General features: G+C 37.3%; 2 protein-coding genes across 4 annotated transcripts in view; one reads left to right on the forward strand and one right to left on the reverse strand.

The window, feature by feature from the left end:
- Nucleotides 1-455: 455 nt before the first annotated feature.
- On the reverse strand, nucleotides 456-34,059 carry wdr1.S (WD repeat domain 1 S homeolog). The gene is given in 15 exon segments (NM_001089729.1): nucleotides 456-643; nucleotides 2,834-2,978; nucleotides 3,435-3,608; nucleotides 5,843-5,953; nucleotides 7,594-7,681; nucleotides 8,451-8,607; nucleotides 11,052-11,139; nucleotides 12,652-12,885; nucleotides 15,297-15,377; nucleotides 17,264-17,341; nucleotides 23,691-23,871; nucleotides 25,528-25,675; nucleotides 26,142-26,232; nucleotides 33,035-33,156; nucleotides 33,902-34,059. Coding segments are annotated over 15 exon segments (1,824 nt in total). The 5' UTR covers nucleotides 33,918-34,059; the 3' UTR covers nucleotides 456-533.
- A 33,367-nt stretch (nucleotides 34,060-67,426) lies between these two features.
- znf518b.S (zinc finger protein 518B S homeolog) overlaps nucleotides 67,427-72,089 on the forward strand; it is a 10,800-nt gene continuing 6,137 nt past the window's right edge. Inside the window, exon 1 of one of the 3 annotated variants that reach the window (XM_018243049.2) lies at nucleotides 67,427-67,517. The gene's annotated coding sequence lies outside the window, so the exon portion shown is untranslated. The other 2 variants (XM_018243047.2, XM_018243048.2) reach the window with 2 other exon arrangements.

The raw sequence follows: 72,089 nt of genomic DNA on the forward strand, positions 1-72,089 counted from the left end.
CTTCCAAATATCAGCGCCAGGATTGAAAGGCAAAACTTGACTTGTAAATACATAAAAATGTTTATTGGTTACCCTCACTCTGAGCAACAATTTATGATGTACGGTCAAGAGCAACAATACACTGTAGCTGCACACGACAGGATTCTTAACTTTGTTCACAAAAGAGTTAAGCCACTATGACTGCGGATACAGAAATGTCCTGTAATACAAAAAATGAGAAGTTGGGATCTCATGCCGTCACGTAAGCACAATGAATTTTCGATATTAAACTTTGCACGTCTGACACCTTCCTGTGGACGCAAAAAAATCGGGGCCCCTGGAATGTTGACCAATTGCAAGTGACCATTCGCTAAAGCTTTTCGAAGTACAGTACATTGGTTATAGAGGAGAGACACCACCTTTGAGAGAATGAGAAAAGTGGAACAACATCCAAAGAGATATAAAACAGATAGAGATTTTTTTTTTTTAATTATTATTCCCAATGCAGTAGTTTTAGTCCCTGAACAGCTCTACTCTAATTGAATGGCGCGTGCTCATTTGAAGGTGACTGTCCACTGTTTGACACATGCATCATGGGATACTGTAGCCAACGTGTTTTCATCCAACCAGGCCAAACTGCTCACATGGTGTAGCCTATGGGCATCTAGAAAAACGAACATTGAAATCAATAGATTGATATTTCTAAGAGAAAAACAATAGAACATCGACACTGCAATAATAGCACCCCTAAAAAACACTAATTTCTATTCTCAAGGAACGACCACATCCTTAGTGAGTGCCCATAACTGTAGCCAAATGACTACTACTCACTCATAACAGCTCATTATTCTTATAACCAGAGCTGTGGAGTCAGTCAGCAGCAATTTTGGATATCTGGAGTCGGAAAAAATGTACAGACACCGGGGGTCATTTATCAACACTGGGCAAATTTGCCCATGGGCAGTAACCCATGGCAAACAATCAAATTGCTGCATTCATTTTTCTACTTGCAGCTGGCTTTAAAAAGCTATTCACCGATTGGTTGCTATGGGTAACTGCCCATGGGCAAATTTGCCCAGTTTTGATAAATGAGCCCCACCGACTCCTAATAACTTTGAATACAAGAACTGAAAATAATCAAAAAAAAAAAAAAAATCAGATTTAAAAGGAGAAGCAAACCCTTATTAAAAACAAAAAACAAAACCCTACCAGCCTACCCCATATAGACCCCCCTCGCAACCAGCTTAGCCACTACCCTCGGCAACTTTTTACTTACCCCTCTGTGCAGATTCAGAGATCGCAGTTCACGGCAGCCATCTTTCGGGTCTTCGATAATCTGACCATGAGACCGCCGTGGCGGCACATGCACAGTTGGAGCCATTTCCCGGTTTGCGGCAACTGCGCATGCGCCAAATTTACGGAAATTGTCATATCGCTGGAAGAAGACACGGAAGATGGCTGCCGTGAACTCTGATCCCTGCATCTGCACCGAGGGGTAAGTAAAAAGTTAAGTGCATTTGCCTGGGGTAGGGGGGGGAGCGAAACTAAATAGGGGTTAGTTTCTCCTTTAAAGAGCTTCTATGAAGGAGGATCTGGCAGAATTAATTCCATTTCTAAGAACAATACGTTAGTTAATTTTGGATTGTATTTACCAGCCACACTACAGCTGTATGCCAGGTACAGTTAATATACAAGCTGTTTTTGGTTCATGTAGTTTAACTTTGATTTTTGTTTAGAATTACCAAAGGGTGTGATTTATATTTATGAGCTCTGGCAGTGACACAATGCCTTGTATGGGGTGTACTTAACTTCTTTCAATCAACACCGAATATACATTAGTATATTAAAGTAATTGTAACACAATATACTGCATGCACTGGTAAAAGCGGTGTTTATTTTAGAAACTCTACTATAGTTTATATAAACAAGCTGTTGTGTAGCCAGGGGGGCAGCCATTCAAGCTGGAAAAAAAGGAGAGAAGGCACAAGTTACATCGCACATAACAGATAAGGCCTGTCCTATAAAATGGTTTTATATCTGTTATCTGCTGTACAACCTGTGCCTCTTCTACATTTTCAGCTTTGAATGGCTGCCCCCATGGCTAAACAGCAGCTTGTTTATATAAACTATAGTAGTACTTATCTGTTATCTATTGTGTATCCTGTGCTTGAATGGCTGTCCCCATGGCTACACAGCAGCTTGTTTATATAAACTATAGTAGTACTTATCTGTTATCTACTGTGTATCCTGTGCTTGAATGGCTGCCCCCATGGCTACACAGCAGCTTGTTTAGATAAACTATAGTAGTACTTATCTGTTATCTACTGTGTACCCTGTGCTTGAATGGCTGCCCCCATGGCTACACAACAGCTTGTTTATATAAAATATTGATACACTTTTAGTTTTTGGTGTTACTGTTCATTTAAAAACAGAGGAGTCAGCGGTACCATAAAATGAGGAGTCTGAGTTGAAATGTATGTACTGTACATGTACTAGACTCCATAGCCTTTTTTATAACAGTAACTCGCCTATAGTTATTAGTAGTGATGGGTGAATCTGAAGCTTCATTGAGAACATTCGTGAAATGCATTGAAGTCTATGGGAGACTTTTTGACACGCAAAATATTTGACACACAAACATTTTTTTGAGATATTGGAGTCTATGGGCGTAATTTTTTCAGCAAAACTTGGCCAAAGATTTCGCTCTTCACTAGTTATTAGTGGATCCAAGCAAGTAAATATTCACTAATTGGCTTTCTAGTTGGCTGCCCCTATGGTGTCCAGTCCCACAGCTTGGAAACCCTATATTAGATTACAGACCAACTTTTATAGTAAAAATAAATAAAGTACTTACCTGGCATTTTGATTCTTGTATCTGGATCACTCAAGGTCCAAACGTATACCATCATATCCATGCCGCTACTTGCAAAGTGCTCATTGTCAGGTGACCAGGCCACGGAAAGAGCTTTTGCATGGTGTCCGTAGTAACTGTTATGTTCCTAGTCCCAAAAATGTAAAGTCAGTTTTAATCTCCCAAAAAATAAAACAATCAATTTTTTTTTTTTGCACTGGTCACTGAGCACAGACCACACAGCCTCTAGAACAGTCAATGCCCACATGACAGTAAGGGGGCAGATTTATCAAGGGTCGAATTGAAAATTAGAATTTTAAAGTTTTTTTTTTTACTGTCAAAACGGTCAAATTTGATTAGGGAGTTATTCAAATTCGATTTGAGTTTTTAAAAAAAAAAAAAAAAAAAAAAAAAAATAGATTTTTGAGATTCATCATAATCTGGCCCTTAGAGTCTGTAACTCCCACCAATGGTTAATAGGAATTGCTCCTCAAGAGAGAGATCAACAGGGCAAGAGAGTGACTCTTGAATAGAGGCATCAGCCATAAGTCTATTCTGGTTGGGCTTATTAGGACTAAATATATATGGCTACAAATATTCTCACCGAATATCCGTCTGCAACACTGAAGACTGTAACAACTTTGTTAGCATCGGTAACTGCAAGGAAGGCGCCATCAGGGGAATAGGCGAGGTCAGTCACTGCACCTTTTGCTGGTAAGGTCTTGCCTTCATCCTTCAAAGAATTTCCTTGAATAGAATACAGATGAACTTTCCCATCCTATTAAGAAAATATTGGAGAAGCTACAGGTTAAACGGATTAAAAAATACAGTATATTTTGTTTTTTTTTTTAAGGTCTACTCTGGTACACACTAGAAGAAGGACCTACCAGACGGCCACCAAGGAGCTCAGCAAATTGGGACAAACTTGGGTCCGTGTTAGCAAGATATGCCCAATTTGCTGCGGAGCTGCTGCCATAAATGTTACATCTTTTATCCTGCAACAATTCCAAGCATGTGCCACTTCCCAGTGCCAGGTTGTGACAACATTATAGGACTGTCTGGAGATATACAGTTGTGTTCATAATAAAAGCAGTGTTTAAAAAAAGTTTATAAAGCTCAAAATCCTTATAATACCTTTTATTTCCATACACGTGAAAGCACTGGGAACACTGCCCAATCTATTCCAAATTATAACATGAATAAAAGTATATCAAATTTGTATTTTTCCTCTTTACAGAAAGTGAAGAAAAGGGAATATTAGGCTGTTCCAAAAAATAAAATAAAAATCGCAGTGTCTGCATTCTTCTTTACAAACTCAAACATTTACTGTATAAACTGAAACATGTTTCAAGATTTTGTTTTCCTTTGAATGACTGAACTAATATTGAGTTGTATAATCAGTGTTTGAGAAATGCTGCACATCTGTGTTACATGGAGTCCACCAACTTCTGGCACCTGTTACATTCAGAGCCGGGCAGGCGCCCTAGGCAGCCTGCCCGGCTGCTGCGCCCGCTAGTTGCGCACTTCTGCGCATGCGCGAAAAGACGCTTCAGCGCATAGACGTGTGAGCGCATAGACGCTTCTGCGCATATCGACGCATGCGTTCACGTACTTGCGGTCGGCAGTGAAGGGACCGGACTAGGGGTAGGAGTAAGTACGTGCCTGGCGCCCCTCCACCTTTGCGCCCTAGGCACGTACCTACTCTGCCTACCCCTAGTTCCGGCCCTGGTTACATTCCCCAATTCTTCTGCATTTTTTGCCTCAGAAACAGCATTTTTGATGTCACCCCACAAATTTTATATTGGTTTACGGTCAAGGGATTGGGCTGGCCCCTCCATAAGGTCAATCTTGTTGGACTGGAACCAACATCTTGCTCATTTACTGGTGTGTTTGGGTCGCTGTCTTGTTGAAACATGATCTCTTCAAGTATTTTGATTTATTGAAACGGATCCATGATCCCTGGTATGAGATAAATAGTCCCAACACCACAGTATGAGAAACATCCCCATATCATGATGCTTGTGCCACCGGCTTCACTCTGTACTGTGACTTGAATTCAGTGTTTGGGGGTCGTCTGACAAACTGTCTGTGGCCCCTGGACCAAAAAAAGAACAATCTTGTTTTCATTCCACAAAATGTTGTGTCATTTCTCTTTAGGCCAGTCAATGGGGGTCATTTATCAACACTGGGCAAATTTGCCCATGGGCAGTAATCTGTGGCAACCAATCAGATTGTTGCATTCATTGTTCTACTTGCAGCTGGCTTTAAAAAGCTAATCACTGATTGGTTGCTATAGGTAACTGCCCATGGGCAAATTTGCCCAGTGTTGATAAACGAGCCCCAATGTCTTCTTTATCAAATTGTACGTTCTTCAGCACTTTTTATTTAGTTATTTTTTTAACAATGGGACCTTGCGGGGGCTTCTTGCCGATAGCTTGGTTTTACTTAGGCGTCTTCTAATTGTAACAGTATCACAGGTAACTTTACACCTTCTTTGATCTTCCTGGAGCCGATCATTGACCAAGTCTTTGCCATTTTGGCTATTCCTCTATCCATTCGAATGGTAGTTTTCAGTTTTCTTCCGCATCTTTCAGGTTTGGTTGCCATTTTAAAGAATTTGAGATCATTTTAACTGAGCAGCCTGTCATTTTCTGCACATTTTTGCATAAAAGTTCAGCTTTCACTCTACTACATGTTTGCCTGTCTGGATCGGATATACCCCCACAGTGATTATTCTCCTCTATACAAAAATATTTGTGAGGGAGAGAAATCATTACACGCTTATTGAAAATCACAATTTTGCCCAGCTGCCTTGCAATTACTGACTGCTGGTTGCTTGTAAGGATCAAACAGTATAGGTTATTTGGCTGAAAATGACAGTTGAGGGACCTTTTGCCTTTAGGGTAGATGCCTCTGATGAAGGTATTGACACTAGTGTGAAAGCATATTTAACATAAGCATGATAAAGTCAACAAATGAACACATACATGAGAAAGAAAGATGGACACTTACCGCTCCACCAACAGAAACCGTGCCAGAACCCTTATGAATTGCTACAGCCTCTGGTTCATAGTCCAAAGAGTCAATTGCAAAAACCTTTTTCTTGTCCTTCAGAAGAACAATCTTAAAAAAAAAAATACATAAACATATAAAGGGCATGTGTTAGAATTGACATATGTTTCATGTTAAACTATCTGATTATTAGAAAGTCCGTTCTGAATTAAAGGGCAAGTCAACCCCAAAATAAAAATTTGCCTAATAAAAGAAAAACACAATTCTAAGCAACTTTCCAATATATATTGATTAACAATTTTAAGAGCTTTTAAAGTTATTTGTAATTAAACTGAATTGCTACTGAAAGCAGCTTTGGCTTAACTCCTGGTTGTTAAGTTTTAAACAAAGTTGCAAAAGTCTTGGTTCCCCAGCAAAGACAGGTCTGTTAATCAGCTGCCTTGTCTTACATTGTATCTTGGACATCAGGGCAGACAATAGATAGGGACAGACAAACACTGCTTTCAACAGCAATACATATACACAACTTAAAAACCATAGAAAATGTATAATAAATGTATATTGCAAAGTTGCTTAGAATACAGTAGAACCCCCATTTTAAGTTTTTCAGGGGACCAGAAAAAATGGTGTAAAATCTAGGAAAATGTAAAATCAGGGAAATGTATTATGATTAATATGTAGGTGGGACCACAAAACAACAATGTAAAATGAGGGAAAACTTAAAACCAGGGGATGTAAAATGGAGGTTCCACTGTAGTTTCCTTTTATTAGGCAAAGTTTTGTTTTGGTTGGTTTGTTTTTAGCCAAACCCTAGGGAGGCCCATCCAGAAAACCAACTGCAAAGACATTGGCAGTAAGTGACTATACACAGAATACATACTCTTGGAACAACAATGGATTCTGTAATGCTAATATATACCAAATGGCGGGTCTTAAACCACAATCAAAGTCAGGCTCTTGAACAGTGGCTGAAAAATCACTATTACAGAATAGTCATTCTAATGGCCATGCTATAACATAAAAGTTACCTTAAAAGGGCATGTAAAGTCTAAAATAGAATAAGGCTATAAATGCTGTATTTTGTATACTAAATATAAACATGAACTTACTGCACCACAAGCCTAATCAAACAAATAATTTATGCTTTCAAAGTTGGCTACAGGGGGTCACATCTTGTAACTTTGTTATACATCTTTGCAAGACTAAGACTGTGCACATGCTCAGTGCGGTCTGGGCTGCTTAGGGATCGTCATAAACAAAGCTGCTTGAGTTCTGCATGGCTGGGAAGTAAGGCGGGGGCTCCCCCTGCTGTTCATAAGTATGATTGTTTCCCTGCTCAGCAGTTAGGGACCATCTGACAATTCCTATCCACAGCAGTAAATGAAGGGAGAATTTCACTGCATACAGTCAAGTTTCTTATAAAAACGGTACACATTTTTTATTAAAGTATATCGGAGATGGGTTTCTTTTTCATTAAATACAGTAAAAATGAGATATTTTTTTGCCTTTACATGCCCTTTAAAAGGTGAACCACCCCTTTAATTATAAATCATCTTTTTTGAAGGCAAACCAAGCCTATTGGGCCAAGCCTATTTATTGTTTAAATGATTTTCTAGTAAGATTTAAGGTATGAAGAACCAAATTATGAAAAGATCCATCATCCTGAGAACCCGAGCATTCTGGATAACAGGTTTTATACCTGTACAAGTACTGTCCACAGAACACACACTGGAAAGTGAAAGTAAACATACCTGCCCAATGCACACAGTTACAACATATCCACCAGAGCCAACGGCAACACATTTAGGTTGAACATCCATTTTAACAGATTCCGAAGAACTAAAGAACAAAAAAAATAATTAAATTGCACTGTTTGACTTGAGGTGATTTTTTTTTTTATTTATTTATTAGTGAACAATAAATGTACACACAGAGGCACATTCATCAAGGGTCGAATTTATACAAGTTATTTTATTTATTTTAAAACTCCCATGAACTCGAAAATTCGACAATTCAATAAATTTGAATATTTAAAACTTGGATGAACAGAATCGACCTGAAAAGTCGAATTGAATTATAATCGAATTTAAAAAAACAATACAAAAAAAATAGATAAATAATTCTCTCTGAAAAAAAAAACTTGAATGTCAGGAAGGCTGAACTCAAAATTGATCCCTTTATCACTCCCATTGACTTATACAGAAAATCATCAGGTTTTAGGTGGCGAATAGTCGAATTCAAGTTCTTAAAGGACCAGAGTATGATAAATCTCGAAAATCGAAAAAAAATTTAAAAAAAAAGAAAAAACAACTCAAATCGAATTTGAATAACTCCATAGTAGAATTTGACAGTTTTGGCCATAAAAAATAAACTCAATAATTCAAATTCACATTGTATGTGTTTTCTTAACACGGACAGGTTTGTTCACAGAGGAGTAACATGCTCTTAAAAAGCACCAGGTCACATGCACCAGTGAAGACCCATGAAATCTATACAAATAGATAAGAGTTCATCAGTTATACTTGGTGATGTGTCACATGAATCAGTGAAATGTGGGAGGCATGAACTAACTATGTCCCCTTGCTTCACAGGTACATCAGAAACACACCTGTAATCTTTGCTGATCAGATTGGTATAGCGTAGAGTATCATCCATGCTGCAAGTTATTAGCTGACTGGAACCATCCAGATCCATGCTAGAAACTTGGTTGGTATGACCTTTACCAGTGAAGGTGTCGTTCTCACCTGTCTCAGCATCCCAATAATGTATATTGTACTATTAAGGAAAACATCTCATATCTTAAGCAATGCTGTCAATCTTTGTCATTTAACCCTTTCCAGCACCCATATATTATTCTACAACCCCAAAATGTAGAATCTACTGTACTGGCACGATGGTCCCTCTGTGTTCGCACAACAGAAAGCAGAGTAATGTTGAGCAAAACGGGGACATGGATTTTCATAGATTAGAATTTTCTTAAAGGAGAAGGAAAGTCTTTGTGCACTTGGGGGTGCCAAATGTTAGGCATCCTCAAGTGAATGTATTTACTTACCTGAAACCCCAGGCTGGTGCTCCTATCAGCAGAAAACTGCACCGGCCCGTGGTTATACCAGTGAGCACCACAGAGCGATCCTCTTCAGTCTTCATCTGCGCATGCACAGTAGAATGAAAAGCCAAACTTTAACTAAAAAGTCAGCTATTTCGTTCAACTGCGTATGTGTCACCCCGGGAAATTCTAAAAAAAAAAAAGAAGCTGGAAGAGGATCACTCCGTGGTGCTCACTGGCATAACCCCGGGCCAGTCAGTTGGGGCTGCCTAACATTTGGCACCCCAAGTGCACAAAGACTTTCCTTCTCCTTTAAGATTTCTTAAATGAAATATAACACAATTGACTACAGATCTATTTTGTGTTGATTCCATAACTTGAGAATCGTGCATCCTAAAGCAAAGAAAAGGAAAAACTCTATTGCATGTTGTAAGCAATTATGTGCAATTAAAGCCTTTCTCCATCAATTAATAAGAACCTTGGTAGTTGTCTCTATACCTTGGGGAAAAACCAAGTCATGTTTACACAGCAACATCAATTTTGAAATTAAGTAATGGTTGGATAATGTTTCAACGGACACTAATGTAGTAGTAATTCAGTTAAAAAAAAAAAAAAAAATCAGTGTTTCTAATTTCCCAATGTACATTTACAGTGAGCAAAATGGTTAGGATTTGGCCCTAAAAAAAAAAATTATGTCACTGTGTTCCCCTAGCATAAAAGAGTTTTTTTTTTTTAAATGTACAAACCCGATGTTTCTCGTTTCTCTCACTAACTGTGGACTATTTATATATGTTGGTGTGGACTATTTGGGATTCTGTGTATTAGTGTGTGCCCCTGAGGAAATTCAATATAGGGGGGGGGGGAGAATTAACTTTTGTTTTGTTGCCAAGATATACACGGTTATGGGATCAATTATTCAAAAACTGGTTATCCAGAAAGCTCCAAATTATAGTAAGGTCATCTCACATAGACTCCTATTTAATCAAAGGTTTCTAATTTTTAAAGATGATTTTCTGGTAATCTGTAAAACAATCCTGTTGGATTTAATTAATGTTTAAATGGATTTTTTTTAGAAGACTTAAAGGAAAACTATACCCCCCAAACAATGTAGGTCTCTATAAAAAGATATTGCATAAAACAGCTCATATGCAAAACCCTGCTTCATGTAAATAAACTATTTTCATAATAATATACTTTTCCAGCAGTATGTGCCATTGGGTAATCATAAATAGATAATTGCCATTTTAAAAAATAAGGGCCGCCCCCTGGGATCGTAGGATTCACTGTACTCACAAACAAACCAACAAACCATACATGTTAGGTCACATGAGCCAATTAACAGACAGAGTTGTGCCTTTTGCTTCCTCACTTCTTCCTGTTACAGTTAGTGTTGTAGTATTTCTGGTCAGGTGATCTCTGAGGCAGCACAGAGACCATCACGAAATGGTGGCTCAAGGCAAGAGATGTAAAAGGGCAATATTTAATTAAATATATATTCCAGTTTGGTAAGATTCTTTAATATGCCACTTAATATGATATGAACTATCTGTTGCTTAAGTGTTCATTTTGGGGGTATAGTTTTCCTTTAAGGTATGGAGACCAAAATTATGGAAAAAAAAACCCCCAGGTCCGAGCATTCTGGATAACAGATCCTATACCTTAAGTTTACAGAAATAAAGTTATTTAGTTATCGCACAAGAACCAACATTTCAGTCTGGTGCTGCTCCTCTAATTTTTTTTTAATACAAAAAAAATCAAAAGGAGGCACTTGGGCAGAAGGTTGGCAATTCTATGAAAGCAGCCCTTTAGAAATCCCTGCATTATATGCATAAAATGCATTTTATACATAGAAATTGCATTTTAACTATAAAAAGTAAAACTCCTTTTCTTTAGAAACACTCAAAGAAAAGAAGAAAGTTAGAAAAACTGGAGAAAGTGAAACAAAACTTATGTTTGTAGTATAGATGTCATGCACCTGATCATAGAACTCATGCAGTGGTTAGGCTGGAAATGCAAATACAACTTACTGAAAGTAATCAGTGAAAACTATAAGGACTATAGGAAACCACTCTCCCTCTATTCCCACATATATGAAATCACCAAAGCAGCATCAGATAGAAACTCCCTTTAAGCAAGTAACGTTGCCTGGCACAAAAAGGATATTGATGTGTCCATCATGGCTTCCAGTATAAATGGTGGATCGCCCATCACTTTTATCTACAGTCATACACTGTATCGACTTGTTGTGTCCCTGCAAACAGAAAAAAAAGATTGCAGATCATATAGAAAACAACACAGGTGAAGAAGTACATTTCAAGAAAGGTTATGTGGAAGTGCTTAGAATCTGGCAGCTAATAATAGCAAACTTTGATTATTCTTTTAGGAAATGTGAACCCTAAAACAAATGAATTGATGTTACTCTAAGCACTTTTGCAATTTATCTTAAAATGAAAAGAAATATCAGTTTTTAAAATGTCAGTGTAATAAATATATATATATATATATATATATATATATATATATATATATATATATATATATATATTTATTTATTTTTTTTCTCCAATGCAATAGTGTAGTGATGCCTGTGGTCATCTTAGAACAAAAGGGGGTAAATATTTCCTTGACGGTTCTAAGCAACAGATTTGAAATTAAGCATCTGCTATGTGGCCATCCCTTGCATTACTCATTAACAAAAGTCATACACAATCTCCTTGACACATAGGGGCAGATTTATTAAGGTTCGAATGGTAAATTCGAATGCAAACTTTCGAGTTGAATTTTGGCCAAAACACACAACTTTGAGTTGGGAATAATCCAAACTTGAAGTCGAGAGTTATTATACTTTGACCCTGGAAGTAACTCGAATTTGATCGGTTCAGCCATTTGAAGATGTTAATAGCCTTCATGACATTCTAGTATTTTTTCAGATATAAACCTGATTCGAGTTTTCGGGTTGTTATGGTTTGTTCGAGTTTTGTTTTTTGTTTTTTTAAACAAAATACCATGAGTTTTGAGTTTATTAAAGGTAAAAAAAAAAACCAAACATTTATCACTTGACCTTTGATAAATCTGCCCCATAAAATCACATTTATCATATATACATTTATATAGATTTTTCTTGCTAAATAATACAAAGTTTATTACTAGGCCAATGGTAGACAATTACTGAACAAACAAAAACTCTGCCATTATTACCGGGAATGTTTACCAAAATCTTGATTTGGGGAAAACCTCAATCACCACATTTTGCTAAAACCTTAATCAAACCAAATTGCATTTTATCATTTAGTGAGAAAAATCCTGATTATTTTATTTTGAAAATTCCAAATGTGAAAATAGCTTCACTATTTCATTGACTTTTCCAAAAGCTTTAATTGCCAAATTTTGAAATTCTATTTTTTTTTTTCTATCGGTCTTGAAAAGTCCGAAACGGTGATTTTGTATAATGAATAATGGCAATCTCGGTTCTTTTGCTGTGGAAAAACGGAAATCATGGAGAAATTGTGATTTTGAAAAAAGCAGCCCCATAGTGTTGCATAATTCTTATGGTACAATCACTCTTACTTTATGAATAACCCTACTGTGAATAAGGGTTTAATCTGTAAATCAATTCAAAATCAAGACCCCAGAATAAATATAAATTTCAGAGATATACTGTATATAGTGATGTAAAGTAATGTATTAAAATAAATAAACCAGTTATACAAGCTACAAATTGAGGATTATCCAGCCAGTAGAAATGCTGCTTTATATACAATACCTTAATTATACGGAATGGTTTGGCAGGATTATTTTTGTCCAGATAATTGATGTAACCGGAAAGTGAAACAGACAGCAAATAATCCTTTTGCCATAAACAGCCCAACTGCTGGTCCAATACATCTGAACCAAGATTAAATGTAGTGACTGCAGAATTAGCAGCAACATCCCAGATCTTTGCAGTTTTGTCACCAGATGCAGAAAGCAGTTGGGTACCATCAGGACTCCAGCTAACCTGCAATATAGAGATTACAGACACAAAGCTGGTCAGGACAATTTTACAAGAATACTGGGTAAAAAAAAAAAAAAAAAAAAAAAATTTATGTTAAGATGGTATTAGTTTAAAGGACCAGCAAAATAAATAAAAAAAAAAATAAAAAATAAAATTATTGTTAGTATACCACACAGACAAATAAAACTTAGAAATTGCCAAGTCTTTATTAAGAAATAACTTTTGTGGTGCTCGATTTCTCCTCCCTGCCTTCCTTCTAGGAGATAGCCAGGGAGGAGAAATTGAGCGCTGCACTATGGATTGTCTCCCTGTCATCCTTTCTGAAGAGGAGCGGAAGCTGAATTTCGGAAAGTTATTTCTTAATAAAGCCTTAGCGATTAGTTTGGTCTTTGTGTTTTTTTTCGTTGTCTACGAAATAGTAAAAAAAAAAAAAAAAAAGGTTACTGGTCCTTTAAGTAGTACAGGTATGGGAGGTGCGGTGCTGTGCATGGAGGAAGGGGGCCCCCATCCTGAGGTCAGGTAATGCAAGCAATAAGGTGCTGTTTGATACATTCCATGGAAACTTCACAAACCAGAGTCTGGCTCACTGGCGAGATGCCTGTATAAGCTTTATCTTTACTTGATTTACATCTAACCAGCACTGGGAGTATGTGTGGCCAATCCATCATTGAACAACATGGAGGGCGGAACCGCTTAATTGTACTATAACGATTGTTATCTCGCCAATCATTCAACGGGACTGAATAGCTTGTTCCTGCCTAACATACATGTTTGACTATGGGCCATTACACTTAAGTCCATGAATTATGCCTCAAATACCACACTAGACAACACCAGCACAAGTATCTTGGGCGGCAGTCAATCTGACATGCCTGTCGGCCTCAGCTGCTGAACAAACTTTGCGGAACAAGCTACATTAATCATGGAGCACCAAAATGAATTTACAATTTGGGAATTAACTCCTGCACACTAACATCCGACTAACTGGATTCACGTTGGCTCGCTAACTTTATTATGCTCATAATAAGTGGCTATTTTGCCTATTAACATACTACAGCATGGACTATTGAGCCTCTAACACAGCGTTAAGTTCAAGCCCATACTATTCACCTTTCTTACATCTGGTTTCATTTAGTAGGTGGTGTAGTCTAGGAACCTCATAAAACGGGGGAGGGGGGGATCCCTATTTCCGGATGCAGTAATGCCTGTTTTTAATTGGATTTTATGTTTATATTGTCATGGCATGGTTGTGAATAAATATTGTCTTTTAATACTATACTGATACTATATCGCGTTATCCATGAGCAGAAGCTTTGGGGGTTAAGTCCCAATTTTTGCTTATTCTAATTTTACCAAGTTGTTTGTGGACACTTGGCTCATGGTTATTTCATAATTGAATTTGCTCTGCTCGAGTTTTAGGTATTTTCTAACAGGTATGGGACCTGTTATCCAGAATGCTTGGGGCCTGGGGTTTTTCAAATAATGGATCTTTCTGTAATTTGGATCTTCATTCCTTAAGTCTACAAAAAAAATCATGTCAACATTAAATAAACCCAATGGGCTGGTTTTGCTTCCAATAAGGATTAATTATTAGGGATGCACCGAATCCACCATTTTGGATTCGGCCGAACCCCTGACTCCTTTGCGAAAGATTTGGCTGAATACCGAACCAAATCCTAATTTGCATATGCAAATTAGGGGTGAGAAGGGGAAAACATTTTTTTTTTACTTTTGTGAGAAAAAAAAAAAGTCATGCGATTTCCCTCCCGTCCCTTATTTGCATATGCAAATTAGGGTTCAGTTCGGCTGGGCAGAAGGATTCAGCTGTATCCGATTCCTGCTGAAAAAGGCTGAATCCCGAACCGAATCCTGGATTCGGTGCATCCATATTAATTATATCTTGGATCACGTACAAGGTATTGTTTCATCGTTACAGAGAAAAAAGAAATTGATTTTAAAAATGTGGATTATTTGGATAACGGATCCCATACCTGTAAACTACAAATGCATTTACACATTTCAGAGCTTTTTGATAAGGGTGATCGCGCACAGGGATTTGTCATCCATGATCTCTGTCATGTCATGGCCCCATGGGGTTTACAGAGAATAGTTCCCATAACTATAGTTATGTGGAACTTCAGAAAAAATATTAGCACACAGCTAAAGATGGAGCAAACGTTACCCAAACATTTATTTCAGGCAGCTTACAATTTCACTCTGTTTAAGCAAATGACAAGGATTGTTCCATTCCAGCGATATGAATGCTGTGACGTGGTATACGGATGGGTTTCATGATGTGCCACGCAATGTTACACAAAAATGTGCTTGATTGTGAAGATTCTACTTTAGACTACGCAAAAAAGCCTATGTTGCAATTAAATGAAAATTAAATTAAAAAACAAAGTCAAACATACCGCATAAATTCCACCATCGTGTGCTTTACTTCCTCCAAGACTGCAGACCTTTTCTCCGGTCTTACCATCATAAAGGAAAATCTAAAATAGAACAAAAATGTTAAGCAAGAAACGTTAGGAATGCTGGGATTTATGATTGCTGTGGGCTGAACTAAACCCTAAAAATTAATATGGCTAAAAATGGCATATTTTATATACTGAACTTGTTGCACGAGGCTAAAGTTTCAGCTTGTCAATAGCAGCAATGATCCAGGACTTCAAACTTGTCACAGGGGGTCACCATCTTGGAAAGTGTCTGTGACACTCACATGCTCAGTGGGCTCTGATTGGCTGTTGAGAAGCTAAGCTTAGGGGTCGTCGCTAATTATCCATCAGAAAATTAGGTTGGTCTGTAATATAAGATGATGCTACAGGGCAGATTATTAAATTCTGATGCTAATTGCACTGGTTTCTGTGCTGCCATGTAGTAATTATCTGTATTAATTACTAATCAGCCTTATATTGTGACATTTCTATTCTATGTGTACCCAAAAAAAATTATTCAAAATCCTATTTTATCACATTAGTCAAGCAAAATGAACTTTAAATTACACTATATAAATTATTTGAATCTTGTTTCCTTCAGTCTGGGAATTCATAATTATAACAGGCAGGCAGGAGCCATTTTGTGGACACTTATTAAGACAAGTCTTGTATCATCTCGGAATCTTGTTTGTGCACCAGAATGGGGGACCCGATGTCCATCCCCATGCCCTGGCTACACAATTAAATGGTAAAGACAACGGGGGGAATGTGGGGAGAGCAGTGACATCTTGGAAGTGCTGAATGGAAAGTGAAAGTAATTGTCTGCCCCGCCTCTATGCCACTGGCATAGAGGAGTGGCAGACAATATTTGATTGACAGCTGAGATTTTTAAATGAGTTTACAGCTATGAATGCTTTAATAAAAAAAAATAGAAATTGGATTTCATGTTTAATTTGAAAAGGACTTTTATTAAACAGATTTTTGTGTCTGGGTGACAGGTCCACTTTAAGCTCAGTAAGTGACAGCAGCACAGAGCATGTGAAGTGAATCAGCAGAAAAGAAGATGGGAGCTACTGGGGCATCTTTGGAGACACAGATCTTTACTGCTAAAGGGCTGTGGTTGCCTTGGGCTGTACAACATTTCTAGCCTACTTCTTTACTTAAGCTTTACTTCTCCTTTTAAAGGGGTGGTTCACCTTTAAGTAAACTTTTAGTATGTAAAATAGAAAGGCCAATTCTAAGCAACTTTTCCATTGGTTTTTTTTTTTTTTTTACATTTTTTATAGTTTTATAATTAATAGCCTTTTTCTTCTGACTCTTGCCAGCTTTCAGATGGGTGTCGCTGACCCCATCTAAAAAGCAAATACTCTGCAAGGCTACACAATTATTATTACTGCTACTTTTTATTGATCATCTTTCTAGTAAGGTCCTCTCCTATTCAAATTCCAGTCTCTTATTCAAAACAATGCATGGTTGCTAGGTTAATTTGGACCCTAGCTACCAGCAAATTGAAGAGCTGTTGAATAAAAAGCTAAATAACTCAAAAACCTTAAATAACAAAAAATTACAAATTGCAAATATTCTCAACATCATACTAAAAGATAACTCAAAGATGCACAACCCCTTTCACCCCTACAGTCAAAGAAATCTCTGGCCAATAAACTGTACTTATGTGCCTTAAGGGAGAGTGACCCATGAACGTACCACATATTTATGTAATTTTGTCTTCCCAGAGAAATTCAGGATAATGTAGCATAGTGTTTAAAACTAATACAAATTAGTTTGCTGCAACAAAATTGATACATATTGTATACATTGTAAAATTGTATTGTACAATGCAATGAGATGAAAATAGGCAGAATATGTGGTACTACAGATACTGTGATTCATTCATGTGGTATTTATGTTCTCTTACTGGAGACACCAATTTACAAATGACGTACCTGCCCATCAGCACCAGCAGAGGCAAGTCTGCTTCCATCCGGAGAGAATCGGACACAATTTACAAAGCGACTGTGGTCCTGTTAAGAGAAATTAAATCTTTTTAAAATAGAAGTGCTGGAGTGGCAAAGGGTCATTCAATATATATATATATATATATATATATATATATATATATATATATAATATATATATATATATATATATATATATATATATATATATATATATATATATATATATATATATATATATATATATATATATATATATATATATATATATATATACACACACACATACACACACACACACACACACACACACACACAGTGTATATATACAGTGGTGTGAAAAACTATTTTCCCCCTTCCTGATTTCTTATTCTTTTGCATGTTTGTCGCACAAAATGTTTCTGATCATCAAACACATTTAACTATTAGTCAAAGATAACACAAGTAAACACAAAATGCAGTTTTTAAATGAGGGTTTTTATTATTTAGGGAGAAAAGAAATCCAAACCTGTGTGAAAAAGTAATTGCCCCCTGAACCTAATAACTGGTTGGGCCACCCTTAGCAGCAATAACTGCAATCAAGCGTTTGCGATAACTAACGAGTCTTTTACAGCGCTCTGGAGGAATTTTGGCCCACTCATCTTTGCAGAATTGTTGTAATTCAGCTTTATTTGAGGGTTTTCTAGCATGAACCGCCTTTTTAAGGTCATGCCACAACATCTCAATAGGATTCAGGTCAGGACTTTGACTAGGCCACTCCAAAGTCTTCATTTTGTTTTTCTTCAGCCATTCAGAGGTGGATTTGCTGGTGTGTTTTGGGTCATTGTCCTGCTGCAGCACCCAAGATAGCTTCAGCTTGAGTTGACGAACAGATGGCCGGACATTCTCCTTCAGGATTTTTTGGTAGACAGTAGAATTCATGGTTCCATCTATCACAGCAAGTCATCCAGGTCCTGAAGCAGCAAAACAACCCCAGACCATCACACTACCACCACCATATTTTACTGCTGGTATGATGTTCTTTTTCTGAAATGCTCCAAAAAGTTCAACTTTTGTCTCGTCGGTCCACAAGGTATTTTCCCAAAAGTCTTGGCAATCATTGAGATGTTTTTTAGCAAAATTGAGACGAGCCTTAATGTTCTTTTTGCTTAAAAGTGGTTTGCGCCTTGGAAATCTGCCATGCAGGCCGTTTTTGCCCAGTCTCTTTCTTATGGTGGAGTCGTGAACACTGACCTTAATTGAGGCAAGTGAGGCCTGCAGTTCTTTAGATGTTGTCCTGGGGTCTTTTGTGGCCTCTCGGATGAGTTGTCTCTGCGCTCTTGGGGTAATTTTGGTCGGCCGGCCACTCCTGGGAAGGTTCACCACTGTTCCATGTTTTTGCCATTTGTGGATAATGGCTCTCACTGTGGTTCGCTGGAGTCCCAAAGCTTTAGAAATGGCTTTATAACCTTTTAAATTGAACTCAGGTGTGATAAACCACAGTTAAGTTATTTTTTAACAAGGGGGGCAATCACTTTTTCACACAGGCCCATGTAGATTTGGAGTTTTTTTTCTCCCTTAATAACGTAAACCTTCATTTAAAACTGCATTTTGTGTTCAATTATGTTATCTTTGACTAATAGTTAACAGTTTTTGATGAGCAGAAACATTTAAGTGTGACAAACATGCAAAAGAATAAGAAATCAGGAAGGGGGCAAATAGTTTTTCACACCACTGTATATATCTATCGCCAGATATGGGATGACTTTGACGTAGTTGGCCAGCTTAAAATATATTACAATATATAGACAAATAATCCCTTTTTTGTTTAAAGGGTAAGGCATTTTTAGTAGCTGTATGCACAAAATGTCTCAATGTCTCATATATTGATAATAGTGCAGTGGAATCTTATATTTGTCTATGTGAATTTTGTGGTCACAACCTCATTGCACCCCAGCTTAATGTTTTTAAAAATTAGTGGTGAGCACAACCTTCCCTTTTCCCACTGAACATCAAAATTGAACCCCTGGCCACCAATGTTTTTTTAAAATATTCGACGGGTCCCCTGACCACCAATATTTTTGTAAAAACTTTTGACCCTTGCGCAATTTTTTTTTTTTTTAATTACAGGAGGGGCCCTGACCACCAATTTTTAGCACTGGTGTCTGTGTGGACTTTTAACTGCCGGCTGGAGCGGGACCAGGGGGCCCAGAAAATTTTGGTGTATGGGGCTCCTTGATTTCTGATGGCACACGCGTTTTAGTCAATCGTGTGACAAATATGACATCACTAAGCTCCTTTTATAACTTATGGCATCACTAAAAGCTGTTTATAAAGATATAATTTACAGGATATTCGTGTGCACCAGCCGAGGGTAATTTTGAGCAGGGTGGGTCACCGCCATCTTTCTCAAGCCTTTCAGATACCCCCTGCAGCTTAAGGTGGTCATACATTAGAAGTTCTACCCTTATAGTAAGGTCACCAAATGAGAAGATCTTTAACCTATATGCATCAAGGTGGGCAACACCGGGCTGATCGGATGGACTGGTCCTCAGGTCAATGATCAGATCATAATTGCAGAAAGGCAGGCAGTTAAGACAGGACCTAATCAATGCAAAGATGTGGTCCTTGACCAGACAGCAAAATCATCAGACATCAGTAGTACAGGCTCTTTGACCAGGGGACTGGGCATTTAACTATAACAAATTGGTGTTGTCTAGGAAATATAAGTGGTAGTATTATGATAATGTTGAGGCTTCTGATGGATTCCAAGCAGTTCGACTTTTATGAAACACTGGAAAAATGCTTTAATGAAAAGTTTTTTTTAACAGGGTGTTCAGCGTTGGAATCTAACACCCTTTCAATTCATTAAATCCTCAGAGAAGAACACATTACCAATCTGAATGCATGGCTAGTCTCTGGGGGACCAAATCAGTAGGAATCTTTTTCAATGAATCAGCAGCAAGACAAAAAGTAGATCTGTCATGCAATAAGGAAGATTTCTTGTTTTTACCCAAGCTATACACATTAGACATTGGAAACTGGGTGCCTCTCTGAAGGCACAATATGAAAATGATATTAAAAACAGGCAACAATAAATACTTGTTCTATTTGACTTTCCTTTGTTTGTCAACATTAATCATTGCCTTACACAGGTGGTAATGATGATGGAACCTTTCTCTCCCTGTAACTAAAGCCTGCTCAACTTTAAAGGAGAAAGAACCTGCAACATAAAAAAAAAAAAAAAAAATCCAACCCCCCCTACCCTTTGTAGACCGCCCTCCCTCCTCCTTCCCCAGACTAGGTGGTACCCGGGACAAATGCCCCTAACTTTTTACTTACCCCTCAGTGCAGATTCTGTCCCCCACAGTTCACGGCAGCCATTTTCTTTTGTTCGTTAAACTTCAGAAGCAGACCTTCGTTTTCAGTGCATGCGAGTAGGAGTAATTTTCCGGTTCCGAACAACTACGCATGTGCCAACAGTAACGAAAATTAGTTCGGAAATTTTCGGCGCATGTGCAGTTGTTCGGGACTGGAAAAATCGCTACAACTGCGCATGCACCGAAAACAAAGGTCTGCCTCCAAAGTTTAACGTAGAAAAGAAGATGGCTTTAGTGCCACCTAGGCTGGGGGGGGGTTATGTTACGGGTTTGTTTCTCATTTGAACCACAATAGGTGTCCTTCATCCTGAAAGTTGGCACATTTTGCAATAAAATCAAGATTGTTCCCCCATTTTTTTACAAACAGAAGCACAGAAACGTTGCAGTTTCACAAAGCATAAGTAAGAGTCAGCGTCAAGTGGAAAACATATTATTAATGTAAAAAGGTTCGAAAGAGGTTGTGCTTTCACTGGAGATATTGATTGCACACACTCCATAAGTTGGACTAGGTATGCGAAAAAAAAACATGAAAAGTATAACACATAAAATCTGACTGACCAGAGCAATAAACATCTAGGTTTATAGATAAAGGAAAAGACAGCTGAATACACATCCCTACCAGTTTTCCTTCTAGCCAGTTCTTCCTTTCCCAAACCCCCAAAAAGTCTCTACGAAATACATAAAACTAAAAGGTTTTTTTAAAGGAGAAGGAAAGCTACCAAGGCAGTTTATTGCCATCAGATTAGCCACAACAGTGCAAGCTATAACACCATTTTTATTCTTTAGAATGCTTTTCCATACCGGAGTAAACAGCTGTAGACACTGTCTCTGTTTTTTTAGGATGGCAGCTGCTATATTAGCTTTCTGTGACATCACAGGCACCATCTTCTTTCACGCAATCTTCTTCCTGCTTTGTCCGGCGTTTTGGCGCATGCGCAGTAGGAGCATTTCGCCAGTACGGATCTACTGCGCATGCGCCAAAAGTCACAAAGTTTTCCAATTTCACTTCGTGACTTTTGGCGCATGCGCAGTAGATTGTACCGGCGAAATGCTCCTACTGCGCATGCGCCGGTCAAAGCAGGAAGAAGATTGCGTCGGTGAACTCCGTAGACTGGACCTGCGCAGAAGGGTAAGTAACGAGTTTGGGGCATTTGCCCAGCGGGAAAGGTAGGCCGGGGGGAGGAGGGAGGGAAAGCAACACAGGGGAGGGGGGGGGAGGGTTTTTGCGCCGACTAGGTTTCCTTCTCCTTTAAATCGTATAGTCTCCGACAGGAGATTAAATGATTTGTCAAGAAATGGGATCCTAACCAACTGCAACAAAATGCAGCCAGTACCTAGTCACTATGGGCTGTCTTCCTACAAAACGAATTATCAGACTTTAATCGAGTTTTTATGCGCGTTGAAAAACAACTAATATCAATGTGCAAGAGCCCTAAAAGAATGATGTGCTACTAGTTCTTTCAGTGGCCCAGATATATAGCTGCAACTTGTTATCTTGAACCAACTAATTATCCTTGAGCTGTAAATGTGCAACCAACCTACTATTTAAATATATACATAGAAATGAGCAAGCCACAAGGTTTAGAGTTATCTCATACTGGCAGAACACAAGCACAAACACATCACATATAGGTATGGCATCCATTCTCTCAAATGCAAGGGACTTTTTTCAGGATTATAGATTAACATTACCAGATCACTTTAAAATTCCTCAACAGATCTAGAAAATCCAGTTAGCATTCAAAGCAGGCCTGAAAAACATTTTATAGATGGGGTCTTCGCAATTTTAAACAATTAGATAACCCCATAATAGATCTTAAACCTGTACTATATACACTATACAGGTATGGGATCAGTTATATGGGAACCAGTTATCCAGAAAGCTCCAAATTACGGAAAAGCCGTCTCCCATAGACTCCATTATAATTCAGTTTTTGAAAAATGATTTTCTTTTTCTCTGTAATAATAATAATAAAACAGTAGCTTGTACTTGATCCCAACTAAGATATAATTAATCCTTATTGGAGGTAAAAACCAGTCTATTGGGTTTATTTAAGGTTTACATGATTTTCTAACAGAGAATGTATGAAGATCCAAATTACAGAAAGATCCGTTATTAGGAAAACCCCAGGTCCTGAGCATTCTGGATAGTAGGTCCCATACCCGTACACCTAAATAAATTTGTGGTTAGTCTGAGAAGCGGACAGTTTTAGGGACTGATCAAAAAGAATTCTACTAGCACAGATGTTGTTAAAGGGAGTGCTTCATGCAAAAAATAAAAAATAACATAAAAAAAGTTAAACACCAAGACTAATATTTCTAATGAAATTATAACAGATTAACACAATTCTGTCTGGCATTCTAACAAATAACACAATACGCTGAATATAACCCTATAGCGCAGCTCTAAAAAGGAATTTTGGTAAATGACATTTAACAGGTCTAAGATGAGAATAATAAAAGCAATATATTTACTTAACAGGAAGAAAAATGGGGGGCCAAAATAGAAACTCTTTAAAAAAAAATTTGTTTGAAAATTGGCCAAATCAATAAAACAAAACACTAGAATTCAAAAGAACACTGTAGTCTTACCAGGATAGGTGAATTTTTTTTTTAATGAGCTCTACCGAGTAATAACCGGATAAAGCATAATAACCATTAGGCCAGTGTTAAGCAGCAGAGCATAATAAACTAGGGATGCACCAAATCCAGGATTCTGCCTTTTTCAGCAGGATTGGGATTCGGCCAAATCCTTCTGGCTGGCCGAACCCAAATCCTAATTTGCATATGCAAATTGGGGAGGAAAATCTCGTGAATTTGTCACAAAACAAGGAGGTAAAAAAATATGTTTTTCCCTTCACACCCCTAATTTGCATATGCAAATTAGGGTTCGGATTCGGCCGAATCCAAAATAGCAGATTCGGTGCATCCCTGTAATAAACCATATAAAAAGTGTTCAGAAAATCTAGCAAGGATGGAGATAAATTGAGGTTATAAAACAGCACAGCTAAATCATTTCTTAAGCAAAACATTGTATTAATAAAGCTCAAACTTACAGACATGGTAAACTTGAATTTGAAAGGTGGCCCTTCAAAGAAAGCGCAGCAGTTGTCATCACTACCGGTCACCAAGCGGTAAGGTCTTGTCTGTTTGATGTCCACAGAGTTAATGACTTTAATGTTACCAATAATTTCCCCAACCGAGGAGCCAGTGTCCCAAAGAAAGACAGATCCAAACCTATACAACAGCGGGAAAGAAAGAGCACATTCTTATTTTAAAAAGCTTAAGTACTTGGGGGAGAATGCAATGAGCAACAAAATAATGGGCATTCTGCCACTCAAGGACCACAAAAATAAAAATACAAAAATCTTTATTTATAAATAAATAAAAAAATTGGCACCCTCTATACGCCCTTTGTCCTAGACCTAGGGGCAATTAATCATAGGTAGGATCTGCATCACAGGAAGTAGGGATTTAAAAAGGAAAAACAGGAGAAAGTACAGGAATGAAAAAAATTTAGGGTGGAAATGAACCAAAGCCAGTTAACCCTTTCCAACCCAAAATTGCATATCCAGTTTTATATTACAGAATAATAAGCATATTATAGAAAAATATAAATTAGGGAGCACCATCCATCAATTAATGAAACAGTGGATGATGTGCAGGGTCTGAATTATAAGCAATAGGTAGGAGAAGAAAAAGATCTAACCCTTGAAGTTGCACCTCCCCATCCCATGATCCGATCACTTTGTGAACCAACTTAAAACATAACTTTAAAAAGAGAATCCAGGAAAAAACATTAAAATAAGGGAAGGAACAGGTAGACTGAAAGACTTGAGGTAGGTAACCGGTGTCTATGAGCTTCAGAATGGGTCTCAGACCCGCCTAATCGGCTTGCAGCTGCCTAACTGTTCTAAAATGCGCCTGAAGCGCGTTTCGCTTTGACAAAGTCGGCTTACTGCGGGTGAAACGTCAGGCACATTTTAGTACAGTTCGGCAGGGGGGCTGAATAAGACTGATTATATAGGCTCTTCTCTACACGTTGAACCGGGAGGGGTGCTCAGTGGGTGTAGGGGTTTGTGGAGCCTTAAGGGGTAGAGCTCAACAACACTACTCATATGGTTTGCACCTTCTATGCAGGAAAGCAATCCAGACTTGATATGTGCTCATATTCACATGGCGCTGAATTAACCTTTCCTTGGCCATACGACCGGGAGGGGTTGATTGAGGGTGAAGGGGCGATGAATCGTTGATAGAAGGGGTATCCTGGGTCTGAGACCCATTCTGAAGCTCATAGACACCGGTTACCTACCTCAAATCTTTCCGTCTACCTGTTCATTCCCTTATTTTAATGTTTTTCCTGGATTCTCTTTTGAAACTTATGTTTTAAGTTGGTTCACCGAGTGATCGGATCATGGGATGGGGAGGTGCAGCTTCAAGGGTTAGTTCTTTTTCTTCTCCTTCCTATCAAGTTTATTAGTAGCTCAACAAATCAAAGTCCAAGTTCATGCCATTTGGCAGTCTTATATTCAGGGTGAAAATCCATAACTCACATTTTAAGATCATTTTGGATAGATCACCCCTTCCCACCACACGCCATTATTACTGTGCCTCCCCAGGCCCTATTTGCCAGGCATTTTTTATTCCCAACCTGGTTACCCTTTATTTGCACAACTGCACAGTCCTACCGGCTTCAGCGAAAACAATTCTAATTGGGCAAGAGAGAGAGAGACACACACACAATTTTTTTCCCCACTAATACATTTTGTTCCCCCTGGGGAGAACACTAGGTAAAATCTGGCTGTTAGAATAATAAGCAAGCTGGAAAGAAAGATTCATCATTTAAACATTGGGAGCTACAAAGAGAAACTTTAAAACACCACATCTACTTACTTCTCCCGGCCTTCACCCACCACAGCAATTCTCTTGCTATCCTCTGTCCAAGCTATATCTTTAATCTTTCCTGCAAATGGCTGGTACTCATATTTTAGCAAGTGCTCTTTCTGGGTCGTGTCCCAGATCCTTAGCTTTCCAGAAGTGTCTAAAACGGATTTAAAAAATAAATAAACACACACGTTAACAATATTCCAGTGCTAAAGGTGTACCTAGGGTAAATTACTGAAAAGCAGGCTAAAGTAACAATAACTACTTGTATGGGATCAGTTATCCGGAAACCAGTTCTCCAGAACATTATGAATTACGGAAAGGCCGTCTCCCATAAGATCCATTTTTAAAAATTTGCATTATTTGAATAAAATGATTTCCTTTTTCTCAATAATAATAATAATAATAATAATAATGGCCCATCTGGTATGTTGTCTTACAGTCTACAAAAGCCCCTGATATGTAAACATTTATATTAAATGGGTTTATGAATTCTGTAACAGTTTAGTGAGTAACAATATTTAGGCTTGCATTTCAAGTTCAGACATGTAAGGTAACAATGCAAGGCTCCCATTCTGTCTGATAGGTTGATGATGCAATTTGTCACTGCAGAAATAATATACCTCCAGATGCAATGTAGAATCCACTGGGAGCATATCGGGCAACAACAACTTGATGGGCGTGCTCAGTGTATATATCGGCAATAGCTGGGTTCTGAAATATAAAAGCAAAAGTAGATTGTAAGCACTTTTCGTCAGGGCCCTCTTCACCTCTTGTATTGGTTACTGGTCTCTATGTATGCAATTCTGTATGTTCATTAAATAAATCAATTTCTTTTACAGCTCTGCGAAATATGTTGGCACTTAATAATATAAAATATATTCTAATAAACACAAATAAATATTTCACTGTAATAACTAAAGCCACTATTTTATTATTCCATAAATGTTCTGTATTGAACCTGTATAGACATCAAAAACCAGCTACTGTATTCCTGGTTTAGCTTTAAAAATAAAAAAAGTATATAAATCACATACAGTTATACACATATAAAACAATAGAAATATATTTAGACACTATACAGATTTGCAGCAGTGCAGTAAACTATCAACAATTATCTTTCTTTAGCCTACTGTAAGTAGAACTTCTGATCAGTTGATATGGGTTATTGTACACTCAAGGATTAGGAATACTGTGGAGCAGAGTATTGAGAGACTGACTAGGGGCAGCTTACTTCTAAAATTCATAGTATAACTCTATGAGGTTGGGAGCTCAAACAGACATCCACATGTGCAATGGTCTTAATTTTTAATGGTAGTATTTTTTGTAAAGCAGCTCTGAAGTTTGGCATTTTATCTTTCTGTTTGCATTCAAATTCACCCAGCAACTAGGCAGCGCTTTAAAGTAGAGAGTCAAATATAAAAAAAAAAGAGAGGGCTTGAATAGAAAGATAATCAATACAATAAAAACATAATTGCAACCTCAGAGAGCAACTGATGTTTTGGTTGCGGAGATCAGGGACTCCCATTTAAAACCAGACCAATCAAAAAGGTTGATAAGGATGGAGCCTTCTCTAATGTTTAAATATATGTTCAATATAAATAAATTATAATGGAGGCTTCTGACTGGCTATGATGGTATGGCACAGTTTGTTCAATCATTTAATATTTGTTTTGTCAAGTTTAAACTTGGTTTGTGCCAAAGTGTGAAATGCAGCATGCTAGTATATAGAGTTTGTTGCTGGGAGCCAGACCGACCTTGAGGTGGACGATATCGGTCTGATCTGATCTTGGGCCCAACGATCGGCTCATAACGAAGGTCGGAATTTTTAGTCCTGTTCGATCGACATCTGCCCAATTTACGGCCAGATATCAATCGGGGAAGCCAGTCAGAGGACCCCATATACAGGCTAATAAGCTGCCGACTCGGTCTGTCGGCCCGTGTAAGGCCACCTTTAATGCAAAAGCTTAGGGCCAGTTATAAAGATATTGTGGTAATATGGGGGCTTAGTGAAGGGAAAGTGATCTCACATTCAGTCCTACAGTTATGGGACTGGTTATCCAGAATGCTTGGGACCTGGGGTATTCCATATAAGAGGTATTTTGTTAATTTTTCGGATGGCTTTGCCTCCTATAGGGATTAATTATATCTTAGTTTGGATCAAGGTACTGTTTTATTATTACAGTGAAAAAAGAAACATTTTAAAAATGTGCATTATTTGGATAAAGGGGTCTATGGTAGATAACTTTCCCATAATTCTAAACTTTCTGGCTAATGGGTTTCAAAGTAACTGATCCCATAACTGTAACATATATCCAGTACTCATATCAAGTGTAAAAACATTGTTCTGATCATACCATGTGAAATATTCCTCATTTGTATAAAGTAAACCAGGTGTGTTGCCATGTCCCTTTATCATGCCCCATGCATTGTCAGAGAACACACACACACACACACACACACACACACACACACACACACACACACGTGTGGTATAGATCAAAATGAGGCCCAACGTGAAAACTTCTCTATTGCTACCATGAAGATTCTACAGTGGGAGGTACAGGAAGGGATAAGGTCACCCAGCATTTATATCCCCATGTGCTATAAGCTCAGTAGCAGAGGTTAAATCAACCCATTTAGAGATTTCAGAGGAAAGCTGCATCATTCATTTCCTATTTTCCCTAAACCAACTTCCTCATTTTTTAGTTCAGACATTAACTGTGTACAACCCACTTAGAGCAGACATTTCCTATCAATAAGTAGATAATTACAGGGATCAATGCCCCCTAGTGCGTATGAATGTGACAATGACCTTAGATTGTAAGCTCCACTGGTGAGTGAGTGATATGAATGATGCATCCCTTGCAGGCCCGGACTGGCAATCTGTGGGTTCTGGCAAAAGCCATAGACAGTCACTATTTATTGGGCTGGTGGAGGGATATTTGGGCCTATTTGTGTAATTGAAATGCCAGGACCTATTTTGAATCCCAGTCCAGACCCGATTCCTTGATCCCCAAACAGTGAAGCAATAATCTGGAATGCCGAAAGCAGTGGTGCTAGTGGTGTAGATTCTGGTGGTTTAAATACACAGCACATTTTTAATTTTGTAAATGCAAACCCTAGTCTAGTCCAGAACATGCAAGCACAGAAATGCTGGGCATTCTAGGCAGTGCTGCATGGATAGAGCAAATCAGAAACACACTTAGAAGAAGAAGTAGTAATATAAAAATATTGTTTCTTTAGACAAATACATTTTTGGCTTTTACATCCTTTAAAATTAAAAAAAATACTTTGATAATTCAAAGTAGGCATTGCTTTGTGAGCCGAAAGAGATCCTTTGCTACAATAGCAATTCATTTGCTGAAAACAACTTGCCAATGCAGTTTCCTCTCACAGCAGGGAATATTTGTGCTTCGATATTCCACTGCTTGAGGCTCTGCTGGATATTGTCCTAATTATCAGCTTCTAATGGGCAAGATTAGGATGCCATTAATTCTAGAAAGAAAACAGGGCTACTAGATGAATGGATGGGAATGACAACAGACCTTGCCCATGATTGCCGTGACCTGCTTTTTTTTTTATTTTTTTCTCTTACACATGAAAATGAAGCAGACATGTCAAACAAATTAGGGAGAGGGGTGCAAAGATGGAATCTTCCAGGTTAGACCATTCTGCTAAATCTGTATTACAGGACACAAACGAGGATTCAGTAAAACACCAAATAAGGAACACAGATTCCCTCCAGTATGAGAAATACAGAGAGTTTCCTTCTCAGTTTATGAGTCAGCTTAATACCCGAACATAAACAGTCAGGGAGTGGCACCGAGTCATTATTACATGCAGAAGGTTGCACAGACCAGGGCCTTGCAACACACACCTTTTACCTAGGACTCTAGGCTACAGATTAGATAGGTACTGTATTTCTGAACAGATAAAAAAAAAAAAAAAAAAACTACAATGTTCTTTATTAACAATATAATCACAAGTCTTGGACAGGAATTCTACTTGCAGCAACATAGATTCACATGCAAAAACATGCACAGAAATGTTATGTGAAAGAAGTTTTTTTTTTTAGTGGAAACCACAGCTTAAAAGCTCATGCATATAACTGCTATTCAAAGTGTCAGCACACAAAAGATGTTCTTCTATACAGAATCACAACAGTGTGGTCCTAACTGTAAAGGAAACTGGAGGACATCGACTTTTTAAAAGAATTGTTCAGTATAAAAACTGGGTAAATAGACCGGCTGTGCAAAATAAAAAAATGTTTCTAATATAGTTAGTTAGCCAAAAATGTAATGTATAAAGGCTGGAGTGACTGGATGTCTAACATAATAGACAGAACACTACTTCCTGCTTTTCAGCTCTCTTGGTTTCCACTGATTGGTTACCAGGCAGTAACCAATCAGTGACTTGAGGGGGGGGGGCATGGGTCATAACTGTTGCTTTTGAATCTGAGCTGAATGCCGAGGATCAATTGCAAACTCACTGAACAGTTATGTCCCATGTGCCCCCCCCCCTTAAAGTCACTGACTAACTCAGAGAGTTAGAGAGCTGAAAAGCAGGAAGTAGTGTTCTGTTCGACATCCAGTCACTCCAGCCTTTATACATTACATTTTTGGCTAACTTCAAAACATTTTTTATATTGCACAGCCTATTTACCCAGTTTTTATTTCTACACTGAACTGTTCCTTTAAGCCAGGGGTCCCCAACCTTTTTTACTCGTAAGCCACATTTAAATGTAAAAAGAGTTGGAGAGCAACACAAGCATGAGAAAGTCCAAGGGGATGTCAAATAAGGCCTTTGATTGGCTGTTTGGTAGCCCCTATATGGACTGGCAGCCTACAGGAGAGTCTGTTTGGCAGTACACCTGGTTTTTATACAACCAAAACTTGCCTCCAAGCCTGGAATTCAAAAATAAGCTCCTGCTTTGAGGCCACTGGGAGCAACATCCAAGGGGTTGGAGAGCAACATGTTGCTCGCGAGCTACTGGTTGGGGACCACTGCTTTAAGCCATGTGCACCAGGGAAACTTAGACGGCAATTGTCTCTTGTGAGGCTGCAAGAACATGCACACAGGACCAAAAACAACGATTCAATTACAGGAGGGATACAATGCACGTTGTCACACAAAAATTATGAATGAAAGGCAACTCACGGCTTAGCCCAGTAATGTCAGTGTAAAATGATCAGCATTTGGTTTCAGGTTCCATGTGCCAATGTCCTTAGGGAATGTACCCACAAGAAATGGCTATTATTCTGATTCCCAAGAAACAGCTATTATTCTGATTCATACTTCTGGGTTAGCACCCAAGGGACAGAGATAATGAGTGCAGAAAGCCAGGTCTTGACCTATTATTCTCTGTGTTCAACATTCATCTCAGTTCACATTGGTTAAGAGTTGCAAAGATTAATGGGACCAAGTTTTACATGTAGCATCATGTGTATCTACTCTTGGGTACATACATATTAGACTGTCATGCATCTCTATGCTATCTTGATAAATGACACAGAGGTGTGATTTATTCGAGTGTCAGCCACCTTTTTAGGGAATATTTAGATTCAATTTTGAGTTAACTTTTAATATGATGTAGACTCAGTGATCCCCAACCAGTGGCTCGTGAGTAGCATGTTGCTCACCAACCTCTTAGATGTTGCTCCCAGTGGCCTCAATGCAGGGGATTATTTTTGAATTCCTGGTTTGGAGGCAAGTTTTGGTTTTATAAAAACCATGTGTACTGCCAAACAGACCCACCTGTAGGCTGCCAATCCACATAGGGGCTACCAACAGTCAATCACAGCCCAAAACTGGCAACCTGCAGGAAATTTTTGAATGCTTGTGCTGCTCTCTAACTTTTAATTTATATTTGAATGTGGCTCACGGGTAAAAATAAAAGGTTGGGGATCCCTAATGTACAGAGTGATATGTGGAGACAATTTGCAATTTTTATTGTTTTATTGAGTTAAGTTTTTTTTTTTATTCAGCAGTTCTCCAGCTTGATCAGCAGTCTAGTTGCTAGGGTCCAAATTACCATAGCAACCATGCATTGATTTGAATAAGAGACTATGAATAGGAGATGGTCGGAATAAAAATAAAGGAATAATAAAATTAGCAACATCAATACATTTGCAGCCTTACAGAGCATTTGGTTTTTAGATGGGGGTCAGTGACCCCCCCCCCATTTGAAAGCTGGAAAGAGTCAGAAGAAAAGGTCAAATAATTAAAAAACTATAAAAACAACAAATAATGAAGACCAATTGAAAAGTTGCTTAGAATTAGCCATTCTATAACATACAAAGTGTCAACTTAAAGGCGAACCAGAAAAATAGTTACTTATTAACAGCCTCAGCAATGATGATGTAATTAGAAAAAGCTTTAATAAATCTCCATATGAATGTACATGGCCATGTGAGGATGACATGTATGGCCACCTGATGCAACACAGTGGGACTAAGAACTGAAGCGTCACTCTTCACAGGTCTTTGCAGAGCTAGCCACATTTACGGAGTATTAAAAATATGTGAAAAGGTTACACTGTGTTGAAAAATCACAGAGGATCACTCCTCTGTTGCTATGCTGCCAGGTCAGACAACAAATAACTTAAGGGGTTTTTTGGTCTTGGGAGAATACATATTTTTTTTAAAGAGGCAAAAGGAAAACTGAAGCCCCAAAGCACATTAAAGGGGTGGTTCACCTTCAAACAACTAGTTGTTTTCAGATAGATCACCAGAAATAACGACTTTTTCCAATTACTTTATATTTTCGATGTGTGGCCGTTTTCCTAATATTGAAGTGTAAAGTGTCATTTCCCCCCCCCCCCTTCTGAAGCAGCTCTGGGAGGGGGGGTCGCCGACCCTGTAAACTGTTCTAAATGGATAAATTTCTTATTTTTATCCCTGCTGAGCAGAATCTCTGGGTTTCATTACAGGCGGCTGTTAGAATTGATACAATAGTTACTAATACTCCAGAGATGCTGCTGAGAAATGTAAACTAAATGTTGCAAAATTGTAACAAGGAAACTTCAGGCGACTCCGGAAAACGAAGCGCCGCAAGTGCCTTCCCGCTGGCGTTTTTTCACTATAGCCAGCCAGAAGGTAGGGGAAGGCATTTCGGGGAGATTGTCGGCCCGAAGAAGAAGCAATTTGTCATCGGATCGACTAATCACCCCAAATCTGCCCGTGTGTCCTTACCCTTAGAGTCTGCACCTGAATTACTGGGCTGCCAGATTAAAACATCAGAGACAGGAACATTCAACTTTAAACTTAGATTTTGGAAAAACAGTAAAAAAAAATAATGGAAAGTAATTGAAAAAAAAAATAAATAAAAGACTATGACTTTATTTCTGGGGAACAATCTAAAAAACAACTGAATTAAAAAAGAAAAAAAAAAAAAGTGTTTGGAAGGTGAACAACTCCTTTAACAATCCTAACACATCCTTGTTCTGCGAGAGACCTTTCAAAGTTCTATGTTTAGAGAATGACAGTGCGAGGGGCAATGACAGACGTGGACTTACATCGATATTCCTGATGATGACACTTTTCCCATTGGTGTACAGAAAGTTATTCCCCTTTGGGTCTCCGGCGATAATTTTCGCCACCCCTCTTTCCACCTGTGGGAGACTGGCAAACACTTTCTCTAAAACAGAAAAGGAAATGGGTTTAGACATAATATATACACAATACATAAAGCAATTCACATTCTGCCATTGAAATGAAGGTTATATCCAATACATTCTGTACTGTGCTCTACAAAACCCCATCATGGGTTTGCCTGAAATAGTCTGGAAGAGGAGGAAATTAAAAAAAAGGATGCATATGAGAAAGCAGGAGGAGTCTGCAGCAGATAAAAAAAAAGAAGCCATCACATTTATAAGGAAAACAGGGGGTTGCTTCTAGAGAACGTGTGGGTTGATAAATATGGTGCAGTCAGTGTGTCTCCAGCATACAGATCACAATAGATCAGAGGTGCTGCAGAAAGAACCAGCAGGCAAAACAAAAATATCCACGCAAAGCGCCATGTTATGTATGGGAACGTCACCCCAGGCTTGATGTTACCACTCCAACCTGTGGCCCTCTGTCTGCTGTTAAACTACAACTCCCAGCACTCACTGACTGCTTTTTAATTGTGTAGTTCCAAAGCTGGAAGAAGGCAGGGGAGACTGTGGAATGGTTTAGCCCGGCTGAAGAAGCAAATAGTGTCCCCTTTAAGGCCAGGCCTGTCTCTGCACCCAATTATTGGGTTAAATTCAGGCTCCCACTAGACCTACAGCAGCAGATCCCAATGTATCAGCTCCAGCCACAATGCTGTAACCAGGTGATTCAAGGTACATAAATGACTACAACTCCCAACAACCCCTGATATAAATAAGACCTTCACTTACTTATCTCATAAGGCATTTTCCTTCAGCCGGTGGTGTCCTGTGACTGGGCAGCTGTAGCAGAGAGGCAGTGACCAAGCCCCACGGTATAGAAATGTGTCTAAATGAATGTATTTATGGGAGTGTGTAGATGTGGCTGCTCTCCCTCCTCTCTGCAGTGCACACCCGGAAGCTGAAAGATACGACGTCTCCCTGTGGCTTTGACCATATATGGTTACCAATCAGCGCTCTTGCTTCTCAGGTTCCGCCCCGTTTTCCCTCTCCAGCAAGAAGACAAGCCCCGACTCTGTCAAAACTATGTTAGGGAGGGGTAGACGGATCTCGATAGCGGCCATGTTTGTTTAGGGTGATTTAACCCCGCCCCATTGTGGGCTCGTTTCTTAGCTACGCCTAGTGACGTACCCCCTGTCTGTGACAGGCCATTCATTTCACTAGGAAAATGTACCCGCTTCAAAGATGGCCGGCGGCATGTTGTGCGCTTCTATGACAGAAGGCGGAGCTTGCAGGAGGGAGTGTGTGCGTGTGACAGGACGAGGCGGGGCGGGAGCTATTTTTTTTAACGCTAGAAGCTGGCGCACGTTATTCATGTCCAATCATAGTCGCAAAGCAGTTATAGTGAGACACTGAGGTCACTACTGGGACATTTGTGAAGCAATGAACTAAAATTACACCGACTACCGAAAAACCGAGCACGTACTATTCTGAAGAGAGTGTTATTTAAAGACAAAATCATGTGGGAGAAAGTGTGAGGCGTAATAACCCGTTGCAACCAATCAGCTGTTTGCATTCGAACAGAATGAACGGTAGCCACCTGCTGATTGGTTGTTATAGCTGACTAGAACCATATACTGTAGGCTTGACAACTGTTAGGCCTGTTTTCTGTTATACTCTGTCTAAATAGAATTATTGTCTTTTACTAAATGAGCTGATAAAATAACCCCGCCTTCCATGATAATGTCACAATGTTTGATTTTCTTTGGTCAAGTTCAGGGTTGCTTTGGCCATAAGGCAATAAAAGAAAGTGTGCCTGAGCAGTGGCATGACTAGATGTTACTTGGCCCTACAGCAAATTACATTTAGTGCCCCCAACATAACCAGAGGTTGTCCTTTTTTACCATGCCCCTGTGCCTGAGGTGAACCATAAAGCCTGCTCCTTACACCAGAGAGTGGTTTTAAAGTACTCGCATACCTCCCTAGAGCCCAACTGTGCCATTTTTCGAGGGACAGCCTCCGATTTTGACCCCTCAACCCGTAGTCCCGGGTTTGTTACTAAAATGTCCCACTTTCTCTTTCATCTCCATCACTGAACAGGCAGAAAACATAAAAAGTTCCTAACTTTTGACAGATATTTGCCACCTTTTCGAAAAAATTTTTTTACCAGCCAGTGGTGAGGGCGGGAACTAAATGGGGGCCTGTGACGCAAAAATGGGCGGACCATGATGCAAAAATGGCGGAGGCCATGCCGTGCAATGCCAAGAAGATGATAATACATTTATAATACACAAAAGCCATGAATATCCTGTAAATTATATCCTTATAAACAGTGAGTTCTGATGTAATTTCTGTCACATGACTCACTGAAACTTGTGCATTATAATAAATAAAGTACCCCAGTTGTAAAATATGAGGATATTAGAAGTTACCTCGGAGTTCCATGACCTGTATAAAAACACTCGGCCTTCGGCCTTGTGTTTTTATATGGTCATGAAACTCCTCGGTAATATCCTTATAATTTACAAGAGGGGGTACTTTATTCGCTATATATTTTATATATTCACTGATAGTGTATCTGTAACATGGGGAGTGATTTAATAGCAGAAGTGTCTCCCAAAGTGGTCTTATTGGCATGTTTGCAGTTAATGGAGTGCTTATTGGACATTTTTAAGTGATCTTACTGGCACATCTGGAATTGAGTGCTCATTGGGAATTTCTACAGTGATTAAACTGGTACAGCTCGGGTTAATAAGCATCAAGTATCAATTTTCTGTAGTAGTTATACTGGCATGACTAGGGTTAATATGCCGTTATCAATTTTATTTTGGGATTTACATCTGGGTTGTGTTTAGGTAAAATGGGTGCGTTTGGGAACGTGGCCAAAAGTAGGCTGATGCTGGATCTTGGGGGCCATCATTTGGCTCTTTGCTCAGGGCCCACCAAGGGCTTAAAACAGCCCTGTTTAGGTTGGCAAAATATGGGCCAGGGCCCCGTTGCTCCATTAAAGTAAAAACATACTCCAACAATATACTTGAATTAAATGGGTTCACCTTAAAATTTTATTTTAACATCTTGTATACAGGAGATAAACAAACTTACTACGGTCTGAATTTTTATTGATCTGAAACTAAATTGATTTAAACATATTTATGTGTGTTTTGACTTACTTACTTGCTTTTTTATCTGGCATCTCTGGGATGGGAATCACAATGTTATTGATTTTCTACCATCAGTGATTTATACAGAAATCTGATTCATTGTGAGCCTAGAAAATATTGTTAGTAATATTTTAATGGGAAGGTCATGTTAAAAACTTCTAAAGTTATCCGTGAAGATGGCATCATGTACAACTATGATTGAACCTTCCAACACTTAAGATCTGTGAATTCGAGATCAAGATCAAAATGAAGAGAATTTGAACACTGCAACATTTATTCATTACACTCAAAATAGGATTTAACAAGCTCCTTAAGAAATCATAAGGTTGGGTAACCAACCTTATTTTTGGCCCTACTGAGCAGAATGCTTGAATTTATTTAAAGGCAGCTGTTTTAACTGATACAAAAGTTGCTAATACTCCACAGATGCTGCTGAGAAATGTATCAACTAATGCAGCAAATTGTATCAGTTTAAAATCTGCACCTGGTTTATTAAGAAGCCAGACTGAAACCGGAGGTAGGAAAATTAAACGTAAGACTTCAAATTTTAGGAAAACGCTAAAACATTAAACTTTGCAAACAATTGGAAAAAGCCTTTATTTCTGGCGAACAATCTGAAGAGAACTGAAAAAGAGTTTGGAAGGTGAACAACTTCTTTAATGCTGTTTATAAACTACTTACATATTTAATTTTGCAACAGTGCCACCTGCTGGTCAGCTCTTATGACTGTACATTCAAGGAGAATATGTTCAGAAGGAAAACAGAGAACTGTTCAGACGTGGGGGGGTTTTTTTTTTTTTTGCTCAAGAAAAATGAGAGGTTCTCAGGTTTCAGATCTATTGTCTGAGCAGAACAGATTTCCGTCATATTTGCCTAGATTGTACAGTTGGAAAAACTGATCCTCAGGTGGCGATGCTTTTACAAAATTCATTCGCTAGCTTTGATATGAAGAAAAAAATATTGTAAAGAAGAACCCTCTAAGCAATTTTACAATTGTTTAAGGTTTACATATGTTTACATATTCCTTAAGAGATGGACTTAATGTTCAGAATGAGATAACAACCTTGCATGAATTTTCTCAAAGTCAGATCCCAACAAAGAATTCTTCGGGGAAGAGTTGAGTGGACAGAGAACTATGTCGTTTATGAATAGGAGGAAGTGCCAAAAATTTTAATTGCACATGGAAATATATTCCTTCCATACCTTTTTATCTAATATATTAATTTTTGGTGGTGCAAAGTAACAAACTGTTATTAAGATTGTTATTTAGACCAAATCATGTGTAGCTGCTCTGAACTACTTGTACTTAATTAAATAACATTGCTTTATCGACAAATAAGGGCTCTTTGCAAATCACTGTCAATCAGAGAGCTGCTGTACTACATTACAAGCATTCATTTGCAGGGTTCAGCTGTGAGAGGGTTCTGCCAGAGCCTTTAAATTCACTGGATTAGCTTGAGAGGTGACTTGATTGATAAACATGATCTATGTGTTTGTATTATGTATTGTGTTTGCTCAAGGATATAACGTAAGAGGCTTTCAGTGTATAAAGACCTCAGGGGCTTAGGAGAAAAAAAACTGTCTGTCTACAGAATTCTTGCTTCAAAGAGAAAAAAATGCTTAAACAACTATACTTCTTTTGGGGTTTTTACTGTAAGAGTGAATAAACACCAAACTGGTGTCAAGTAAAAAAACATTTTTACTTTCCTTTAATCATTGCCCTCGGTTATTTATTGCCTATCATCAGGCCCAAAACACCCAGCCCTAAAGCGATTTTTAATGGTCTTTGTTTTTTTTTCCTTCTTTTTTAGACCTTCATAAAAGGTGAATCTGTACCTGGTACATTCAAATGTAATTTTAGAGAAATATTTCAGATTATTCAGACTGCAAAGACAAAATACCAATGGCAATGCTCAAGCATCTACTTTTGAACGTATTGCAGTTATGAAAGTAACCCTTTAGAAATTAATTCTAAGGTTTTAGGTGATAGAAAATTTACTAGTTTAATTCACATTCTCACTTTCATACCTTTTATGTTTTTAAGATAAATGTTATCAAGAGTTATTGTGTTCCTATTATATATTGCTGATGATAAAGTGTTCCCTGTTATTGAAGCGCCTATATATATATATATATATATATATATATATATATATATACCGGTATATATATATATATATATATATATATATATATATATATATATATATATAACAAACAGGGGAAAGTTGTGCTCACCACTAGTTTTTAAAATCATTAGGCGGGGGTGCAATGAGGCTGTGACCACAAAATACATATAGACAAATACAAGATTCCTCTGCACTCAACCCATTATCAATATATTTAAGACAGCGACATTTTGTGCATACTGCTACTGAAAAATGCCTTACCCTTTAAACAAAACAGGGATTGTTTGTCCATATATTGCAATATATTTAAGCTGGCCAACTACGTCAAAGTCATCCCATATCTGGCCAGTCCTACACTTAATTTTCATCTGATTCATTAAGAATTCTATGGTTTAATTATACATTTTATAAAAGGGACGAATACGTTTTACCTGCAACTTACTAGCTGCTTTCAAAGTAAAACTCCCAAACTTGGCTGCCCTTTTATTAGACACCTCAGTTATTAACACGTCAGTCTCTATGTGTTCTTTCCCGCCTTGTTTGGGTATTTATGGCATTTTTACAAACAATCAAACACTTTGAGAAAGGCCTCGGAGGAGGCAGAAACGTTAGTCTTGTATGTAACAATAAAACTTTTTTACTTTCTACATAAGACCTGAGAGTGCGGACCGTTCTTGCTGACTACATATTGTAATTTTGGATACTGCACCCAGGCAAGCTGAAATATATTTTCGAGAGTGCTGGCTATTTTGTGAAATATATGTGTGTGTATATATATATATATATATATATATATATATATATATATATATATATATATATATATGTTATACAGGAGCAGTGACCAGCTCCATGTTGTAGCTCCCACCCCCTCCAACTATAGTCAGGTGATCCCACTGGTGTCTAATAAAAGGGCAGCCAAGTTTGGGAGTTTTACTTTGAAAGCAGCTAGTAAGTTGCAGGTAAAATGTATTCGTCCCTTTTATAAAATGTATAATTAAACCATAGAATTCTTAATGAATCAGATGAAAATTGAGCATAGGACTGGCCAGATATGGGATGACTTTGACGTAGTTGGCCAGCTTAAATATATTGCAATATATGGACAAACAATCCCTGTTTTGTTTAAAGGGTAAGGCATTTTTCAGTAGCAGTATGCACAAAATGTCGCTGTCTTAAATATATTGATAATGGGTTGAGTGCAGAGGAATCTTGTATTTGTCTATATATATATATATATATATATATATATATATATATATATATATATATATATATATATATATATATATATATATATGTATATCAAAACCATCACAGGCACTCACCCAATCCCGTGCTGAATCCAGGGCGCTTCTCCTTAATTCAAGCAGTTAGAAGTAGCATAATAATAAGGGGAAGATTTACTAAGCTCGAGTGAATTTTCGAAGTCCATAAAGTTCGTATTTCAAAGTAATTTTTTCCATACTTCGACCATCGAATAGGATACTACGACTTCGAATTTACTTCACTTCGATTCGAAGTAAAATTCGTTCGAATATTTGACTATTCGATAGTCAAAGTACTGTCTCTTTAAAAATCCTTTGATTTCCATACTTCGAATAAAAATCATTTGATCGATCGATAAAAATCGTTCGAATCATTAGATTCGAAGGATTAAATAGTTCGATCGAACGATTCTTATTCAATGCCAAAAACTTTAAAAAATGCACTGGAAGGTCCCCATAAGCCATATAGCAATTCGGTAGCTTTATTAGAATGATTTCAATTCGATGGTCGAATTTCCAGGGTTTTAACCCCTCAAAATTCGACCCTTGATAAATCTGCCCCAAAGTGTATTTATTGGAGTTTTACAAAATCCCCCACATCATCGGTTCTCCTGATGTCCTGACGGCAACTTTCTCTTTCATTGATGTGGGGGATTATGTGAAACTCCAATAAATCCACTTAGTATTATACCCATGAGTGCCTCTAATACTTCTAACTACAGTATATATATATATATATATATATATATATATATATATATATATATATATATATATTACAACTTATTTTTGTGTCTGATGGCATTATTAAATAATACATTTTTAAACAAATTTGTAGCTCCGATCAGGGGCGGGCGCAGCCAGGCACCCTAGGCAGCCCCGGCCGGCCACCCTGCTCCCCCTGGGTCTTGTTGCGAAGTATAGGGAGCTAGCGAATCCGGACTAGGGGTAGGCAAAAGACTCTTTAAAATGTTACCAGAAACCCCCCCCCCCCCCCCATTTGTTGCACCCATGGCAGGTGCCTCTTCTGTCTGTTCTGATGTACTTTTATATTGGGTACATCCATTGAGCAAAAGAAAAACTATTCTTGTTTAAATTCTTAAGCCAATTATAAATTGTTGCTGATTAGTTTGTTCATTATAATGCTAAATACGTTGATCATCCTCACCTCCTCAATGCCTAGTTGATTATTTTGGTTTACAAAGGCTGACTAAGCATCATCCCCATGGCTGCTACTGTATGAAACGGATATTCAGTAGCATCAGGGCCGGATTTACATAGAGGGCACCCCTAGGCCCACTGTCGTTCGTCGCCCCTGTCCCCTCCCCTTTATTCGTGCAAATTTTCCTCATCAATGGGAAAATTAAAAAAATTATCATATCTTCAGCGCATCCCCCGTGTTTTTGAACCAATGTGCGTGTGGTTGGGCTACATGCCGCCCCCCTAAAATCCTGCCGCCCTAGGCCCGGGCCTAGGTGGCCTTTCCACAAATCCGGGCCTGAGTAGCATCCCATCATCATTTCTCCAATTAGGTTTGCACTGCTGGCTCTGCTTCCCAGAGTATGGGATCATTATGTTGTGCATGGCACTTGACCTTGGATTAATGCAAACCTAAACAGGGCATTGATTTTGCACCTCTTATGTATTGAGAAATGCATGTAAATGAATTATAGGATGTTTCTGCAGGGTTAGCATCTCTGTACTTATTTATTTATTTAAAATTCATTATTCATGTATAATATGTTTTCGTGCTTTAGTGCTTAATGAGGCTTAATGCAGTGTGTCTCACAACTCACTTAAATTTTGCTTAGAGCATCTCCCATTGACTTCTAGACGAACTCCCACGCTTTTAGACACTAATGAAGTTTTACATTTGAGTTCTTCTAATTTTTTGTCGAATAAAATTTGGATTTGTATAATTGTGAAGGCTTATTTATTAAAGGTCAAATTTTAGTGGTTTTAGAGGTTTTTCTGAAACCAAGACTAAAAAACCACAAATACTATGGAATTTATTTAAAGAAAAAAATGAACAAAACAGCACTGAAACTATGCACTAAAATATACGAATAACTGTAAAACCTCTAAAAATTCAATTCCTATCGAAAAAAAATCAGAAAGCCTCTAAAAGTCTAATAAGATCAGCGCAGCTCCCATTGACTTCTACAGGACCTTGACCTTGAGGTTTTTGTGGTTTTTTTATTTCATAAAAGAGCTTTTAAGAAATATAGGAATACCACACATTTTTTGGGTAATGTAAATTTGATTGTTAGTTAATGGGCCCCTTAGAGTTTTTTTTCTAAAATAAACTAACAATTTAAAAACACATGAATGCAACCTTATTGATATAAAAATCCAAATATAAAAAAGCAAATGAATATAATTGTTGAGAAAAATTAAATACCTTAGATTTCTGGTTTATGCATTATTTTTATTGAGTTTACAAGCTCAGTTGAATAAATAGTTAAATTATTGCTGGGACAATAGGCACTTCTGGATAATTAAGGTTTACATGCAAGTTTGTCATGTTATTTTTTGCCCTTAATAAATAAAATTAGTTTTTTTAAACACATTCACATTCATAATTTTTAGCACAAAATAAATTGAAAAAAATTACAAATGTTGATAAACAGCCCCCTTAAAGTCTTGGAAAGGCTAATTCGAATTCATGAGTTTTAGTGCAAAAAAAGTTTGAATTGCAGTAAAATACACAATTCAAAGGTATATATTTACCGCAGTTATGAAACAGGTAATAGCAGAGAAAAGAATTGTATTTTACACACTGGACACAATTTTCTAGTTTTTCAGTTTAAATAGGTTTAAATATAATAGGCAACGTGCTGTTTGTTTGCTAATAAAAAGTAGACTCATAATCAAAAAGAAGACAAATAATCAAAAATATTGAATAGAGTCCAAACTACAAATACATATCTTTCCATTTAACCAGATATATAAAAATGAAGACTTTGGTGGGCTAAATATCCCCAAATTGACTAGCCTCTTGATAACAGAACCAGCAACACCAATTATTTTAAAAGAAATATAAACATTTAAAAAAAATAATAATTTGATATTGCTCAGATTGCTATGTGTTTTTGCGTTTTAAATATATTTTTTTGTATTCCACAATATTGGCAAAATTAAGCACTGCTAATATAATGAATTTTGTACCAACAGTACCACCTGCAGGTCAGTTTTCCCACTGTATCCAAAAGAAAAAATTACATTCCCTTTAAATGTACAGTATATACCTCGACTAGTTATTTGTTTATTGTATTGCTAAAGATATTTTCTTTGCAGCAGATATCTGTTTGCTCAGAAATATGTTGCCAATGTATTGACTAAGAAAAGCACTCCTCTCAGGCCTCCCTACAAAAATGGTGCCGTCCTCGTCCTTTCTCAAAACATTTACTTATTTGTTGATTATACTACACCTCATTTTCTCTCATTTCTGTGAGATATTGTGGAATATAGAGCATCAGCTTTCATGTATGAATAACTACAACTATTTTATTCCATTCTCCGAACTCTTAAAGGAAATGTAAACCTCAAAACAAATGAATGTAAAATCTGAGCACTTTTGCAATTTACATAATTTTTTTCTAGTTTTCAAGATATTAGAAGTTTTTACTTCGATAATAAAACTAATTAGAAACAACCATGCTGCCAGCTATTGATATTGGCTGATTGGATAAAGTAGATAATTGGGTTAATTAGAAAAAAGGAAATTATTGTGATGTGGTTCTCAATCAATTAATTATGGAGCAGAGAATAGTCATCTGATATTTTTCTGGTCTGGTTTCTAAGTAGAGCAACATCACAAGACCTTTTGTTCGTTTTTTTAACGTAATTCATTTTCTACTGACTATGTCTAGTCTGCCAAAATAGATGGCATGGTTTAAAATAATATATTAAAAAATAGTAATTTTACTTTGCATAATTTGACCACCCAGTTGGTAGGTCAAATTAGACTGATCTGATCGTTTGTCCACAATTTTTTAAGAGTATGGGTTTATAAAGACCAAGGGGCACATTTACCTAGGGTCGAATATCGAGGGTTAATTAACACTCGATATTCGACTGTCGAAGTAAAATCCTTCGACTTCGAATATCGAAGTCGAAGGATTTTGCGCTATTCCTACGATCGATCGAAGGAATAATCGAACGATTTGAAGGATTTTAATCCATCATTCGAAGGATATTCCTTTGATCAGGAAATTGTTAGGAAGGCTATGGGGACCTTCCCCATAGGCTAACATTGGCCTCGGTAGGTTTTAGGTGGCGAACTAGGGGGTCGAAGAATTTTTTAAAGAGACAGTACTTTGACTATCGAATGGTCGAATAGTCGAAGTATTTTTAGTTCGAATCGTTCGATTCGAAGGTCGAAGTAGCCCATTCGATGGTCGAAGTAGCCATATTCGACCATTCGAAATTCAAACCTTTTTTCCTCTATTCTTTCACTTGAACTAAGAAAATGGGCCCCCAACTGTTCAAGCAACGCATCCATGATATGTTCTTCGTTCAATGAGATTTAAAGCAAACCCCAACTGTATTTTTAGGGCTAAAAATCATGGATAATACTAATTACTCTACACCACTAAAATGTATGTTATTAGCTTTAATAAAAGAATAAAAACACTAATACAAAACTTTGCCATCTAAAAGCTACAGAGGTCACACAGAAGTCAATTGGACCTGTCCTTCCGTATCTAATTGGGTGTTTTTTTCATTTGGGCATTTAGAGGTTTTCATGGGTTTCAAGGTTTTTGCTCTTTGAATAAATGATCTGTAATTTGCGGTTTTAGAGCAAAGACAGATGATGCCTTGTCTCCCTTGCATTGACCGCAGCTACAAAATGCCAGAAAATATCCTGCTATAAATAATACTTAGAATTGTCTTGGCTATAACACTCAAATTGGGTAATTGCTCAAAAATGCATTTGCATGCATATATGAGGGATTAAGTGATTTGAGTAGCACTGTGTGTCTAAGAGAAATGTATTTGTGGTTTAAAAAAACCTCTAAAACTGCGAGAAAGATGATATACTGCCTGGCTGAAATTTAGAGCTCTAGGGGTTTTTATACAAATGATAATTTTGTAGTCTAACTACATTATAATAATTTATATTATTATAATTTTTTAGTGACCTGTTATTGAGAATGAGCGGCTTCTATGGGTATTTACTTTTCATTCATTTAAACTCAGCCTAGAACAGCACTCAGTTCCAGATCTCTGTAGACAAAACAGATACTGTACTTCAATATCATGTTGATGCAGGAGTAACGTTTCTGATTCTCCCTCTAGTGGTACACTTGTATATTACAGATCAAAAATAATAGATTAATTAATATAGAAAATCACGTAATCTCATGCAAAAATAGAACAGTGTACCTATGAACCAGAAAGAAAAACACAGCAAACAATATAAATAAACCTATATTTTGCTGGTGAAATCAATTGTATTAAATCCTCGTCATTAATGAAGCACAGTATATTATAATATGCAAATAATAAAGGAAACAATAAGGGACTTATTTATAAAATCCCAATTCTAAATTTAAAAAGCCGACCAAACTAAAATCCATGATTTGACCTTATTTATTATTTTAAAAAAAACACAAATTAATCAGTTCGGGAAAAATCCTGATTTTTTTCAGATTTTTGCCTGAAAAGTGGAAATAGGGGCACTTTCTGGATAATTCCAGCGCAGACCACAGAAACTTCAAAATAGGACAGGGACTTCTCCCATTGAATTATATACAACCTCGGCAGGTCTGAGTTGCCGGATTTTCGTATTACGACTTTTTGCAGCCTCTGGGTTTAATAAATTCCGAAAAACTTGAGGGGTTTTTTTCCACTAAAAATGTTGATTTTATAGTTAAAAAAAACCTTGAATATTTGATAAATAGCCCCCTAATTGTTATAACACCATTGATAAAAACCTCCCCACACCAAAGGGAAGGGCTACCAGATGTTTTGTTATTTGGAAAATTAGAAATTAAGATCTCACTATCCACAACAATTAAAAGGGTTCCTCAATGTTTCTGCATACTGAAAGAAAATGTAATTTTAAGCAACTTTGCAGAGTACCAATGTAATTGGTATTGAGAGCAGTATTTTTTTTGTTATGCATTATATAGTAAGTGATTTCTGCTACATTAAGGGAACGTAATACAAAAAATCAAAGCGTATTAAAGTAAATAAAATATTTTATAGTGTTTTTCTGCACTGGTAAAACTGGTGTATTTGATTTAGAAACACTATTATAGTTATATAGTACCGTATATACTCAAGTATAAGCCAAGTTTTTCAGCATCCAAAATGTGCTGAAAAAGTCTACCTCGGCTTATACTCGAGTCAGTGGGCGGCGGTAGCTGAGATTGCAGTCACTTTTAATCATTCCTATACTAACAGTTCGCTTGGGGAGAGACTGCAATATCACACAGCGCCCTCTGTTGGTTATATGAAAGAATAACAGTGACTGCAATATCACACAGCGCCCTCTGTTGGTTATATGAAAGAATAACAGTGACTGCAATATCACACAGCGCCCTCTGTTGGTTATATGAAAGAATAACAGTGACTGCAATATCACACAGCGCCATCTGTTGGTTATATGAAAGAATAACAGTGACTGCAATATCACACAGCGCCCTCTGTTGGTTATATGAAAGAATAACAGTGACTGCAATATCACACAGCGCCCTCTGTTGGTTATATGAAGGATTAACATTGATGGCAATATCACACAGCGCCCTCTGTTGGTTATATGAAGGATTAACATTGATGGCAATATCACACAGTGCCCTCTGTTGGTTATATGAAGGATTAACAGTGATGGCAATATCACACAGCACCCTCTGCATATGGTAGTGGGACAGTGGGACAATGCACACAGTAATCCGTTTGGCAATTCTCTGTCACCATCAACTTTGCAAAGATCGCTGGGGGGGTCGCTTTGGCAGAATGTGCGCTGCTGGGAGACAGGGCTGTAGTTGTGTCTAGGCTTATACTCGAGTCAATACGTTTTCCCAGTTTTCGTAGGTATCTCGGCTTATACTCAGGTCGGCTTATACTCGAGTATATATGGTAGTAAATAAATAAGCTGCTAAGTAGCCATGGAGGCAGCCATTCAATGGAGACATATTTATATAGATATGACCGTTATCTGCTATTTAACCTAAGCCATTTAGCCCTGTTCAATTGCCTCCATTGCTATACAGCAGCTTGTTTATTTAAAATATAGTTCTAGTGTTACAGTTCGGGGCATATTTATCAAGGATCGAATTTCAGTGTAAAAAAACTTCGAAATTCGACCATCGAATTTGAGTACTTTGTTAGTCGAAGTATCGAAGTATACTCCATCCCTGATCCAATACAAAGGACAAATAAAATAAATCAATTCCTTTCAACTCTGCAACTTAGAATCTTGAACAGGATGAAGCCAGTAAATTAGAAAAATAATTTACTATTCTACTATTCCATCAAGGAAAGTGCCCCGGCCTAAATGTGTACACAGCCATGTATTACAAAACTTTAAAAATGTTTTGCAAAAGCCCCACATCTTGATAATAGCTAAACTTGACAAGACTTCCACAAACTACCACATCATTGATAGAGAATATACATGCTCAGAAATATGCTACACTTACCCAAGATTCCACACTTCATGCAGACTCCACCCATTTACATTCCTACATATTTCTTTAAAGGATATTTTTAGATCTTCTTTCGAAATGTATTTGCAGTGCCAAAGAAAAAAAACTATACTATAGAGTCATACAAATACAGAACACATACTATCACAAAACAAATGTACCCTTACTGAAGAATTTGCAGTAGGATAGCTTAAAGGGGAACTCTGGCTTCCAAACCAAAATCTGATAAAGAGGCCCACATAACACAGAAACCCCTCATATACCCATCACAGATACCTGTTTCTTCAAAAAGTATGAATAAATGCCATTTTCTATGCTGAAATCCAGCTGCTTAACAGTTCTTCTCTTTCTGCATCATTTGAAATCCTGGCAGGGAAGGAGGGACTAAAACACTGATGTTACAAATTGTAACAACTTCTCCACAGCTTACAGACAGCATGCAGGAACTACATAACCCACAATGCATTGCACTGGGATGTTCTGTTCCTTATTGAAATCACGTGTGCAGGGAATTGTGGGGTTTGAAGGATCATGGATTAGGACAGATGGCTGTTGATACAAAGTAACAGTAGTCATTCAGCTCAGCAAAGTAGTCAGACAGATTAGCAAGAGAGCAGGGAAATAGGCTTAGGGAACTGTACCAAACCATTAAAATTCATGAAAAGTCTGCATGTTTTTTATTGATGTATATGCAAAGTTGTTTGAAATTATGTTTACTTTTCAAAAAGCTCAAGTAATGTTTGTGTGGAGTTCCCCTTTAATAGGCACATTAGGGAATCTATTATGAACACATAAACGCAACTAAAATTAACTGAGATTGAAAAATGAGATTCATGACAAAAATCCAAAACTAGGATAATTATCCCAATGATTTAGGCTTATAAAATCAGGGAAATGTATTATACATAATATATAGGTGGGACCACAAAACAACAATGTAAAATGAGGGAAAACTTAAAATCTTGGGATGTAAAATGGGGGGTTCTACTGTAAATATAATTGAAGTTTAAAGCAGGAGCTACAGCTAATTAAAAAAAACTGTAGGAGAAATAGCTTTTATCAGCTGGTTTGCAACATTGCTTCAGGAGTCAAAGCCACAAATACAGAAAATGTAAACAGACAAAAAAAAAGATGTTAATTTTTATAGCAATGAAATTTACAACTTTTAAACCTTTCAATATTTGTAATGAATGTACCCATAGGGGCAAATTTACTTACCTTCGAAGTTGCGCCATCATTGGCTTCGCAGAACTTCGCCGCACTTCGCCAAGGGAAGTTTCGCCAGGGTGCCGCTAATTCGCTAAAATCTGAAGTTGTCCTCAGGGAGGCAAAAGGTAGCGAAGTTGCGCTAGCGTTAATTTCGTCAAGCAAACAAAGTTACGCTAGCGATGCCTAATTTGCATATGGCACCAAGTTAAAGTACAAGGACGTATATGTAGCAACAAATACATTACACTACACAAGCCTGTGAAAGCTTCATAAAATAAAATAGAGTTGTTATTTTGCCCTATACATGTGCCCACTGTATAGTTTAGGTGCCATATGTTAGGAAATGTAGGGTGGAAGGAGGGTAACCCAAAAAATGTTTTGATCTTTTTCAGCCTATCACCCTTAAAAAAGTAAAAGATGCCAGCATTTTTGGGATTTAGAATAAAATTTCAACTTTTTTTGAAGCAAACCCTATCTACTCTATAGGACTTTGTCTGGTCTGAGCTTGCGAAGGCAAGTCTGGCGCAAGAGGTAACGTTCAGTAAAATGTGCATGTTAGTGAATTAGCGTAGTTACGTCCCTTCGCCATAGGGCAACTTTGCCTGCTGTAAGGGTGCGAAGTAGCGCTAGAGTAGGTCCACTTCGCTAGCGAATTTACTCCAGCATCCGTTAGTAAATCAGCGAAGTAACAAAATGACGTCAAGCTGGCGAATTTGCGCTAGCTGCTTCGCGCTTTAGTGAATTTGCCCCATAGAATCCCCATTTTACATTTTTCAGGGAACCAGGCAAAAATTGTGTAAAATACGTGAAAATGTAAAATTAGGGAGATTTGTTAAGGGGGAACTATTGCAAAAATGAAAATGTAATATACGTTTTATCATACTGAATTAAGAAACTTTCTAAATACAATCAATTAAATATTCTGCATCATTTCTGAAATAATCAAGTTTATGTTGAATATCCCTCTCTCAGCATCTGTTTCTCTTTATTCTGTTTCCATGCAGCAGTTGGGTGTCAGATTTGAACTTTTTCCTTTTGCTCTTCCACACATTTACATGCTCACATATGCATACACACACATTTACACACTTTTTAGAGCTGTACACACAGCTGTACACACAGCTGTACACACATGCATACACAAGCACACACTTATACTTTTAATATTTTTTTGTTCTTCATTTTTAGCATTTTGCCTCTTGTTTTTCCCCTAAAATTGTTGATTTCACAGCGTGACTATTGGATTGAGTATTCTGGCCAATAACCATGCTGTCAGATCAGATCATTTGTTATTTCATTGATTTGCTTAATTGTATTTGATTTTTTGTGATTGTATTACTGTTTTATGCTTGCAGTTGTTAGTTTATTTTAGCAGTGCTTTGCAGTTGCACAGTTTGGAGTAGAAAGACAAACTTACCCATTTTGGATTCATCAGAATGTGTACATGGATTTGGGATGGTCTTTGTACTGTTAGGGGGTCTTGCGGCACATAATACTCAGTCAGGGGGCTTTGTTCACAGAAGGTTAATGGACAGCCGAGAAAATTAATTTGCACTATTTTCATTTGGGGTCTGCAAATGCCAGCTGCTTTGGTATGTCAAACTGGGCATCAAACTGTTCAGTAGTCCCTTGAGGGTAGATTTACTAAAGGGTAAAGTGGCTAATGCTAGCAACAATTTGCCAGTGTTACCGCCCGAAGGGACATCGGCAATTTACTAACGGGCGCAGGTGCCAATTCATTAGTGAAAGAGACAGACACTACCGGTCATTCACACTCTATCACCAGGCGACAATTCTGACGTTACTCTGCAAATTCACTAAAATGCGGATTTTACTGAACGTGAACTCTTTCGCAAGACTTGCATTTACCAGCTCAGACCAGGCAAAGTGCAATGGAGTACATAGATATTCCTCAATCTTCTGTGACTTACATCATATTCTGAGTCGTAAATGCATCAAATTTCAAAAAACGCTGGAAACTTTTCCTTTTTTCAGAGTGATAGGCTGCATACATTTTCTAACATATGGAACATTAACTTTACAGTGGGCTCATGTGTAGGTCATTATAACAACGTTATTGTCTTTATTAAGATTCCCTGGAAATGTGTAATAAACAGTGTAAATGTAAAGTATGTGCTGCAACATATAACTTAAGAAGTCCATACAACTTTAAATTTTCCGCCATATGCAAATTAACCTGAGCGCAAGATCCTGAGCGCTGGGTGCGTGCAAGTGGATGCTCTCGACTTTTCGCTGGTTAGTAAATTTGCCCTTCTGTGTCAATATTTAGGGTGTTTTCCAATTGTTTGTAAGAAATTGAGTTAGATAAATGCGGCCAATCACAATATTTTTAGGCAATTTTCAAAAATGTCATAAAAAACACTGCATTTAGTGTAGCTTTGCAGCATGTTAGTTTGGAGTAGAAAGACATAATTACCCATTTTAGATTAGTCAGAATGTGTACTTTACAAAAATATATGGATATGGGGGGTCTTTGTACTGTTAGGGGGTTTGTGACACACACATAATATGCAGTCAGGGGTCTTTGTTCACAGAAGGCGAATCGACAGCCGAGAAAATTAACTTGCACTTTTCATTTGGGGTCCACACTCTCCACCTGCTATGCTATATTTATGCATATTGGCAATCAAACTGTTCAGTAGACCCTTCTCTGTTCATATTTAGTGTGTGTTTTTTACCATTGTATGTAAGAAATTGTGTGTGATAAATGTGGCAAAATGCAATATTTTTCGATTTTCAGAAATGTCATAAAAACTGCTGCCTTTAACGTAGCTTTGCAGTTGGGTAGTTTGGAGTAGAAATATATAATTATCCAGTTTGGATTTGTCAGAATGTGTTTTTTTCCAAAAATATATGATTTTCATGGGTCACAATAATTATTTGTAGCTTTTATGCCACATAAAACTGCCAATTTTTATAAATTAGTGTAAATGTAAGCAATCAAATAAATATGCACAAGGTAGATTTTGGGGTCTTTACATGTCATGTACCTCGATAAACCTATGTACATTGGGTATAAAACTGTTCAGCTGGAATTACAGAACTGATAACTCGAATGGGGTGTATACATTTTGAAGCCCCTATATGCCACATACTACTACTTACTTTGAGGTGATTTTCATAAATGTCACCAAAAATCGCCAAATTTAGGAAAGGTTTGTGACTTGGTGCTTTGGAGTAGAAAGACATGCATACCGAATTTGGATTCGGGGGAATATATTCTTTCCACAACATATGGTTTTCTGGGGTGAACATACTTCTTTATATCTATGTCCCCCAACAAATGCTGTAAATGTGTTGATTTTGCAGTATCTAGAACTACAGAACTGATAGCTTGAAAGGGATGTCTTCATTTTGGGGCCCTTTATGCCACATACCCAGGTAAACCAATACACATTGGGCATCAAACTGTTCAGTTTAGGGTGTTTATATTTAGGGTGTTTTACCCTGGTAGCTAATGATATATAGGAGATATGACGTTATACACTGGAAGCTTTGAGGTAATTCTTCAAAAAATTCACAATTTTTTTAACAAATTGTAACTTTAGGAAAGAATTGCAACTTGGCAGTTTGGAGTACATATATATTTACCCATTTTGGATTCACCATAATCTGTTCTTTCTAATAATGTGTAGTTTTCTAGGGTAAACCAACTGTTAGTGAAATTTTTGGCCTTGAAATCAGTAGTATGCTGTTTTGTGGAGCGGTGCTTTGGAAATTTGGTAGTGTACTGCTTGGAGTGTTTTATCTGAGAAATCTCCATTAAACTATAAATATTTGCTATTGGCGTGTTCAGGAGACATATAACTTTTCAAATCTGCTGTTTTCTTGTACATAAAATAAATTATGTTTTTGATATATGTGTTTGTATTATGGGAAACATGATGGGGTTTTTTTTCATCTTTTAGACACTTAGAAGCTTATATCCTTTTACAGAATTACAAATTGATTTTGAAAGGTTGTTCTGAAAAAAAACAATACATATTTTTTCTGGGTAAACTAAAAGACGCCCCCAGGAAATGCCCCTAAAGTGAAAGAGCCCAACATGTTCAAAAATGGTCAGGCAATAAAAGTACCAAATTAGCCAAATCAGCTGGCAGTGAAAGGGTTAATTCCTAATATCTGCCCATTCCTTGAGCCCAACATTGGAGGGATATTACGTTTATGTTTAACATATCAGTTAACTTCACGTCTGATATTATTAGTGAAGGTACTCAGAGATTTTTTCAGTTGCTGATGTAGCTTTCTGCTGAGTAGATTTAGAAGAAAAGAATGATTTTAAATTAAGTTCACAAAATGTAAAAAATTCAATCTGAAAGTTGAAGTGATCAAAGTAATTGATGGGGACAAAGTTAAGACCCCTACCAAGAACATGAAACAGCAGGGCTGGATGTACATAGTGGGCACCTCTAGGTTCACTGCCATTCGTTGCTCCTGTCCTCTCCCCTTTATTAGAACAAATTTGCATCATCGGGACCAGAGCAATGGGGATTGGTGCACAGGAAATTTAAAAAACAATTGTATCTCCTGTACATCCCAGTGTTTCAACCCCCAAAATCCTGACACCGTTGGCGGTCTTTCCACAAATGTGGCCTGTGAATCAGTGTTTCAGATACTGGTTCAGAAAATAGGTTGATGACTATTAGTCTTTTTTTCCAGAAATTCATTCCTTTGGTTATTTTATTGTCCTCTTTTGCCTCTGCCTGTGACCCCCCTTGTGTGGCTCCCCACACGAAAGTCTGCCTGCTGTGATTCTTTACCTTGTGCAAATTTTAAACGGTTTCAGCACTGAGATTAACTGGCCCCTGCATTGTTTAACCTCAAATTCAGATAGTACACTATTGCATTGTTCACACCTGTAATCCCACCTGCATTGTTCACACCTGTAACACCCCTAAAGCCCTGTACTGCTCACACTTCAGCACCAGATGGTAAATTCCTACAGTGATCACTTGTTCACATCTCATACAAACTGCTGGAGGGTCACAAGCATTGTGTGACTTTATCTAGCACAGTATGAACTGTTGCTAAAAGCATTAAAAAAATCCAAATCAAACACTTTCTTTGGATTTGACAGTTAGGCAACAAAGAGCATGGACAAAAATAAATATTAAAAAATAAAATCAAATGCTGCCAATTGAAAAATAAATAAATAATGGGTGCTGATATTACAAAATAGGAGAAGAAATACTACTATGAAAAGAAGGAAGCACACACTCTGGGAGATGCAAAAGTCCTTACCCGTATGGGGTTGATGAAAAAAACTGCCTGTAATTAGAGAATTGCACATAACACAACCCCCGCATTTAAACACCCCCAGTTTGCCCACACCGCCATGTGTAACTTGAGGACTACTTCTCGATCCAATGACATGGCCCATGCTTTTGCTTCCATAATCAATTTGCTTGTTACCCAGACCACCCGCAACATTTGTGATCTGGGTAGAGAATTCAACAGGTGTCGGGATGACAATAGGTGTAGTGCAATAGTGTTTTCCTGCCCGTGGGCTTCTGAAAAATCTTAGTTTGCAACTGGTTCGTTTCTGTATCCTTATACAGTGTCACATCCAAAAAAATGAATACTTCACTGGTCCCTATGCATTGTGAATCTGATGGTCGAGGGTACTTTGTTCAAATCATTTACAAAAATGGCAAGGTCCTCATTGGATCCATACTAAAGAAAGAACAAATCTTCGATTTACTCTTGTCTCTTGACCTTCTGTACTACCGACCATACTTACGGAACAAAGGATGATTATATATTTGTTGTGTTTCATAGCAGTGCATGTATATATTAGCATATGTGGGAGCGACATTGGAGCCCATCGCTGTGCTCGCCAGCTGCACAAAAAAGGTGTCCTCAAACTTAGTAATTTTTATACAGTATAAACTCCAAAAGCGAGATCACAAATTCTGCCGGTGGACCATCATATTCAGCATTGTTACTTAAAAGCTCTCTCACTGCACCTATGCCCGCCTCATGCGGAATGCATGTGCTATGTACGTCCACGGTGACAAAGTAAAAACTCACATCAGCAGATTTATACTCTACTCTATATTACCTGTCCTGAAGGTAAGGGCTCAGCCCCCTCACCAATGGTTGTAAGAGTAAGTCCACATATCTAGCTATCTGCTTAGTTAGGGACCCCCTAGTTGATATAATGGGCCTGCCCGGTGCCTGTGTTAGGTTCTTATGAATCTTAGGTAATGAATATATAGCTGGTCTTACCGGATGGTCCACATATAATCCATTGCGTAAAGTCTCCGTTATCCAACCATGCAGGCACGCACTATCCAGGATCGTCTTGAGCTGCAATTGAAATTTAGAAGTGGGGTCATAAGTTAACTTTTGATAGCAGTTAGTATCCGATAGTTGGCTCAATAACTCCGACCTATAATACTCATAATCCAAAACAACCACCGCCCCTCCTTTATTAGCAGGTTTAACTATGATGTTTGTATTTTCCTGAAGGTTCTTCAGTGCATCCCGTTGCTCTTTAGTAAGGTTTCCCCTATGTTGTGCCAATTGGGATTGCTCCGATACTGCTACATCAATCATACGAGAAAATGTACAGATCGAAGTGTTGGTTTTGGCTCTAAATAGGGCTGTGTTATCTCTTTTTGTAGGTAGGTGTGCAGGTTTCCCCCTTATCTTTATAATATTCCCGTAATCTTCCGGCACAATTTATAATTATCTACAACATTCCAAAAATCATGTTTAAGGGTGAAGGGAACATATGATAAGCCCCTTTTTAGTAAGCTCATCTCACCTGCTGTTACGTTATTTCCAGAGAGATTTACAACTGTATGTTCGGGGGTATCTGGCCTCCCCTGCGTGGTGGCCTGCCTTGGCCCCTTGTTGTCTCTGTGCTTCCAACCTCCCCACTGATGTTTTTGTCGGCCATGGACTGCACAGCATGGTCGCTCTCTAAAAAAATGGCTTATGTAGCGCATCTCCATCTTGGTCTCCCCTTCCGGCTCGGCACTGCTCGATACATACCCGAGTGGGCTCCTTACTTGGCGCATTATCATCCTTCGCCTTTGCTTTCCAGGCCTCCCTCCATGTCCCCACCGATAGACACTGCCCTCTCTGTAGTCCTGCTGCACCCAGAGGAATTTAAAGCGTTTCAATGCCAGTATGTCTTCATTATACTTGACCACCTGCTCTTGTAGCTTACCCAGCCAGTCCGTTTCCCTGTCCATCTTTAGGCTATTCAAGTTAGTCCTTTCAAACATCATTAATATGCCACGTAGAGCTTTGAGCTCCTGGCCCGTTTCCTCAATCACCAAAAGCAGCAATTCTTGTGAGCACCACCAGTTACAGAAATCCGGGCTGCTGCTTCCGATTGTGGGTGTATTGTTAATGGAGAAGCCATGTGGGATTCTCTTCTCCCTATAATATTCTGATAGAGATACCCCATGGAGGTGCAATTCCACCTCTTTCTTACGCATCCGCAGCAGCTCATGGTAGGTCTCTTTGCTCCCTAATTCCCCAAAGGTGTCTTTGAATGTCTCTGTAAATAGAATCCGGTCCACCTCCTCCATTGTGTACAGTCTGTAGTCCATACTTTGCTGAGATGTCCATACTGTCACAGATTCACCAAGGGCAACCAATCAAGTGCTTTATGAAAAGGATTTTAGTAATTTGCAGGTGCACGCCAAATAACGTGTAATATATTTCAATCGGGGCAGCACTCAGCTTTCAAATCATCCCTGGGTGCACGGTAAAAAGTTCCAGATATGCTAAAAAAGACCAGCAACACCGGTATTTCTTGTGATCAAAATGAATATATTATAAGGTGCATGTACAGCCCATGTGACGTTTCGGTCCCATCAGGGACCTATCTCAAGGCAACCATGCCTATAACCCAATCTCATACATATATCCTAAGTGAACCAATCAGTGAAAAGTGACATCAGCAGCATCGGTGATTACATATTAAAGTGACATGTGTTATGAAATGACTTGTGATCATCATTATTAATTTAGCTAAAATGTAATATATAACAAAAAATATATATATATATATATATATATATATATAGTTCACAAAATAGCCAGCACTCTTGAAAATATATTTCAGCTTGCCTGGGTGCAGTATCCAAAATTACAATATGTAGTCAGCAGCAAGAATGGTCCGCACTCTTATGTAGAAAGTAAAAAAGTAAAAAAGTTGTATTGTTACATACGAGACTAACGTTTCGGCCTCCTCCGAGGCCTTTCTCAAAGTGTTTGATTGTTTGTAAAAATGCCATAAATACCCAAACAAGGCGGGAAAGAACACATAGAGACTGACGTGTTAACAACATCACTAAAACGCGACTCTCATTTGCATATCAATCATTAAACATCTCTCAATATGAAGCAGGTGTAAACCTCCTTTAAATAACTTATTAAAAATCTCTACATTTATACAATACATCCACACTACTACTAAAACCATGATATTATGCAACTCTGTTTCTTTCTTGTTGCATCCCACTTCCTTAACGCAGGTTTGAACTAAGTTGCAAAAAGTATCAAAAAAATTGAGATAAGATAACAGGCCTGTTCTAGAGCTCTAATTACCATGAGTTCCGGTCAATCTATCAAATGTTAAAAAAACTATCACTCAAGGTCCCCATAGACGCGACGATTCTTCTTGCCGAACGACCGATTTTAGGGAAGCCCGACCAATCCTTCGAAATTATCGTGCGGTTAGTGGTATTCGAACGATCGTACATCTTACGATTTTTCGGCCGACATCTGTCGGGAAATTGATCGGCCAGGTCAAAAAATCTTTGTCGGTCCCAGTGCAATCTCTCTATGTTTGCAGGGCCAAGCAGGCAGCTCCCCTTTGTTTTCCTGGTAAATTGGTCTTTTTAGTTGATGGTAGATTCGTACGATCGTATGATCGTTCTGAGAAGATCGTGGTCTCACGATCAGGATCTGATCTTTTAAAAATCTCAACATCTATGGCCAGCTTTAGTTATGATTTAACAGCTCCCCCTACAAATCTCTTCACTGAGTAATTAAATCTATGCCTGTTTCTATATAGTGCATAATTTCATTCCCATTAACCACCCCCAGGTATATTTATTACACCAATACATTGATATATTTATAAACCTGTCTTGGGAACAGTCAGGGCCGGAACTAGGGGTAGGCAGAGTAGGCACGTGCCTAGGGCGCAAAGCTGGGGGGGGGGCCATGTGTGTGTGAACAGAAAATCAGCACTCTGTAGTATGGTGAAAAACAATAAATCGACACGTTTTTCACCATACTACAGAGAGTGCTGATATTCTGTTCATATATTACAGCGTATTTGTTCGTGCACCTCTGGCTTCATTTTGGATTGAGTGCGGGCACTGTGGGACATTATATATATATATTTTAGTGGGTGTTTGCTATATTTCCTTTCCTTAATTAACCCTCGATATTCGACTAGGAATTGAAATCCTTCGACTTCGAATATCGAAGTCGAAGGATTTAGCGCAAATTCTGCGATCGTACGATCGAAGGATTATTCCTTCGATCGAACGATAAAATCCTTCGAATCGAACGATTCGAAGGATTTTAATCCAACGATCGAAGGAATATCCTTCGATCAAAAAAATTTAGGAAAGCCTATGGGGACCTTCCCCATAGGCTAACATTGACTTCGGTAGCTTTTAGCTGCCGAACTAGGGGGTCGAAGTTTTTTTTAAAGAGACAGTACTTCGACTACCGAATGGTCGAATAGTAGAACGATTTTTAGTTTGAATCCTTCGATTCGAAGTCGTAGTCGTAGTTGAAGGTCGAAGTAGCCCATTCGATGGTCGAAGTAGCCCAAAAAATACTTCGAAATTCGAAGTTTTTTTACTTCGAATCCTTCACTCGAATTTAGTGAATCGGCACCTAAAAAATAATATCAGTTTGAAATATAAAGAAACCTAATGACTTGTTACTAAGGCCAGCAAAAACTATATAAAGAGAAAAGCTTTGTATATTATCACAGGGCCATCATATATGAAACACATCTCCTATGTATTTATGACACCTGCAAGAGGGATTTGAAGTTCTGGGATATAGTTTTGATATTTTGGAGAAGGTTAGGTGCCAGTTATATAGAATGTTGTAGCAGTTGTCTTGATGTGTAATGCATTTAGTACATTTTTGTGTTCTTAAGATTGCCTTTTGCCATTTTTATTCTTCGATTTTGATCAATATAAAGCAGGTTTGGCACCGTCAACAACTAACTTTTGATAGGACAATAAAATTCGAATTTTAGTAATTCATTAAAACCACATATTTATCAAACAGTAGAACCAGGTGTGTGAGGCTCATTTGATATGCCTCTCTTAGCAAATATTATAAGCACACTAGTGGATAAAAACAAAGTACTTGGGTATTGCTCATATGTAAAATATCTGCACACTGTGATAGTCTAAGTGAAAAGTGTAGATATTAACCCTTACTGTGTGCACTTTAAATTGGGCAAGGACAGAGATACGTGATTCATATATGCTTCCAGTACTTGTTTATAAGAATCCATATAAACAATGATATTGAAAATTGACCAACTAGTGATCGTGCTTCTGATTTTAGAATGTTATTCATAAAGCCCTTTACAAAGTATTCATGATAATTATTATAGCATTGACTTATGTCACATTCACACATTGTAATCAGTTTTATCATATACCAATTTTCTTTCCTTTATGTTTTTGGAGCATGGTAAAAAACGGATGTATCTGTTTACTATGCATTAGCTAAACCTCCTTATACTGTACATTCCAAACAGCATGGGACAGTTGAACTGATATTGAGGATATATCTAAACTCAAGGCTACCATAAAGCAAGTCTGGGGGTTTTGCTGCTTGGCTTTCTAAAAAGGAAGCAAAATGCAATTTTGTACACAATTCATCATAGTTTTACCAATAATGTATTTTCCCATGATTCAAGTGCAATCACGTGGAGAGTTGTGCTTGTTTCAGTTGCAGCTAGTGCGTCAAAATGAACACAATTGTGCATGTGGTAGCAAATTGGATGCAAGGAATTTCCAAATTGCATTACTTCCAGCACTCAGCATTGAAATTACATTTGTACGTGGTTCACTAGGCATCCTCTGATGCATCCCACAGTGGGACCCTGGGATTTATAACCACATTCAGGGTGGTTCCCATGTATAAATAGGCATATAGATTGCAAACTCAAACTAAGAGGCAGGGACCTCCATTCTCTTATTTCCCTGCCTCTCTTGGGGGCAAATTCACTAAGATTCGAAGTTGCGCCAGGCGCAACTTCGCCGCACTTCGCCAGGCGTAGTTTCGCCAGCGCTCCGCAAATTCACTAAAATCCGAAGTTGCGCACAGGGGTAGCGTAAGGTTGCAAAGTTGCGTTAGTGTTGATTCACTATGTAAAGCGAAGTTACGCTAGCGAAGGCTAATTTGCATACGGCGCCAAATTCAAATTTCAATGGAGGAATACGTATCAGCACTACAAATGCCTAGAAAACCTTCAAATCTTCAAATAAAAATTTTATTTTGCCATACACATGTGCCCACTGTCTAGGTAAGTTGCCATGAGTCAGGAAATGTAGGGGGGAAGGAGGGGAGCCCCAAAACATTTTTCGATCTTTTTCAGCCTATCACCCATAATGTAGAAAATATGCCAGCGTTTTTTGGGACTTAGAAAAAATTTTGACTTTTTTTGAAACAATCCCTATCTACTCTATTGTGCTTCGCCAGGTCTGAGGTGGCGAAGGAAGTCTAGCATAAAAGGTAGCGTTTAGTACACTGCGCAAGTTAGTGAATTTGCGTAGTTACGTCGCTAGCGAAACTTTGCCAGGCGTAAGGGTGCGAAGTAACACTAGCGAAACTACGCCAGCGTTCGTTAGTGAATTTGCGCAGTAACGAAAATGACAAACGCTAGCGAAGTAACGCTAGCGTTCGGCGCTTAGTGAATTTGTGCCTATCTTTACTCTAACTGTATTTGGTATTTATCTGTATTTATGATTGTACTTTGTATTTGTTTGTATTTTTGTATTATTGGAATGATTTACTCTTTGTTCTATTATTTTATTGGGTTGCTTTACAGTGCTGCTTACTTAAGTAGCTCTATATAAATAAAAATATACATAATACCTTATTGAACATTGTTGACACGCTTTTTTATTTTTTGACGAGTATCTCTTTACATTCTTTAAGATGGGCTTAACCATACTGAGAAACCGAACTGAGAAAGCTAAAAGTATACTTTGAATGGAGGAAAAAAGGAACTGTTATAGAGAGGAGTAAAAAAGGGCATACTATTCAGATGTTTAGCATAAAACAAGAAGTTGTTGATTTAAAGGAAAAAAAACTTTATCTTTCATTTAATAAAATATAATGAGCTATAAATAACAAGACCCTCCTTTCTGCTTAATGCTGATAGTATCAAATACTTACAGATAAGGAAGAATGTGTTTTATATGGCGTTAAACTAGAAGAAGGAATATGAATAAATATCTTCTGACAACAAAGTGTTATTCAGCTGCACTGTTCTGCTTAATATAACAGATGCTAAACAACAGGCAAATGCATTTCTTACACAAGTCTGATTTAATGTTGCATACAGGTGAATTATGTTAGTACGTAAGCGAGATATGCACATAGGATTTTAAAAATGGAGATATTTTAAAAAAGACTGGACTAAGAAGATTATCATAGGGTTAAAAAGAATTGGTTGACAGTTGCAAGGAACGGACAACTGAACTGATTTTAACATTTTAAAAAAAATGTATGAAGAATAGAAGGATTATAAGAATAGAAGTATTTATTTGAATCAAAGGAAGATTGAAACTTTTGTAGGGCAGTATTAAATAGTGTGTTAGGATAGTAAGTGTGAGATGCTTAAGCCAAATAAGTGGAGAAGGGTAGTTCAGATGGTTTGCAAATGAGAATAGATAGGGACTTGTTTCAAAAGACTGATATAAAAGAGGAAAGTAAAAGTTGTACAGGAGGGGGTTCCACTGAGTGTGAAGATATGGGGCGGCCCATTTATCAACATTCTCAGTTTAGTGGTTGTAGAGTTTTTTAAAGCTATGATTAAAGACTAGTTCTCTAAAATCAAAAATGCTTCATAATTTATTAAAAGATCTGAATATAAAAAACACAAATTTTAAAAGTCACTGAACGATCTGAAAAAAAAATGAATACCTCAAAAATCTCTAAAAATTCAAGTCCAAATGGCTAAAAAATGGACCAATAGGTTCAACGCAGCTAAGCGGTATAGGAACTCAACTGCTTTTACTTGCAAAAGTTTTGTATTATAGTTTTTTTTGTGATTTTTACACTTAATTAATCTCAAATGTGTAGAGTTAAAAAAGTTTAAATTTAGAAAAAATAGAAAAACAGGGTAGTGATTATGTGCTGGAACAACAGCCTAATGTATTAAGGTTAGTCTGAATTAAAGATCAATACTACAAAGGAAAAATCTATATGCAAATCCAGCACAAAGGGGATATAGAAAGGAAAAACAAGTGTACTGTAAATACTGAATTACACTAAGGGAGTTATTATAAAAATGATGATAAAAATTATTATAAAAACTCAAAAAAGTAGTTTTTAAAAACGACTCCAACCATATCCTCACAGACTTTCCCCCCATTTATTGTGCAGGAAAAAAATCTATAAAATCTTTAAAGATTTCCAAATTTTAGGAATATTTTGGATTTGGATAGCAATGGGACAGCTGCCATTGACTTCTACATGAACTCGGCCTAGTTGGAGTAAAAAAAAAATTGAGTATTTTTTTTTCCTACAAAAAAATGGTGTTTTTTCCCTTTAAATGTTTGACCAAAAAAAATCTGATTTTGATAACCCCCTAAAATCTAAAATTAATTCCAGGGACAACATAATATTTAGCCTCAAAATATGTATAAACATATGTGTATGGAAGCAGCAAGTCTGTATGGAGAAGACATTGTATATTGAATATCCTAAATGAAAGAAGAAAGAGGAAAGAATCCTTTAAAATATAAAAGGTCTTTTAAATTTAGCAATTAAAGCTTTATGAAAATATGGCATATCCTTACTAACTGCATGTAGTTCAATGGAATACTAGGAATTTTGACCTGTTGAATTTGACCTGTCTGTAAAATAACTTCTGAAAGTTAATTTCAATTTAAAATAAAAAATTATGTTTGGTTGTTATTTAGAAAAAGTGCAAATATTTCCTTTTCTTATTGACTCTATTAGACATTTACAAAGAATGTAAGTGAAGGGGCATTCTAATGGAGAATACTTGAATATACTGTGTATATTTTGCTCAGGGTCTTTTTGACCAGGGTTTGATAAAGTGGCAGACAAGAAATACCTCTGCACTCAAGAAAATTGAATAAAAACTGCAATACAAGATATTTTGAATAGGTAGAATAGGTAGAAATCATGATTGGCATTTGAAAAGGTTCAGATTTAGGGCAAGTATAATGCATTTATAATGGAGAAGGTGGTGGAACTAAAGTATTCAGAGTGCTGTAGAGAAAGTGAAAGCACTTTAGAGTTAAAAGAAAATGCAAAGGAAATCAAGGTTAGGTAAAAATATTAGAAAATCTAAAGAGTTTTTTAAAACTATGATTAAAGTCTAGTTCTCTAAAATCATGTATTCAAAGATCAGAATATAAAAAGCACAATTTAAAAAAAAAAGCTTATTGATCTGAAAAAATATGAATACCTCGAAAACCTCAGTTTTCAGGCAATCATTTGATAAAAAAAATCCTAAAAACCTCTAAAAGTCCAAATGGCTGAGAAAATGGACCAATAGTTCAGCAGAGTTCAGCTCTATAGGAACACAAACTGCTTTTACTTGCCAAAGTTTTGTATTATAGATTTTTTTTGGTTTTTACACTTAATAAATCTCAAAGTTTTAAAGAAAAACATCTAATTTGGAAAAAAAGAAAATAGAAAAACAGGGTAGGGGTTTTGTGCTTCTTGTATTCTTCTTTATTCTTTAGAGTCATGGCCAATAAATCAAAATGGAAAAAAACTCAAAGATGGGCAGCAGAATTAATAATTGCAAATAAATTTCTGTCATAAGAGTTTTAGCTGTTGGATAGCTGTAAAAATTATTTATTTGCAAAAATTGGATTAAAAAAACAAGAATTTTTCAACTTTATATAAAAAAACTCAAAAAATTCAAGTTTCAATTCAAATTCTACGTCTTTATTGGATTTATTGGGTTTTTTGAACAAGAAACTAACGTCAAACACCCCAAAACTCCCTGAATTTGTGAAGGTTACAAACATCTTCAATTGGTTAAAGGGACAGCTGCCATTGACTTTTACATTAACTCGACATGTTTGGAGTAGTTTCTAAGTTTTAATAAATAACTCATTTAACTTCACATACATTAAAATCAGAGAGTGATCAACATCACTTTTTAATTTAAGTAAATTATTTTACAAAAATTATAATATAATTATTTTAAATTGTATTTTTGTGAAAAGAAGGGCATTAAATATTTTATATGAACACAATTTAAAGGGGTAGTTCACCTTGTGGTTGACTTAGTAGTATTTTATATTTTCAGCTTTCATATGGGGGTCACTGACCCCAGCAGCCATAAAAACTATTTTATTGTTACTTATTGTTTAACTGTGTGATTATTAATCTTACGTGGGCATGTGCGATTTTAAATTGTCCCCTGAGAGTTGTTAATACTGGGTTAATTGTCATATTCTGAATGAGTAACATTTTGTTTTTACCACATTTAAAATGTAAAGAATTTTCATGTGACTTTTTTGTCACAGTAAATTTCATTGATAAACACAAACATTATCAAAGGCAAGGCATGAAAAGCCCAAAACAGAAGACCATTTGTAAAATATAATAAAGGCAACAGAAAACCATGAATTTCATTGTTTAAGGTAAGTATTAGGCCACTGCGGTCCCACTTGTGCATTAGAAGCCCATTAGCATTAGAAACTATAGCTAAAAGTTTGAGAAGAAACAGCAAGACAGGCATAACAGTCATATTTTGGAACTTCAACAACAATTACTTACAAATCAGACCTATCAGTGAAAAATGATGACCATGATCTATAGGCAACTTTAGGTACATTATAGATATACAGTATAACTAACTATATATAAGGTATGTTAATATGCCACACTCACGGATCTTAGCACCAAAAGTCAGCTAAAAACACTTGTTAAAACCTATGGCTGTGGCACTTTAAACTGTATTGCTTTTGACCAGCACCCAGGCATATTAAATTTACAGGTGTTTTCTCTCTATTGTTTATACGTATAAATATATATATATATATATATATATATATATATATATATATATATATATATATATATATATATATATATATATATATATATATATATGAATATATACAAGGGAAAGTTGTGGTCACCACTAATTTTTAAAACCATTAGGCGGGGGTGCAATGAGGCTGTGACCACAAAATACATATAGTCAAATACAAGAGTCCTCAGCACTGAACCCATTATTAATATATTTAAGACAGAGACATTTTGTGCATACTGCTACTGAAAAATGCCTTACCCTTTAAACAAAACAGGGATTGTTTGTCCATATATTGCAATATATTTAAGATGGCCAACTATGTCAAAGTCATCCCATATCTGGCCAGTCCTATGCTCAATTTTCATCTGATTCATTAAGAATTATATTGCTTCATTATACATTTTACAAAGGGACTAAGTTTTACCTGTAATTTACTAGCTTACTAGCTCACTGCCCTTTCTCAACACTTGAGACAGGGCAGTGATTGCCTGAAACATGTTGTGTCTTGCAGTAAATTAATTAAATCTGCATTAAATTAAGTAAATCTGCATCTGAAGTGCTCTTCTTTCGTTGACTGACTGTGCAGATAATCTTGGATGATTGGCACATCCACATGGAAGGATAGATGCATTTTATAAATTGAATAATATTGGGCTGAGCGCAGATCTCCACTACTGTGTCGGTCTGAAACATGTTGTGCTGTTTTATGCACTTAAAGTTCAAAATATTAATGTACAATAAAAGTTTCCTATAGGTCATGTTGACTGTTTTTTGCTGATAGGGTTGCTTTTGTAAGTAATTGTTACTTGAAGTGCCTGACTGTTTTGCCAACCTGACTGACCCTTCCCAACCTGTCAGTTAGAGTTTCTAATGCTAACGGATTACTGCTGCACAAATATGGCAGCCCCCTCATAGAAGCATGGGGAATCAGATAGGTAATATAAAAGCATTGGGCAAATACTTCTATGACAAAATTACAAATAGAATGCAAAGACAATGTTATGATAGATGTAAAAAAAAAAGATTTAATTTCAAGTGTCAGTATCTCTTTAAACTAAACTTAAAAAAAATAAATAGCTTTGCTCGACTGTAAGGTACTTCAGTGGATATATTGAAACTTCTTTTAAAATCAGCATAAGTCATCATTTCTCCTGTCAGCTTTTCAGTGCATTTTTGCAGGAAAATAGAAACCCTTCACCTGCCAGCGTCATTGGGTCAAGTGCTCCATGGGCACAGTCCATATAACTCTCAACCTGGAAACTTTCTCACGCGTTACTTGTTGACTAAATTGCACCTACATCTTTGGAAGCCACAGGGGTAATAGACCAAGCTATATTGTTTAACACTGAATGTATGGAACAGTTCCTTGTAAAAATAAAAACTGGGTAAATAGATAGGCTGTGCAAAATGAAAAATGTTTTTTAATATAGTTAGTTAGCCAAAAAATGTAATGCATAAAGTCTGGAGTGACTGGATGTCTAACATAATAGAACAGACCCCAACTTCCTGCTTTTCAGCTCTCTAACTCTGAGTTAGTCAGTGACTATAAGGGGGGCACATGGGACATAACTGTTCAGTGAGTTTGCAATTGATCCTTAGCATTCAGCTCAGCAGTAATGACCCATATGCCTCAAGCCTCTGATTGGTTACTGCCTGGTAACCAATCAGTGGAAACCAAGAGAGCTGCAAAGCAGGAAGTAGTGTTCTGTTCTGTTAGCCATCCAGTCACTCCAGCCTTATACGTTACATTTTTGGCTAACTAACTATATTGGAAACATTTTTTATTTTGCATAACTATCTATCTATTTACCCAGTTTTTATTTTTACACTGAACAATTCCTTTAAAATGTGTAGCTGCATACCTCCCAACTGTCCCGTTCAGCGGAACAGTCCCTCTTTTGACAGCTCAACCCGCAGCCCGCGTTTGTACTGGAAAGTCCAGATTTTCTCTGCACTGAACAGCTAAAAAAAGAAGCAATATTTCTAACTTAATTGGCTTTTGGCAGATAGCCCAGAACTGCCCGGAGGTCCAAATAAGATACTTTTGTAACAATTTTCAGATAAAGAAATAAGTAATGTAACAAGATAAGATAACAGGTCCCTTGGGAGAAGTTAGACTCACAGTTTAAAGGGCAATTCACCTTCATTAGCATAACTGTAATAACTGGAAAAAAAACACAGAAATATGTTCAAAATTTCATAACCTGCTAAATTTTGTAAAAATGAGCATGGCAATTAGGGTCTGTGGCCACAAAAAACGGGCATGATCAAAAAAAATTTGTAACAGCAAGTTTTTTTCCCTCTTTTTATTTCCAAAATGTTGGGAGGTATGTTAAGCTGATTTGAAAATTCTGGAATAAAACCATGTTATATTTTCAGAAAAACGTTGGTAATTTACAATGCCTGGTAATGTTTCTCTAAGTTTTTCACTGCTTTGATTGGAAAGAGAAGCAATACCACTTTAAACCCATCTTTACTTTCTACCGTGTTTGCTTTCTATCACGTATTCCACGCTGATTGCGCACGACGCACGCCAGAGGTCGCTGTTCCCCTAGTAGCTCAATGGCTTCACGTCTACAGATCGCCTGCGTGAGGCAGCGGCAACGCCTCCTGTAGAGTTCTACTGGAGACGTCGAAGCAGGGGCGACCAATCCCTGCCCTGCAATCCGAGCGCTGACGTCACCTCTTTCTCAAGAGCTCCTGGGTAGGCTTTATATCTAAACAGAGGTTAATGCGCGCGCATGGGTCAGTTCGGGTTCATTAGGTTCAAATAATTTCAACTCTCGTGACATCGGGTTTAATCACCGCGCAGGTAGGAGGTGAGTGAAGTAAGCGGGGTGGTATCTGTGTGGACACGAGGCGATGGTATCTTTATACCGAGTGACTAGCTCGCAAGATGGAGCCGTGTGGAGGAGGCTTGGGGAGCTAGTGTGGAGTACGGATTGCGGCCATATGCAATGGAAGAGTTACTTTATCTCCCTGTAGTTTCTTAATGGGTTGTTTTTGCCCCTTCTGGCTGACAAATGGTTAATGGCCCTCATTCACGGTCTGTGGGTCAGCTGTGGGCTGTACCAACTTACATACCATTGCAGGGGCGGCAAGGGTTCACCGCTGACGTTGACAGATTAGTGCACAGAAACTACTTCTGTTTTTAACTGCTGAGGTGTCTGTCTGACCTACTCTGTCCCGAGCTCCAGTTGATTCTCATTAGTTGCGCTCTCAGCACTCAGGGATAGACACGTGACATTTTGTGGAAAAATAGAAATTGCAGCTGGCTAGTATGCACATACATTTAACCCATAAACGACTGGTTAGCAATTTGGCACAGTGGTTGAAAGTGTATTTATTAAGTGTATAATTAGATTTGGCATTGGTTTAACAAGGGGTGCTTTTTTTTTTAATATTAACCATCTTTTTTTTTTTATAGCCCCTAGAGGTACTTTTTGTTTGATATATTTAACAGCAGTTAAAGTCATGTTTACTCCCCAATAGAGATTTGTTTTTTTCTTATTTAACTCTTTTCAACGTTTAGCCCATAGAAACCTTGTGCCACCCACCCAAGTAATAAGGGAAGTTTGATTACCCAGATGTACATCTCATTAGTAATTTTTTTTTTTTAAATTTAGACAAAAAATGTTAATTACTTAAAGCGATACTGACATGTTCTTAAAAAAACATAGAAACATGTCAGTATCAAGTAGTTGCTGCACTCGGAATATTTTCCCTGAAAGACCCCCTCAAAGCCGCCCCCAGCCACGCTTAATTTTAATTAAGAAAAAAACAGAATTCCTTAATGGAGAATGTCTTGAATTGTAAATGATGAACTATACATCAGAGTGCAGTGCAAAATGTTTAAGGCAGAATCTCATTTTTTACAGATAAACAAAGAGGGCACTGCAATGCTTTCCATTCAGAGTTTTTTTTAATAAAGAGCACCAATAGATCAATGAATTGGGATTGAGCTGACCATACCTTTTTTTTCTATTGTTTTAATTAAGAAATATAATTTTTTTTTTTTTAAATTTAGACACATAAAACATGTTAATTCCTTAATGGAGGATATGTCTTGAATTGTAGATGAACTACACAAGATCATGTTTTCTTTCCAATAGTAATTTGTTTTGTTATTCTCATGTAACTCTTTTAAGTGCTTAGCCATTAGAAACAGTGCCCTCCCACTCAAGCAGTAAATAGTAGGAGTCCAGTGCACAATGGTCAAGGCAGGATTTTAACAGATAAACAGAGGGCACTGCCATGCTTTCCATTAAGTTTTTTAATAAAGAGACAGTATATAACATGAGCTCAATGAATTGGAATTGCGCTGGCCATACTTTTTCCCTATTGTTTTAATTGAGAAATATCAATGGTTTCTATTGTGGCACTAAACAAGAATAAGAAACCAACTTAACTTTAGTACATCCTGCTGCTTCCTGATCCATCAGTGAACAGAAAGGACAGATATAACTAATTAACAGACCAATGAGAAGCATCTGAAATTGAGCTGCTCAAAGGCTGCGGCTTAGAAAAGTGAGGGGTATGTTTGTTAAAAGGTTATTAGGGAGCCCTGAACAAATAACGTTGTTTATAAAGGAAGTGGTGGTAAGTTCAGTGAATGTAGCCCCAATTTAGAATTTTTTCATTTTTTAAGTTTAAAGAATAGGCAGGATATAATTTAATCAGAGTTTCTATTAATTGTATTCATATTTAACTAAGGTGTTTTAGATGTATACTGCCCCTTTAAAGGACATGAAAACCCCCTCCACAAAAATGTAATCAGTGTACAGCCTCTTTGAAATATTTAGATATCTGCCACTCTGGTTGTTAAAAGGTAAACAGTAAGGCTGCAACATCCCCTTAATCACTTAGAAATCCTTCTCCTCCTCTAACCCACATGGCCCCCTCCCTCGGGTATTTGCTTTGGCTGTTGACTTATGAGCATGCTCAGTTCTTCTCAACGCAGCTTACTAAACACACCCTCCAGTCTAACTGCCAATAAAGAGATAACATCGCTGGTTCCCATAGAAAATCTGCTCTAGCTGTCTGATCCAATGTTTTTTCTCCTAACCATCTCTCCTAAGCTCAGCTTAACTTTTACAGTGCTCAACCCCAGCAGAACTTTTAAGTATGTTGTGCCTGTGTAACCCTGCATTGCATGAACTTTACAGCATACATGTCCTGTTTGCAGATGTCAATGTTACTGATGATGTGTCAGAGGGAAAATGGCCGCTGGGTGCAAGCTGCTAATTGTTTTAGGAAAATTTGATGGCGCTGGCAAATAAAGGGAGTATATGCAGTACAAATGATGTGGCAAATGATTTGGTGGGGAAGACATGAACAACTTATATGCATGGTAGGAAAATGTAGGCTTTTCATGTCCTTTAACATAAGCTCCTTTTTCTGCTAATATATTAAGTCACATATAGATCCAAACATTCCAAAATATTCCTGGTGTATCCTAAATAATATGATGCAGTGCACTAAATCAACTTTCCATTAATCAAGGATAATCTTTACTATTAGTGGGGGAGAGTTGTGGAAAACATTGTAAGTTGGTGTAAAATAGTTACAGCTCTGTTGTAGTCCTTGTGCTTTAATTAATAGTGTTGTTTATGATCATGGAAAACCTAAGTCATCCATTCCAAAAAGCTAATTTTAGAAGGTGTGTAGTAAAGTTTATCATTTTAACATGAGATGAAGGTCCAGTATGGTGCCATTATTTTACACCATCTCAAAAAGTTATGCTGCTAAGGTTGTCTTAAAAATTGTGGACAACCCCCATTTTTTAAAGGACTATATTTTTAAAGCTATCCTCCAAAATTTTATACTCTGCAGCCATTGTTATAAGATTATTACACAAGACCATTAAAAACCATTACATGCCCATGCTTTCTTTTATATAAGTGAATGTGTAGGTTGTCCGAAGCTCTAAGTTGGGGAATTTGTCAACTCCTGATAAAAAAAACATTTGTCATGGCAGATCCCTCCTCTAAATTTGCCATTACCAGTCAATACAATATATAGTTAGTACATACAATATATAGTTTCTTATTTCTACACTGGCATATTCCTGCATAAATATAGATTAGACTGACAGGAAGGAAGAACTAACCAAGCAGAACAGAAGGAAAATGTTAAAATAATTAAAGGGGAAACTGAAAGTGGATCAAGTCTTATAGAGGCAGGACACCCACCTTTTCAATATCAGTTCAGTGAGTAGGACATGCTGTGTTCTCCCCAGTTTCTCTTTGCCAGGGTGCATTGCCCATCTACCTTCTGGCCCTCCTGTAGATTCAGTGTTAGTCCTATGAATTTCTTTAACAGTAGCCCTAATAGGACAGGAGAGGAGGGGGGCTTCTAAATCTAATATTTCCCCCCGCTTTGTTTTTTGCCCGTCTTCACTTTTTTTCTGAGGAGAACACGAACATGTGCTGAAAATACTTCTTGTCTGTTTTAATTAGCAAACATGTATGGCTTTTGTTACTTGCACTAAATAATCAAAAAATGAAGGTAAAGTAAAAAATTACTTCCTGCAAAACAAGATCAAAGCAATTTAGCATTCCATTGAGATTCCTTCTTTATAAACAAAGTCCTCTTTTCCACCAGCTGCAGCCTGTTAGGCTTTGAGAAAGAACATCATGTTGTACAGAGGGCTTCTCCGTGAACTGCTGATCTTTTCACCTTTAAAAAAATTAATTCTAACAACCATAGATAATGCCTGATTTAAACAATTGGCAAAAAGTATGTGTATGTTGAACACAAGCTCTATTCATTGAACTCCTTTTGAAAATGGATGTTACACCCCTTTAGCGATGAGCTAATTTGTACTGTTCACTCATGGATATACCTGGTGAACAGTTTTGCTCATCACTATTCCCCTTTAAGGAAAAGACACAAAAAAAACCACAAAGTTCAGTGAAAGCAACCAAATGGCAGAGAAATAGAGAGCAAGGATGAGTGGAAGTATAAAACAATTAAAATATTCTAAAACTAACCCAAAAGGGTTGAAGCCAAAAGCTCTAATGTAGCTAAAAGAGTTACAAAGGGCAGAAGGTAGAGACAAAACAAAAAGGGGTAAAGAATGTTAATTAAATGTTAAATAAAGGATCAGTAACATCAATTTTTTTTAACAAAAATTGTTAGTATAGAATGAAAAAAACAACACAGACAAATGAAACTTTTAAATTACTTAGTCTTTATTAAGAATTAACTTACTGAAACCCCGCTTGCACTCCTCTTCAGAAAAGGTGACACAGCGACAATCCATCATGCGGCGCTC

Source organism: Xenopus laevis, chromosome 1S, assembly GCF_017654675.1.
Source record: "Xenopus laevis strain J_2021 chromosome 1S, Xenopus_laevis_v10.1, whole genome shotgun sequence".
Lineage (NCBI taxonomy): Eukaryota > Metazoa > Chordata > Amphibia > Anura > Pipidae > Xenopus > Xenopus laevis.